The sequence below is a fragment of the Cryptomeria japonica genome, chromosome 5, assembly GCF_030272615.1.
Source record: "Cryptomeria japonica chromosome 5, Sugi_1.0, whole genome shotgun sequence".
Lineage (NCBI taxonomy): Eukaryota > Viridiplantae > Streptophyta > Pinopsida > Cupressales > Cupressaceae > Cryptomeria > Cryptomeria japonica.
The window spans coordinates 717303380-717375468 of record NC_081409.1 but is presented as its reverse complement, the minus strand read 5'-3'; the positions used below and the strand labels follow the sequence as shown (position 1 = coordinate 717375468).

Here is a 72089-nt window from a genome sequence, read left to right as displayed (position 1 = left end):
TTTGTTCAAAAGAAATATGATCATGCACACATTTCTCTTACAATAGATCTAGTTGTCTTCCTTGACATGAAAATTGTCCCTTAGCACTTCTTTTCTTTTCATGTTGCTCTTCACCCTATGACATAACTATCCAACTTAACTAGGGGCTCTTAATCATTAGTGGTGGTATTGTTTCAATTTTAATACTTTGGGGGTAGCAACATGAGGTTCATTTTCCTTATTCTTTCTATCTTTATGCATTATTCATTATTAGATCTCCTTTTTCATATAAGGTTATGTGAGCATATAATTGTTCTTGGGTTTTTCATCTTTTGTTGAAGAGGAGCATCTTTAATGAGTAATACACTTCATCTTCTTCTCTTTCTTTCATTCTCTTAGAAAACTTACCTCTTCTATGGTTTTGATTATTTACAAGTATGATATGCCCCTAGCATGGAATGGTCTCCTATGAAGTACATGTCACTTCCTTGAGTGGATTTGTTCCATTAGGAAGGAATATCACTTGAAAATTATCACCATTAGAAGATGTGTAATGTTTCTCCTTGTTCTTCTTACTTGGGGGGAAAGGATTCTACTCTTTCTTCTTTCTTTCTATCTCATTTATCATTATTTCCTTTAGAGGCTACATTTTTCATATTCGATTATCATTTCTGACAATGATATGTTCTTATGACTAATCCCTCTTGGGGAGTATGTGATTCTTTTTCTCTCTTTACTTAGAATATTACCACTTCTTGAGTCGTGCATTTTACATCTACTAATGTCTTTTCTTGCATGTGTTCATGTAAGTTCATTGTGCATTTGCTTATGTTTAATCTCTCTCTAGAAGATTGTGTAAGCTCTTCTCATTGTCTCTACACTTGGCGAGCACTAATATTGAATTCTCTCTCTCTCTCTCTCTCCCTCTCTCTCTCTAAGGATCCACTCTTTCCTATGTTATGGATGATGTGAGTTTTGTTACTTGATGTATTTCCTTGTGTGAAATAGTCATTGTTTGCTAAAGGGTTCTCTCATATAAAAGATGTGTAAGTCCTTGACTATAACCTCTTTTACAGTTGGTAACATACATCTATAATTAATTCACCCATCCACATTGGGATAACAATGAGTCATCCTTCATCAAGAATCTCTTTCACCTAGCAATAGGCAAAAGGGTTGCATTATTTTTCTATTCTATACTTTGTTCTACAAGATGCTATTTTTGTCTAAGACAACTCCTCTTGGGGTAGATGTCTTTTGAACATAGATCTCTTCTCCTCCAAGGATCTCCTTTACACTTATAGAAAGATATCTCTTTTTCAACTATCTTATCCTTGCTTGAAGAAGCATTCCCTCTCTTTCTTGGATTTATGACATTGTTGCATGATGGATATCTTCTTTGTGTCAAAGGAAGGTATCCTTGTTCTACTTTCCTTAAGCTATCAACATTGAACAGTGTTGACATCTTAGGGGGGGCACCCACACTACTCCTTTTGTACTATATTTCTCTTGTACAGTGGGTCATTATTGGAACCAGAGGACAACCTCTTAGAGAAAGATGTCGCCACTTTTCTTTTGTACAGTGGGATGTTCTCAGAACTAGAGCATAGGCTCTTAGAGTGAGATGTCACCGCTTTTCCTTTCACAGTGGGATATTCTTGGAACTAGAGGACAACCTCTTAGAGAAAGATGTCGCCAGTTTTCTTTTGTACAGTGGGATATTCTCGGAACTAGAGAATAGACTCTTAGAGAAAGATGTCACCACTTTTTTCTTATATAGTGGGATATTATCGAAACCAGAGCACAACTCTTAGAGAGAGATATTGCCACTTTTCTTTTATAAAGGGTTATTATTCTTAGAACTAGAGCACAGTCTCTTAGAGTGAGATGTCACGCCTTTCTTTACATCTGTATTATATATCTTATACAGGTTGTAGCATACTCAGGCATAGACTCCTATGAGATTCTTTGAACCTCACTTGCACACACGTGCACGAGGTTGGGTGGCACTAATGGAGTTATTACCTTCCTCCCTTACATGGATCACCTAGGCAGACTCTAGGGGCTAGTTTTCCATGTCCTTTTTCTCCATGGATGCCCTAATTCTAGGGGCGAGATGTCCATAGTTTCCTCTTTTTTTCCTTTCTTCTCATGGATCACCAAAGATTATATTCATGTCCTCTCTCTCCTTCCTCTCATTAACCCATACTTTTACTATTGATGGTTCATGGATGATATTAGCTTTTCTCTTTTATGTGATAATTGGTGTTTATGTAATGGCATTAGTCTTTGTGTCACAATTAGTTTATTGAGACATTTGTATCAAGGTCTCTTTGGCTAGTTGATGTGTGGTCTTGTGTGTTTTTTCTTTGTCATGTGTCTTTTATGATTTGTCTTGTTTTAGTTGGCCTTGTCCTTTTTGTTTTGTGTGCTCTTGTATATATCTGAGTGAGTTAAGATCCTAATATTGGGGGATTTTGCTCCTCAAGATTAGTGATGTCTTATACTCCTTGTGGTATTGCTCTATGCTTCTCATATTCATCTCTCTCTTTCTTCTACTTATCGATAGTATTGGCATAATCCATACACCCGCTAAAGTGGCGGCTAAATGTAGCGTCATAAAAATGAGACCCTTTAAATTTTAACAACATTTTATGTCCTCACCTTGGAGACAATATCTTTCTATTCGACCGAGACCCCTCTCTGCACCTTCACCCTGATCTCCTCCCTTTTCAGCCCTAAGACTGCCTCAGGACCCTATCCAGACCCCAAGATAGGGCAGGATAGGGGCGTGGCACCCTTGTCTCCCCTAGGATAGGGGCGTGGTTCCCATATCCATCCCTCTTAGGGTGGTCCGAAGATAAGTCCCTTCGGTCCTATCTGCATTTTGGGATTCAAAATGTCCCCGATCATGCCCCTATCCCTGCCTCTTAGGGTGGTCCCAAGATAGGTCCCCCCAGTCCTATCTGCATTTCAGGATTCAAAATATCCCCGATGTCAGCCTTTGGTGATATAAAATTAATTCTCCAAGGCATGTATAAAAGGGAGTTAGTCTTCTCATTTGAATAGGGGTGATACATGAAATACACGATAGGCAAAATTCAAGCAAAAGGTCTTCATCCAGAATTCATGTCTTCAAGCATCCATCAAGTCTTCTTCTTCATGTGTCTTCTTCATTCATCCATTGGAGCAACATTTCAGCATTCATTTGCAAGCATGTGTGTGTTAGCATTTTGTCATGTTACATGCCATTTCATGCAACATTTGTGATTATATTCAAGAAGCAAAGAAATCATCATCAATCAATTGCAGATCTACAAGGTATACATTTCCATCATTTACATTTAAGCATTTGCAATTACTTTCTTTCAAGGTTGATTCCTCAACCGAGGTTTGACTAAGGAAAAACCCTATCCACAACCCTTCTTCCCTTCTTTTTTGTGTGTAGGTTGCAGGTGCACAACTGTAATTGCAGGTGTGGACTATATTTGCAGAGACAAAAAAACCCTTTTTGGCGTGCAGGATTTTCAGAGGACCGTGTCCACTTTCAACACGGTCCCGATGATGTTTCTCCAAATTTGTACGATAGATCCGTATCAGTCTCAATAACCTAGATCCAAAGTTATAGCACGCTCCTGAACTGGTAGCTCTTTATTTCATCCATTGTATCTCTCTTTTCTACATAGTCAACAAGTCAACCTATCTATTACAAAAGAGGGAAAATCACATTCCAACCCTTCCAATCCAGTTTGAATTCATTGATGAATAATGATGAACAGTAAATACCCAACAGGTACTGAGAGGGGGGGGGGGGGGGTGAATCAGTACAGACAAAAATTTCTCTAACAACTTAAACTGCAAAGACTGCACTAACTGGTAAATAGCATCACCAACCTAAACCAAGATAATATAGGTAAAACACAGTGTGACTGTGAAAGTTATAAATTGGTAACACCTAGATCTTCTCACAACCTAATATCTCATCTCAACTTCAGCCACATGCTTAAGCAAGTAATACATCAGAGATATAATGACCATTGGATAAGCTTGCATTACTGCTTAACAGAAAACACTAAAACATCACATGAAAAAGCATCATACATAACACACTAATTTTTCACGTGGAAACCCAACTGGCAAAAACCATGGTGGGGATGAATACCCACAAGTTTTTTTTGAACTCTTATGAAGTTCGCTCTGTTAGGAGCCTAGTCCGGTTAAAGACTTTACAACAGGTTCTGCTAGGAACCGATCGTGCTAGGGATCACCCGGTTAAGGGATGGCTAAATACTCGGTTAGAGGTTAAAACCTTGTTAAAGGTTACCTTGTAAGAGGATTTGAAGAACTTAATGATTTTGAGTCACCCTGTTAAAGGATTTACAAAAATCCTGTTAAAGCTACCCAGTAAAGGGATTTTCCATCTGCTAAAATGGTTAGAAGTCAACAGGTAATACACTGATCTGATAAAAACACTTAATGCCAAGGCATATCTGCTTCAGTTCCTTTACATCTGCAATCACACTCTGCAAATCTCTACTTAATTCTCCGGTCTCGCAAGAATCTCCTCACATACATTCATTTGCCAACAACTTCAAATAAAAAACATCATCAACCTTATAGACAACAATTAGGTCAGTGGCCAAAACCTAAAACCCTAAGAATCTAGGTTAACAATACAGTCGGTCCAATCCTAGTCATTTAAACACATTACATAGGGTAAAACAATCTTGAACAATTCTCAAGACATTCTCCATTGTTAGTTCTTCACTGCTTCTGGAAGCTGATAACCTATCACACCCTCTCCACCGTTTACTAAGATTTTGCACATTCTCGAGGTAGATAGAATCAATCTTCTCATACAAGATCCTCAAGGAAATCCTTCACGTGCACAAGGCTGACGTGGCAACACGATCTGATCTTCATTTCAATGCTAACTCATCACAGGATGTCATCAGTCAGTTCACACAGACTTGGAATACATCAACCGGAAACCCTGAAGCTGAGAGTACCAACCGGTATTCATATCAAATGAAACCACAATACAAACTTTGCATATGCTGGTTCACACTCCAACATACCGGTTCACTTTTTGCATATACCGGTTCACACCATCATACGATTCACTTGCCAGTTTGCTTACTTCAATATACCAATTCACACTTCAGCATATTGACAACATAAATTACCATCATGTCATCAAACTCTGCACATATGCCAACAATCTCCCCCTTTGGCATTGATGGCAATACACAAAGATATCTCTACATCTTCTTCCATATTATATGTCTTCAACACTGCAGAACACTGCAAATATATTCTCTGCTTCACATTTTCTCCTCCTTTGACAACAATTCCAAAGTGGAGGCACAAGCTTCCATGTTCCACTATGCTGCTCCCCCTAAGGAGTAGCATCCTTCATCACATCAATCCTTAGAAGATTTGACAATGCAATACCTAACTGATGTGGAGCACATACCTTTAGTTCACCTCTTGAAGGGGTAACACCGCTAATTCACCTCTTAAATAAGTAAATGTAGCCTTCGGTAGAGGCTTGGTGAATATATCTGCTAACTACTCCTTACTGGAAACATGTTCCAATACAACCTCTTTGTTCTGAACTTTCTCCCTCAAGAAATGATACTTGAGCTCGAAGTGTTTGGTTCTAGCATGCAATACCGGATTCTTGGAAATATTAATTGCACTTGTGTTATCATAAAATATACTCACTGGTTCAGATACAGGGACTTTGAAACCACTTAATACATGCTTCATCCAAATTGTCTGAGTGCAATTCATAAATGCTACTACATATTCTTCTTTTGTTGTGGACTGAGAGATACAACTTGGCTTCTTGCTCATCCATGAGACTAGTCTACCACTAAGAAAGAATGCACCACCGGTTATGCTCTTCCAGTTGTCCACATCACTAGCCCAATCGACATCGATAAATACTTTGAGATTGAAATCATTATTGTATGGGTACCAAAATCCATAATCTATAGTTCCCTTCAGATATCTAAGAATACGCTTTACTGCTACCAAGTGGGATTCTCTTGGACTTTTCTGGAAATGTGCAGCAATGCCCAGTGCATGTGCTATGTCCGGTCTGCTGTGTACTACATAGTGACACTTACCAATCATTGACTAGTATTCCTTCTCATTCACCAACACTGAGTCATCTTCTTTTGACAATTTACAATTGCTCATCATCGCTATACCAACCGGTTTGCTATCGTCCATGCCAAAGGTTTTCAACACCTCTTTGACATACTTGGACTGAGTGATAAAAATACCATCTTTCATTTGTTGAATCTATAGTCCAATGAAGAACTTAATCTCTCTGATTAGTGACATCTCAAATTCCTTCTTCATTTCATCTGCAAACATGTGGCTCATCATGTCATCTCCACCAAAAATTATGTCATCAACAAACACTTCGTAGATCAGAATCTAATGTCCTTCTAACTTCAGATAGATGTTGTTGTCTTCACTTGTTCTTTCAAATCCAATCTTTATAAGATGGGAGTGTAAACGTTCATACCATGCTCTAGGTGCTTGCTTCAATCCATACAAGGCTTTATGTAGCCTACACACCATATCATTGTCTTCTGGTAGGGAAAACCCATCTGGTTGCTATATATACACTTCCTCTTCAAGTATTCCATTCAAGAATGCAGATTTTACATCCATCTGATACACTTTGAATCCCTTGAAGGTTGTAGATGCAAGTAGCATTCAAACTCCTTCCAATCTAGCTACTGGAGAAAAGGTTTCTCCATAGTCTTCTCCTTCTTCTTGAGCATATCCCTTACATACCAATCTTGCTTTGTTTCTTACCATTGTGCCATCTTCATTCATCTTGTTTCCAAAAACCCATTTGGTGCCAATAACATTTTTGTGCTCAGGTCTGGGTACCAAAGACCATGTACCATTCTTTTCGATCTGGTCAAGTTCCTCTTCCATAGCCTTAATCCAGTCTTCATCTTTGTGTGCCTCTTTAAATGTTTTGGGCTCAAATTCAAAAATCACACAAGAATTCTCTCTGACCTTTCTTCTTGTAAGTATTCCTGCATCCTTATCCCCTATTATCTGCTTTAGATCATGATGCAGCTTTACATACCTAGGAATGATCTTAGCCGATTCCTCTTGTTTTTCCTCTTCATCCTCATCTTCATCTTCATCTACATCAGCATCTACTGGTGTTGATAACTCAATGATGAACGAATAGTACCAAACCGGTACTAAGAGGGGGGGGTGAATCAGTACAGACAAAAACACAACCTAGAACCGATTTGTTAGTAGACACAGTGTATTGACAGACACCGGTCCTTAAATAGAGTACAACCGACAAAACTCAGAATGACTGAGACAAGCATATACCGGTTGACACTTATCTTCTCATACAATCTAACACTTCATTTCTATTTCACCCTAATACATGAACAAGTAATCTATCATCAAAGATGTACATATTACTACTAGATCAACATGAATCACCGTTGAACAAAAAACAATCAAAGCATCACATGAAGAAGACATCACACATGACACCCATATTTTTCGTGTGGAAACCCAACTGGGAAAAACCACGGTGGGGATGAATACCCACAAGCTTTTTGAACTCTTTAGAAGTCCGCTTTGTTAGGAGCCTTGTCCGGTTAAAGACAGATACAATAGGCTCTGTTAGGAACCGATCCGATTAGGGATCACCCGGTTAAGGGTTAAATCCTATTAAAGGTTACCTTGTTAGAGGATTTCAAGAACTCGATAGCTAAAGGATTTCAACAACTCAAAAGCTTCAAGTTACCCTGTTAAAGGATTTACAACAAGCCAGTTAAGGATACCCTGTTAAGGGATTTCACAACTATTGAAGTGGTTAGAGATCAACAGGTATAAAAATCACCTGATAATAGCACTCAATGCCAATGCAGATCCGCTTAAGCTCCTCCTCACCTTCTGCAGTTACACTCGCAGGTATCACTTCTCTCCTCTAGTCTGGCAAGAATCACGTATCACTTCTCTTGGATACACACACACAACTTTTGCCAACAACCTGAGAAAGAAACATAACATCGACCTTATAGGAGAACAGATAGGTCGATAGCATAAACCCTAAACCCTAAACCTGTTAGGTTAAGGAATTCAAACAGTTCAATCCTGACCGTTGAGCATACTGCATTAGATGCAATAGTCTTGATCCAATCTCAAGACATTCTCCATCATTCATTTTCCGTCGATTTCTTGGCGAATGATAACCCATCACGTGTTATCACCATTTACAACCTTCACACATTCTCGAGGTAGATAGGAACAATCTCCTTCATGCAAGATCCTTCACATGCATAAGGCTTACATGGCAACATGATATGTTCTTCATTACCATGCTAACTCATCACACAAAGTCACCGGTTGAGCCACACAGGCTTGGAGCACTTCAACTGGAAACCCTGAAGTTGAGACCACCAACCGGTAGTCATACACCGCTTCCATGTGTCAGTTCCCATAACCATATGTCGGTTCATCTTAAACAAACATACTGCTTCACTTTGGCACAAATGTTGGTTCTCAGTGTTATATCAGTTCTCACATATGCTGGTTCTCACCTCTTCAGCATATTGACATCAATGACAACATACAATGTCATTATATCCTCATACCGGTTCTTATACTGGTTCACATAATGCCAACAATCTCCCCCTTTGGCATTGATGGCAATATACAAAGATATCTCTCCACTTCACATCTTCTCCCCAAATTTCTGTAGATATCTTCTTCTCTTCACATCTTCTCCCCCTTTGACAACAATGCCAAAGTGGAGGCACATGCTTCCCTATTCCATTATGCTACTCCCCCTGAGAAGTAGCATCCTTCAACACATCAATCCTAAAAAGATTTGACCATGCAATACCTGACTGATGTGGAGCACATACCTTTAGTTCACCTCCTGAAGGGGCAGCACCCCTAGTTCACCTCTCAAGTGGGTAAATGTGGCCTTTGGGAGAGGCTTGGTGAATATGTCTGCTAACCGCTCCTTACTAGAAACATGTTCCAATGCAATCTCTTTGTTCTAAACCTTTTCCCTCAAGAAATGATACTTAAGCTCAAAGTGCTTGGTTCTAGAATGTAAAACCAGATTCTTTGAAATATTGATAGCACTTGTGTTATCACAGAATATGCTTACCAGTTCAGATACAGGAACTTTGAAGCCATTTAATACATGCTTCATCCAGATTGTCTGAGTGCAGTTCATGAAAGCTGCAACATACTCTGCTTCTGCTGTAGATTGAGAGATGCAACTCTGCTTCTTACTCATCCATGAGACCAGTCTACCACTGAGAAAGAATGCACCACCGGTTGTGCTCTTTCAGTCATCCACATTACCTGCCCAATCAGCATCTGTAAATACTTTCAGGTTGAAATCATTGCTATATGGGTACCACAATCCATAGTCAATTGTTCCCTTTAGATACCTAAGAATCTGCTTGACTGCAATCAAGTGGGATTCTCTTGGACTCTTCTGGAACCTTGCAGTAATGCCAACTGCATGTGCAATATCCGGTCTACTATGCACTACATAATGCAACTTACCAATCATTGATCGATATTCCTTCTCATCAACCAATGTTTAGTCATCCTCTTTGGATAGTTTACAACCAATCACCATCGGTGTACCAACCGGTTTGCTATCCTCCATGCCAAAAGTCTTCAACACCTCTTTGACATACTTGGACTGAGTGATAAAAATTATGTCTTTCATTTGCTGAATCTGCAGTCCAATGAAGAATTTAATCTCCCCTATGAGTGACATCTCAAACTCCTTCTTCATCTCATCTGCAAACTCATGACTCATCTTGTCATCTCCACCAAAGATAATATCATCAACAAATACCTCATAGATCAAAATCTGATCTCCTTCCATTTTCAAGTAGATATTACTATCTTCACTTGTTCTCTCAAATCCAATTTTCACAAGATGGGAGTGCAGACGTTCATACCATGCTCTAAGTGCCTGCTTTAGACCATATAAGGCTTTATGTATCCCACACACCATGTCACTGTCTTCTGATAGGGCAAACCCATCTGGTTGCTCTATATACACCTCCTCTTCAAGTACACCATTTAGGAATGCAAATTTTACATCCATTTGATATACTTTGAATCCTTTAAAAGCTGCATATGCAAGAAGCATACGAACTCCTTCCAATCTAGCTATAGGTGCAAAAGTTTCTCCATAGTCTTCTCCTTCTTCTTGGGCATATCCTTTACACACCAGTCTGGCTTTGTTTCTAATCACCGTGCCATCCTCACTCAGCTTATTTCTGAAAACCCATTTGGTACCAATGACATTTTTATGCTCCAGTCTGGGTACCAAAGACCATGTACCATTTTTCTCTATCTGGTTAAGTTCCTCTTCCATTGCCTTGATCCAGTCTTCATCTTTGTGTGCCTCTTTGAATGTCTTAGGCTCAAATTTAGACATCAAACATGAGATTTCTCTAACTTTTCTTCTTGTAAGGATTTCAACATCCTTATCTCCTATGATCTACTTAGGATCATGATTCAACTTGACATACCGAGGAATGGTCTTAATAGATTCCTCTTGCTTTTCTTCTTCATTCTCATCTCCATCAGTATCAGCATCTGCATCTGTCGATGTAGGAACACTGTTACTGGTACTTGGTTGACTGACAACCGGTTCCCAGAAGGTTACAACCGGTTCATTTACCGCTTGCTCACTGCTGGTTTCCTCGATTTTCTCAGAGGTTTCATCAACTCTTACATTGATACTTTCCATAATTCTATGATTCCTATTATTGAAACACTTGAGAGCTTTGCTCTTAGTGGAATACCCTAGGAATATTCCCTCATCACATTTCACATCAAATTTTCTGTGGTGTTCACTCCTCTTGATGTAACATTTGCTACCAAACACTCTAAAGTAGCTAACCATAGGTGTCTTACCGGTCCAATACTCATAGGACATTTTATCCTTACCTTTCTTGATGAGTACCCAGTTCATTGTGTAGACGGCGGTGCTCACTGCTTCTCTCCAAAAGGTGTGAGCTACCTTTCCTTGAATCAACATGGTTCTAGCTACTTCGACCACAGTATGGTTATTCCTCTCTGCTAGGCCATTCTACTATGGAGTCCAGGGGGCAGACAGTTGCCTCTTGATGCCATGTTCTTCACAATACTTGTTGAATTCACTGGAAGTGAATTCTCCTCCTTGATCAGTTCTCAGGCACTTAATCTTTTTGTCGCTTTCCTTCTCCACTAATGCTCTGAAAGCTTTGAATTTTCCAAAAGCTTTAGACTTATCTTTCAAGAATGTGACCCACATCATTCTTGAGCAGTCATCGGTGAGAATCATGAAGTACCTATCACCCTGCACACTTCTAGTTTTCATAGGACCACACAAGTTAGTATGCACAAGATCAAGCAAATTGTCAGCAGTGAAAGGTTTACCTTTAAAAGTTGAGGAAGATATTTTCCCCAATTGACACTCTCTGCACAAGGTATTATCCAGTTTTCTTAGCACCAACAACCCTCTAATTGCCTTGATCTTACTAGCCTTCACAATGTTATCAAAGTTTACATGGTAGAGTCTCCTATGCCATATCTAGCTATCATCAAATTTGGCCATAAGACATGTACTTATATTTGCATTCAACTGGAATAGGTTACCTTTGGTCTGCATGCCAATGGCCACCAGTTCACCATTCTTTCCTTTGATTCTGCACACTCCATTCTTGAATTCCAGAGTGAGACCATTGTCATTTAGCTGGGCAACACTTAGAAGATTGTGTCTGAGACTATCAACCCAATACACATTGTCAGCACTACTCTTTCCATTCAGAGAGATGGACCCTCTGCCTTTGACCATGCAAGGTGCATCATTACCAAAGCGAACCACACCACCATCATACTCTTCCAAGGATAGAAACTTGCTCCAGTCACCAGTCATATGGTGAGAACAACCACTATCAATGATCCACTCATTGGAACTATCAAACCGGGAGACAAGAGCTTTCTTGTCTGATGCATCTTCCTTGACAACAACAAACACAATATCTTCATTTTCTTCATCCTCTAATTCCTCATCTATAACACCTTCATCAACTGCCACAAGACAGTTTCTCCAGTTTCCTCCTTTGAATTTCTTAAACCTTTCCAGTTTGTCCTTGTTATCACCATTAGGATAGTTTATAGCGATATGTCCTATTTGGTTGCAAGAAAAACATTTCAAAGGAAGCTTACCTCTATATTTACCAGTTCCTTTAGGAAGTTTCTTGGCAAGAAAAGCTTCAAATTCCATTAGAAATTCCTCATCATCCATTACTCTGCCCTATCTTGTTCCATCACTGGTTCTTACATCTTTTCCTTTTCTAGATGGTACAGCAGAAGCTTTAAATGTTGATTCAGTCTTTTGAACACTGCCATCAAAACTATTTAGCTCATAGGCAGTCAGTTTTGCAATGATGGAGTCTAGGGATACCTTAGTCTTATCTATTGACCTCAACTCCTGAATAGATGTAACCCTTATTGCATAGACCGGTAATAAGGATCTCAGAACTTTGCTTACCACAATGGCATCTTCCATGGTACCACCTACACTCTTGATATCTCTGACAATAGTTTTGATTCTTATTCCATACTGTTGAATGGCCTCACCTTCAACCATCCGCATGTCTTCAAACTTCCCTCTAAGGCTTTCTTTCTTGGCTTGTTTTACATGCTCATCACCGCCATAGATATTTTCAAGAGCATCCCATACTTCTTTGGGATTTACTTTATCTTGAACATCAATAAACTCAATGTCAGATAAACTACTAATTAGGGCTTCCATGACTTGCCCATTCTCCTGCATTTCTCTCTTTTGGTCATCGGTAAGAGTACCGGTAGGGGCTACATAAGCATTCTCAACATAGCTCCAGTGTTGAGCACCCATGCTTCTGATGTATATCTTCATTCTGTCTTTCCATGTACTGAAATTATCTTTGTTGAACTTTGGACCTTCCCTCTTCATCATTTCAATAGTATCTTTTCCTCAAGCGATTAAGCTTACAACACAGAGGACTTGGAGGTTTGCTCTGATACCAATTGATAACTCAATGATGAACAAATAGTACCAAACTGGTAGTGAGAAGGGGGGTGAATCAGTACAGACAAAAACACAACCTAGAACCGGTTTGTCAGCAGACACGGTGTATTGACAGATACCGGTCCTTAAACAGAGGACAATCGGCAAAACTCAGAATGACTGAGACAAGCATATACCGGTTGACACTTATCTTCTCATACAATCTAACATTTCATTTCTATTTCACCCTAATACATGAACAAGTATTCTATCATCAAAGATGTACATATTACTACTAGATCAACATGAATCACCACTTAACAGAAAACAATCAAAGCATCACATAAAGAAGACATCACACATGACACCCATATTTTTCATGTGGAAACCCAATTGGGAAAAACCATGGTGGAGATGAATACCCACAATCTTTTTGAACTCTTTAGAAGTCCGCTCAGTTAGGAGCCTTGTCCGGTTAAAGACAGATACAATAGGTTCTATTAGGAACTGATCCGGTTAGGGATCACCTAGTTAAGGGATGGCTACAATACCTGGTTAAGGGTTAAACCGTGTCAAAGGTAACCTTGTTAGAGGATTTCAAGAACTCGATAGCTAAAGGATTTCAACAACTCAAAAGCTTCAAGTTACCCTGTTAAAGGATTTACAACAAACTGGTTAAGGCTACCCTATTAAGGGATTTCACAACTGTTGAAGTGGTTAGAGATCAACAGGTATAAAAATGACCTGATAATAGCACTCAATGCCAATGCAGATCTGCTTAAGCTCCTCCTCACCTTCTGCACTTACACTTTGCAGGTATCACTTCTCTCCTCTAGTCTGGCAAGAATCACGTATCACTTCTCTTGGATACACACACACAACTTTTGCCAACGACCTCAGAAAGAAACATAACATCGACCTTATAGGAGAACAGATAGGTCCGTAGCATAAACCCTAAACCCTAAACCTATTAGGTTAAGGAATTCAAATGGTTCAATCCTGACTATTGAGCATACTGCATTAGATGCAACAGTCTTGATCCAATCTCAAGAGATTCTCCATCGTTCATTTTCCACCGATTTCTTAGCGGCTGATAACCCATCACGTGTTATCAGTGTTTACAACCTTTGCACATTCCCGAGGTAGATAGGAACAATCTCCTTCATGCAAGATCCTTCACGCACACAAGGCTTACGTGGCAACATGATCTATTCTTCATTACCATGCTAACTCATCACACAAAGTTACCAGTTGAGCCACACAGGCTTGAAGCACTTCAACCAGAAACCCTGAAGTTGAGACCACCAACTGATAGTCATACACCGCTTCCATGTGCTAGTTCCCATAACCATATGCCAGTTCATCTTAAACAAACACACTGCTTCACTTTGGCACAAATGTCAGTTCTCAGTGTTATACCGATTCTCACATATGCCGGTTCTCACCTCTTCAGCATATTGACATCAATGACAACATACAATGTCATTATATCCTCATACCGGTTCTTATACCGGTTCACATAATGCTAACAGGTGTAGGAGCACTGTTACTTGTACTTGGTTGTTTTGCAACTGGTTCCCAGAAGGTTACACCCGATTCATCTCCTGCTCACTCGTTGCTGGTATCCTAAGGGTTCTTAGAGGTTTCATCAACTCTAACATTGATACTTTCAACAATTCTCTAAGTCCTATTGTTAAAACACTTGAGAGATTTGCTCTTGGTGGAATACCCTAGGAATATTCCCTCATCACATTTTGCATCAAACTTGCTCTGGTATTCACTTCTCTTGATATAACACTTGCTACCAAGCACTCTAAAGTAGCTTACTACTGGAGTCTTACCAGTCCAATGCTCATAAGGATTTTTATCCTTACCTTTGTTGATGAGTACCTGGTTCATAGTGTAGATTGTAGTGCTCACCACTTCTCTCCAAAAAGTGTGAGGAACCTTCCCTTGAATCAACATCATTCTGGCTACTTCAACTATAGTCTGGTTTCCTTTTTACTAGGCCATTCTGCTATGGAGTCCGGTGAGGAACCTTCCCTTGAATCAACATCATTCTGGCTACTTCAACTATAGTCCGGTTGTTCCTTTCTACTAGGCCATTCTTCTGTGGAGTCTGGGGGGCAGACAGTTGCCTCTTGATGGCATTCTCTTCATAGTACTTATTGAATTCACCAGAAGTGAACTCACCTCCTTGGTTAGTTCTAAGGCCTTTAATACTCTTACCGCTTTCCTTTTCAACTAGTGCTCTAAAAGATTTAAACTTTCCAAAAGCTTCAGACTTGTCTTTCAAGAATGTGATCCACATCATTCTAGAGCAATCATCAGTAAGAATCATAAAGTACTTATCTCCCTAAACACTCCTAGTTTTCATAGGACAACACAAATCAGTGTGCACAAGATCAAGTAGTAAATTATCTGCTGTGAAAGATTTACCTTTGAAGGTTGAGGAATACATTTTCACCAGTTGACATTATCTGCACAAAGAATTCTCTGGTTTGTTCAGCACAAGCAATCCTCTAACTTCCTTGATCTTACTGGCCTTCACAATATTATCAAAATTTACATGGCAGAGTCTCCTATGCCATATCCAACTGTCATCAAACTTAGCCATTAGACAATGACTGATATTTGTATTTAACTGAATAAGTTACCTTTAGTCTGCATACCGGTGGCCATTAGTTCACCACTCTTTCCTTTTATTTTGCACACTCCATCTTTGAATTCTAGAGTGAGTCCTTTATCATTCAGTTGGGCAACACTCAAAAGGTTATGCCTGAGACCTTCTACCCAATACACATTATTAGCACTGCTTTTTCCATTTAGGGAGATGGACCCTTTGCCTCTTACCATACATGGTGCATCATTACCAAATCCGACTACACCTCCATCATACTCTTCTAGAGATAGAAACTTCCTCCGGTCACCAGTCATGTGGTGAGAACATCCACTATCAATAATCCACTCATTAGAATTATCAAAGCGGGAGACAAGAGCCTTCTTGTCTGACACATCTTCCTTAATGGCTACAAACACTATGTCTTCTCTTTCTTCATCTTCTGATTCATCATCTGTGACACCTTCATCGACTGCAACAAGACAATTTCTCCTATTTCCTCCTTTGAACTTTTTGCACTTCTCCGATTTGTCCTTATTATCACTGTTGGGACAGTTGATAGCAATGTGTCCTATCCTATTGCAAGAAAAACATTTCAAAGGGAGCTTACCTCTATATTTTCCAGTTCCCTTAGGAAGTCTCTTGGCAAGAAGAGCTTCAAACTCCATCAAGATCTCCTCATCATCCATATCCCTGGTTTGTCTAGGTTCACTGCTGGTACCAACTTCTTTTCCCTTTCTAGATAGTGGAGCAGATGCTCTAAAGGCTGATTCAGTCTTCTGAACACTGTCATCATAAGTATTTAGCTCATATGCGGTCAACTTAGCAATGATGGAGTCTAGAGATACCTTTTTCTTATCAATAGATCTCAACTCCTGAATAGAGGCAACCCTTATTGCATAGACTGGTAACAAGGATCCCAAAACCTTGCTAACAATGGTGGGATCATCTATTGTGCCTCCTACACTCTTGATGTCTCCAACAATAGTTTTAATTCTTATCCCATATTGTTGAATGGTCTCTCCTTCAACCATCCACATGTCTTCAAATTTTCCCCTAAGGCTCTCTTCCTTAGCTTTCTTCACATGCTCATCACCACCATAGATAGTCCCCAGAGTATCCCATACATCTTTGGGATTGTCTTTGCCTTGAACATCTATAAACTCAATATCAGATAGACTGTTGATAAGAGCTTCCATGACTTGCCCATTCTCTTGAATTTCTCTTCTTTGATCATCGGTGAGAGTACTGGTAGGGACAACATAAGTATTCTCAACATAGTTCCAGTGTTGAGCACCCATGCTTTTAATGTAGATCTTCATTCTGTCTTTCCATATCTTAAAGTTATCTCTGTTGAACTTAGGAACTTTCCTCTTTATCATTAGAATAGGATCTTTTCGTCAAGTGGTTAAGCTTATAGCACTGAAGACATGGAGGACGCTCCGATACCAATTGATGAATGATGAACAGTAAATACCCAACAGGTACTGAGAGGGGGGGGTGAATCAGTATAGCCAAAAATTTCTCTAACAACTTAAACTACAAAGACTGCACTAACTTGTAAACAGCATCACCAACCTAAACCAAGATAATATTGGTAAAACACAGTGTGACTGTGAAAGTTATAAACCGGTAACACCTAGATCTTCTCAAAACCTAATATCTCATCTCAACTTTCCCCACATGCTTAAGAAAGTAATACATCGGATATATAATGACCATTGGATCAGATTGCATTACCGCTTAACATAAAACACTAAAACATCACATGAAAAAGCATCACACATAACACACTGATTTTTCACATGGAAACCCAATTGGTGAAAACCACGGTGGGGATGAATACCCACAAGTTGTTTTTGAACTCTTCTGAAGTTCGCTCTATTAGGAGCCTAGTCTGGTTAAAGACTTTACAATAGGTTCTTCTATGAACCGATCGTGCTAGGGATCACTCGGTTAAGGGATGGCTAAATACCCGGTTAGAGGTTAAAACCTTGTTAAAGGTTACCTTGTAAGAGGATTTGAAGAACTCAATGATTTTGAGTCACCTTGTTAAAGGATTTACAAAAACCCTGTTAAAGCTACCCGGTAAAGGGATTTTCCATCTTCTGAAATGGTTAGAAGTCAACAGGTAATACACTGATCTGATAATAGCACTTAATGCCAAGGCAGATCTGCTTCAGCTCCTTTACATCTACAATCACACTCTGCAAATCTCTACTTACTTCTCTAGTTCGGAAAGAATCTCCTCACATACATTCATTTGCCAACAAATTCAAATAGAAAACATCATCGACCTTATAGACAATAATTAGGTTGGTGGCCAAAACCTAAAACCCTAAGCATCTAGGTTAACAATACAGTCGGTCCAATCCTGGCCATTTAAACACATTACATAGGGTAAAACAATCTTGAACAAATCTCAAGATGTTCTCCATCGTCCATTCTTCACCGCTTCTGGAAGCTGATAACTCATCACGTGCTCTTCATCGTTTACTAAGATTTTGCACATTCCCAAGCTAGATAGAATCAATCTTCTCATGCAAGATCCTCAAGGAAATCCTTCACGTGCATAAGGCTGACGTGGCAATGTGATTTGATCTTCATTTCAATGCTAACTCACCACAGGATGTCATCAGTCGAATCACATAGACTTGGAATACATCAACCGGAAACCCTGAAGTTGAGACTACCAACCGATAGTCATATCAAATGAAACCCTGATACAAAGTTTGCATATACCAGTTCACACTCCAATATACCAGTTCACTTTTTGCATATATCAGTTCACACCATCATACTAGTTCACTTGCCAGTTTGCTTACTTCAATATACCAGTTCACACTTCAGCATATTGACATCAATGACAACATACATTACCATCATGTCATCAAACTCTACACATATGCCAACATTCATATCCTTGTTCCCCTTGTGGATTCACATCCCTCTTTTGAATGTAAAGTTTCTTCCAATTGAAAATCATCGTAGTGACTCGCTTTCTCTCTCCTAGGTGGGGAGTCACTAGGGTTTAATTTTCCACTTTAAAATACCTACTGATTATGAGCTTGAAATGCTAAAGGGACTACAAAAGTTGAGGCAAAAGAAGAAATATATGAAGTAGTTCACTGAAGAATTCTACAAAGTGATCATTAGGGTTGGATATAGTGAAGCAATTAAAGAAAAGGTTGTGTGGTACATCAATGGACTAAGAACAAACATTCTTAAAGAATTGAGTTTGGTAATGATAACCATAGTCGAGGAGGCATTCCAATTTTCACTGAAGGTGTAGGAGAAATTGAACAAGAAGTTTGAGTAGAGGTAAAGGTCTAAAAGAGGAAGCTTTTAGAGAGGCAAAATATAGTCTAGATAAGGGTAATCTTATGTCAAAAAGAAAATAAAAAAAGATAAGCCCTACCATTGTGAACAGAAAGAAAATAATCAATATCCCAAAGAGAGAGATGATAGAAACTCCTACTACAATGATAGAGTAGGCTATAATTCCTTCTGCAATGATGAAGACAAGAGAGGTGAGAGTAGATCTGAATGAAGGCCATTTAGAGAAAAATGTTTCAAGTGTGGAGGTGAAGGGCACAAAGTATTTGAGTACCATTAAGGAAGTACTGGCAAGAGAACTAAGATAATGGAAGAGTAGTGTATCTAGAAGAAGAACCTGTTGGATCACACATATATTATAGCAAAAAATTAAGGATATTTTATAGAGATTGTTAGTTTTAGGATCATGAAAGGAATATATTATGATGGAATTATTTTGGAAATGTATGAGCAAGGAACTAGAGAGCCCATTAAACTAATAGTCACACCAAATAATTAAGGCCTTGCATATGTTAGAAGTGAATAAAATATAAATGGTGTTGCAAATGAAATAATATAAATAAGTCATTTCAATCAATGAAAAGTCTTCAATATTCTTATTGCAATAGGAGAATACATAAAAAGGAAATGTGTTGGGATCTCCATCTTTGTAGTATTTTTAGATTGAGGAATCATTCTGAAAAACTATGTTGGAATAGGGAGTAGAATAGAAAATCTACGAAAGTTTGTTTACAAATTATAAGTTTAGATGAAATTGTGTTTCTAATTGCCAAAACATTATATATATTCAAAAGGTATTACAAGCCCGAATGTTTACATGCCAAATAGAATAGTAGTTAAGAAAGGTTTAAATATTTGAGTTGGATACGTCTTTGCTGCTTATTATGATTGAAAGATGGTAATAAGTGGAATTATATGACTAGGTGTAGAAATGCTCATATTGTTACAAAATATAAGGAAAATTGAGTTCCAAAGGTTCAAATTTTATAACTTCAATGTCATCTTGTGAGTCCATCTACATTAAGGTGGGGCATGTTGATAAGTGATTCAGGCATATGTTTTCATGCAACTTATAATTGACCAAGGTTTCCTAAGTTCACATGAATTATATTTTTAGATGCATTCGTGTTAGATTTTTAAGATATAAACTCATCTTGCATGTTCAATACATGAAAGGAAAATAAACAAATTTATTATTATGTAGTTTATGATTATTTTTCTTGTTATTTTAAACAATCTATAATGAAGACCTCTATGTTGAGGCACCATCAATATGTAAATATTTTATAGGTTGAATAGAAAAATATAGTTGAAATAATTTTATGTGTTTTCCTCTATCTCCATAGTGTTTCTATGCTTGCATAGACCTAGTTTATGCAATTCTTGCAAATATTGATTCAACCATTTCTCCTTATATAAAGAATAAGGTTTTTACATCTGTCTACCTATTCTCAAAGTTATGAAAATTATTCTCTACTTGTATCAAAACATTATATATTATTTGGTCAATAGGCCTAGGCAAATTATTTTGTACTAAATCTCATACATGTTTTTGTTTTTGGTTTTTCTATGCTACAACATAGGGGAAAGGAACTAGTAGTTGTGCACCCTAACTTTGCGCTTCTCAAAATCCTACTTGGAAATTTCAAATCACTTCAATTTTTTTACAGCAGCTTACTTGGCAAGTCCTCTGCTTATAACTAAGGTTTGAGGGCCACATCATCAAATATGATGCCACATCAGCATGCTTTTTGCCAAGATGTCCAAAACAGCCCCAAAAAAAAGTGAGACCAATAGGCATGCAAAAGAGACCCCAATAGTTGTGCAGCTGACATGGCATCACCTGATTGGTTACTTTTTACAATATTAGTACATTTCTTAACAACTATTGGTACATTTCCTAACAACTGTTGGTACATTTCCTAACAAAAATTGATATTTTTTGTTTCAAACAATAGGTTTTATTTGTTCAATTTTTGGAACAAAAGGTATCAACCACCCTCACAACAATTGGTACATGCTCAACTACTGGGTACTTTCCCCTACATTCTCTTTTTATTTGTTTTTATTGTTGTACACTTCTGCATGTTAACAAAATACCTACATAACTTTTAAGAACTTTGAAAACTTCATTTTCTAAACTATTCTATAACTAATTTGATATTTTTTATTATATAAAATGTATATAGTATTTAAAAATGCAAAGAGAAATGATCTTATATCTCACATCATTGCTTGTGTACAATTTTTTTTAAATTTAAGTGGCTAGAGTGTTCTTATGTAAATTATTAATTAGGAGAAAAAGATAAACAAGAATCTTTCTCTATTTCAATGAAGCAACAATCTTTTGTTGGGAAATGATACACAACTTCACAAAATAAATTTCTTCTTTTAATTTATCTCCAACTTTTTTTCAAAATTTTATATGCAAAAAATATTATTAAGAATTTTATTGAAGAATATCATCTAAGACAGTACTTACAAATAAGCAACAAAATTTAATATTCATGAAATCACCAACTCTACAAATTACTACTCCAAAATTCTATGAAAAAATGATGACACGAATAAATTAAACAAATCCCTAGAAACCTGCCCATATACGGCTTCTATCATCCATCCCCATCGGAATGGAAACTTACCAAATTGATCTGAATTGCGTACGTTGATGTTGAAATGTCTTGCGTCATCGTTGGAGAATTTAATGTCATTAAACACTTCTGAAACTTTTCTCCACATCAGCATATGTACTGTATCCTTCGAATTAGTAGAAGTGTGGGTGGTGTAAGTATGACCAAGGAATGATACTTCAATCTCACAATTCGGATCCGTTACAAGGAATAGCCAAATTGCACCACTAGGGTTGACATCCTCTATTAAAATTGAAGCCTCCGTCCGATATTTCTTCAAAACTAAAACTCGACCTCCAGCTCTTTCTATTGTTTTGATCTGCGCACAATTTAAAATATGAATCAATCAAAAATCAAATGTCGTTCAGTAAAAATTCAAAAGCAGAGCAATGAATGCAATAATTAGTATTGTATTCATCCATGAAACAATATCATTATCACCATATTATCACTTTCCCTATACAAGCAGAGTAATGAATGCAAGAACCAACTATAAATAGAGCATTCTAGTCCCAGTGACTCATATTTGCAACTGGTTCTCATCATTCCTAATGATAAATGAAGCTATAACTGGAATCATATATTTTATTTTATATTGACTATTTTTCTTAAATAGTTTATACAGTACTTTATTCTTTCAAAATTTTATATTCTACTCATAACTAATTTTCTAGTAATTCCTCTATATAAATTAATTTTCCTTCTCATATATTTTTTTTGATTTACTAATACTATTGTGTTATAACTTTTATATTTTCAAATACTTTTGTGTTAAAGGTTTTTTGTTTTGACATGATTTTTTCGAAATCATAACATATGAACATGGATTCCTCTCTTGGATAGTATTGTGTATGTCTTAAATGTTATTCATTTCACATTTTCATTTGTGTTTTAGACATTTTTGTCACATAGTGGCACAACTATACTTATATGGGGGTAAAAACTATGGAAAAAAATGTCATACATTAGAATTTTGTCCTTATAAAGTTTCCATGCATTCTTTTTCATTTTCATAATAAGTTGTTGGATGTTCTATCCCTCTTTCCTAATAAAAAAGGAGCATAATAGAAAGGTATGTTTTCTAATTCTATGCACTTATGTTTTTGTGGTGTATTTCTAGTGGTTTAATATCTAATATGTCTATTTCATAATTTTCGCATTCATTTAGTTTTAGGCATTAGTATGAGTGTACAATTTTTTGTTCAAGATTCTATGACTATATAAGGTTTTCTTCTTAAAAAAATATTAGGTTGACTTTCATTAATATTTAACTATCATTTGCCCAACCTGCTAAGTTTTCAATAGTACTTTCATATACTTTCAGCTATTATATGGCATGAAGGAAGAAAATAACATGAATTATTGTAAAGTCAGAAAATGAAATAAATCAAGTTACAATGTTGAAGGTAAAATGTGTAGACACAATTTTTGTAGATTATATATTAGAAAGTATTTCAAATGAGCATCATAATTGAAGCTAACTAGGAATTTGACAATATAATTCAATTAGAAAAAGTATATAAGATTTTCTTTGATTTAGATAACAGTATTTATAATTTTGTAGACAAGTTCAGAAAGAATTCATAAGATTTTATGACTATAGACAAATATAAGAATTAGAGTCAAGGTAAACCATACAACAATTAAAGATCATAAATTAATGAAAATTAATCAGAACATAATTTAAAAAAATAAAATCAATAAACAAATAATATTTTTTAAATTATAAAAGGAATGCAACACTCCTAGAGACAATTTTACAAGAGAAAACAAGATCACATGATACAAACTATGGCGAAAAGGGGCATAAAAGTTATTAATAGCCTAAGATTCATGTCATGGAAGACATATGAAGTTTAATATATATAGATAAGTTTTCATTCTTTATAGAAATTTTATCAGTTATTTATATATATATATATATATATCTGGTAGAAATTTTATAGTTGTGTGCAAAACGCAAATTATCAACAAATTTATTATAGTTGTGTGCAAAAACACAAATTATCAACAAATTTATCAAACACAGAATAAATAAAGGGAAAAAAATGTTCTAGAATTCTTTCAGGGAAAAAAATGTTTTGGACTTTTTTCAGGTAAAATAAATGTTCTAGAATTCTTTTATAGGGAAAAAAGGGTTCGACTCACCAGAAATCTGGGAATTGACGACGGCATCCACCATCCTGAAACGGAGATTTGAAAGCAGGATAACTGGTCCAATAGATCCAGACCCTGAAAGCTTCGCAGTTTCCAACACCCATTGGCTTTAATAACTTGTATTGATTTCAGACCTTCCACATTAAGTGTCTCTAGTTCATCACATCCGCTTATGTCAAGAAAATTGAGTCTTGCCAGGTTAGAGAGGCATGCCAGTCTTCTCAGATTTGAACAGTTCGTCAGTTTCAGACTTATCAGATTGTTTGGTAACCTTCCAATCCCTGTCAAAAGACGATTGTCGGACAGATCAAGAATTTCAAGTTTTGGAAAAAGACTTTCGGCCCGAGGAATGTCTATCTCTAGAATGCAGCTGTGTCTTATGATTAAATATGTTAAACAACCTGGGCGATTTGGATGAGCACTCTGACCAATACTTGCCTGCACCTCAGAAATATCCAGAGACATATTTCCTGGATCCACTCCTGTCAGCAACTGCTCCATATCAAGTGGACAATTTTGAACATCCAAAATTTTCACATTCACCCGTGCAACAGGTAACGTTCTCATTCCACAATTATATATTCTGAAACTTTCCAAATGTACTAACTTTTCAATAGAGTTGCCAATAAGAAGTAGATTAGTGCACCCTATCAGAGTTAAATCTGTTAACCAGCTCAAATTATATAGAGAAGATGGCATCTCTCTCAATCCCGAGCTCCCTATATATAGTTCTTCCAGATATTCCAGTTGTTCAAGATTGTCAGGCAATTTCCTCAGCTCAGTATGGACCACATTTAAATGCATTAAAGACTTCTGAACCTCAGTTCCTTTGGGCATTTCCTTTAGCATGGAGCAACCCTGAAAGTCGAGGTACTCAAGCTTGGAGATTTTTCCCAAATCTTGGAGAACAAGATTCCTGCAATCTCGCAATGCTAAATATTGGAGTTGCAATAATTCTTCCGTAAAAGAATTTGGCAAAACCTCCAAATCGCTGCAGCCAGATAGATCTACATGTGTCAGATTTGTTACTTCCTCAAATTTTATTGGGAGTGTCTTCAGGCCTCGAATATTTTGTAAAACTATCTTAACCAAATTCCTCAAATTCAGCTTTCCTAACCACGCATGAAACGTCTTCAGGCCTGGAATAGCTGTTGGAGGCGGCAGTGACTCTGAAGTTGAGCCATGTTTTTTGAACACGGCTGTGGATGGTCCAGCTGTGCTCGTGCTTGCGCTCCCAAAATCTCGATTGAATGCGACTTCCAATGCACGCAGTTCCGAAGGAGGCTGCGATACGAACAGTGATTTAATTGCTATTAATATTTACAATTACAAAATGGAAAAGCTCTGCTCTAATTAAAACGCTGGCTGAGGAAAGATGCACATACCTCACGATCATCAAACAAGTTGCAGAAGTCTTGAGGGCTGACGCCATGAAGTTCCAACACTCTTAAACTTCTCAGTAAAAGAGTAGAAGGAATATTCCTTAAACTTCTCAGTAAAAGAGTAGAAGGAATACAACTCAAGCGAAGCCATATCAAGTCTCCCGACACACTATTAAATTGCTGCAGGCTACTGGAATTTTGAACCGCTAGAATCTTTAACCCGTTTATATCTTGATTTTGCAAATATACTGGCAACTCGTGCTCTTCATCTCCACGAATTCCTCGTACACCGTACTGTTGCGTGAAGACATTGTACTTTGACGTGGAGACCTTTCCATAATGATCAATCAGAGGAGATAGAATATGTTAAATTGCAAATAGCAAATTTTATTCTAGTAATTTTGTTAAATTGCAAATAGCAAATTTTATTCTAGTAATTTTGTTTTAATACAGATTATTCTACGTAGTTTTTTTTAATGACTATATAAAATAAATTCTCTTCATTAAAAATAAATTCAAACTAACATAAATACTTATTTGTCTGTCTGTATTAAATTGCTGCAGGCTACTGGAATTTTGAACCGCTAGAATCTTTAACCCGTTTATATCTTGATTTTGCAAATATACTGGCAACTCGTGCTCTTCATCTCCACGAATTCCTCGTACATCGTACTTTGACGTGGAGACCTTTCCATAATGATCAATCAGAGGAGATAGAATATGTTAAATTGCAAATAGCAAATTTTATTCTAGTAATTTTGTTAAATTGCAAATAGCAAATTTTATTCTAGTAATTTTGTTTTAATACAGATTATTCTACGTAGTTTTTTTTAATGACTATATAAAATAAATTCTCTTCATTAAAAATAAATTCAAACTAACATAAATAATTATTTGTCTGTCTGTATAGAGACTGCAAAACTAGAAGTTATACATGAGCAAAATAAATATATTATAATGTAAATAAAATAATTAAATAAATAATATGTACACAATCTAAATAATATACATTAATTTAAAATAAAAAAAAATAAATTATATAATGGTAAGTCATGAATAAAATATAATATTTTATTATTAATAATGATTCATTTCATTTAAATTTTATGATGAGATAAACGGGTTGCTATTTGGTGACTGATGGAAGAAGGGAAAATGGATCTATTGTGGCATTTAAGAAAATGAAATTATTGAAAAGAGAAATAATATAGATTAATTAGAACCTTCACTATTATCATAATAGAACAAAAACAAGGGATTACCCATAATTTGGGCAAATTCATACAAACAATAATAAGCTTTCTTCACTCTAATTTTAGAAAATTACATTGATCTTTATCATAAATGAACAAATATTGTGTTTTATTAAATTTTTAATTGATTGTCTAGATAATTATAATTATAATTAAAGTTATTGTATCTTTTGGTAAAATAATGATTAAGTCTTGTTCAGTGCAAAGGCTTGAAACTATTGAATTTCTGTAGAATGATAAAATTTTGTACTCACAAAAAGTAAATATCTTGATTTTTTAGAAATTTTGACAACGAATGATCTTGATCTCTACAAATTCCTCATACTATTGGACAGAGCCATGGGAACTAGAGACCTTAGATATGCAAAAACAGAATTTATTATTTTATGTAAAATATATTTTGAAAATAATTATTATTGAATTAATGTATAGATAAATTTAGCAAGCATGTATATTATCTTAAAAAAAGGTGTTGTGGTTATTTGAAAACGCTACAAATGTATTGGAACCTTCAGTACGAATGTAGAACAAAAATAGGGGATTTCACAAAATAAACTTTGTTATACCTTGATCAAAATTACATTGATATAAATTAGAGATATGCATTACACTAAAAAATTGGACAACTATTGTATTATTTTTCTTGAGCATATATTATATACACACACACACACACACACACACACACACACACACACACACACACACATATATATAATTTATATTAAAAGTTGATAACTATATGTTATCGGGTTAACAATGAATAATATCCGATTGCGTTTTTGTTTTGATTGGCGACTTGCTTAACATTAGTTAAGCGCGGATCATATGCTATCGGGTTACTAGACCCGATAGCATATTGGTGTCGATTCATCGGACTATTAACCCGATAGCATACATTACAGATTCACATTGTTATCGGTTGACAATACCTATCGTTTGGCATAAACAAAACATTGATCGTTGTGTTAAACCCAATAAGCATACACCGATTCATATCGATTTATTTGTAGAGGAACAATTAAGAGATGCCATGGATAGGCATGTCTCCATGTTGTGGAGACATGTCTGCCCATGACATCTCTCTTGTAAGATATATATGTGCTTGTTATTGTTATCCAAAGGACATCGAAATTATTAATGTTCTTTCTCCACCATCTGCAATACATAGAAGATAATTAGAAAACATAATTGATATATACTATGAGTAATATTTGCGTTACAATACAACATCATTATACATACCTTGATTTTGAATTGAAATTTGAATAACTTTTACATGGTATCAGAGCCTCGGTAGATCGAACCTGAGGCATTCAAATTTGTGAAAAAATTCAAAGTCAAGAAGATATCTAACATCACATTTCTTCAAATGGCCAGTACTATCAGATTTGAAGATAGACTCAAAGGAGGCGACAATTTCTCAGCATGGAAATTCAGAATTAAGATGATCCTAAAGGAGAATAAAGTTGAATCATTTGTAAGAGTCGAATCTAAAGAACCTGAGAATGAACCTGAAAAAACAACATGGATCAAGGGTAATGAAAAGTCCATCAAGATCATAATTGATGCAGTGAGAAACAATATTATGCCAATCATAAAGAAACATGAGACTGCCTATCATATGTTCAAGGCACTCGAAAATGCATTTGAGATTTCCAATGCAAGCAAAACCTTGGCTCTAAAAAGAGATAAATCATATAAGTATGATAAATGGGTAGTCAATCAATGCCTACTTCATGCGGATATCTACCCTAAGGGATGAACTAGCAACCCTTGGATATGAAATCCAAAGCAAAGAGTTAACACTCATTGCTCTAGATGGGTTACCTAGTGTCTACGTTCATTCAAGACATTAGTGTAAGGGCTAAATATCCAAATTTTGAGAGGCTAAGAGCGGATTGTCTTCAAGAAGAATCAAGGTTGAATAAGAAAGGGATCAAGCATAAGAATATAGATGAATATCTTCAAGTTATAAACACCAACTCCAATAAGAAAAGAAAGAAGAAACAATTCAAGAAGAGGAAAGGACATCAAGGCAAGAATACCTCCAAGAAGGATCTCTCTCATATTCAATGCTTCAGGTGTGACAAGTTCGGGCACTATGTTGCTAAATGTCCTGAAAGATCTAAACAAGCTACACTTGTCAAAGTTGGAAAGTCAAAGGATGAAGATGATTCTGAGATGATTCTGAGAAATATGTGTTCTACTCAGCACTTTCAAACCAAGTATCAAACAAGGCTAACTCATGGGTGATTGACACTGGCTCACCTAGATATATTACAGGGTTCAGAGAAGTGTTAGACTCCATGATAGAGGAGACAGATGAGGAAGTAACAATTGGAGATGACTGCATATCAAGTCAAAGGAATTCGAACCTGCACCATCAGACTGAAGTTAGGCTTATCATTACAACTTACAGGAGTACTATATGTCCTAGGCATCAAGAGGAACCTAGTCTCCATCTCAACACTAGAGGATAATGGGTATAGGGTGACCTTCATGAACAACAAAGTGTTGGCTTGGCCAAAGAATTTGTCCATCAAGAAAGCCAAAACCATTGGTCAAAGACAAGGTTACTTATATGAGCTATGGACAAAGCCCAACTTGGCCCTAATCCATGAAGTTGCAGATACAAATGAAGTTTGGCATAGAAGACTAGGTCACCAGAATTTCAGAGCTTTATCATTTATGGAAAACCTTGTCACAGGTTTACCTAAGTTAAAACAATATCATTTAGGGGCATGCAAGGGATGTGTCGTAGGTAAAAATAGTAAGGGATCTTTTCAAAATAGTACTAGGTAAACAAGTAATGTTTTAGAATTAGTCCACTCTGATGTATGTGAACCTATGTCAGTACCCTCTTTAGGGGGATTTTTGTATCATGTAATAGTTGTGGATGACTACTCTAGAAAAATTTGGATCTACTTTTTGAAATGTAAAGAATCAGAAAAGATCCTTAATAAGTTTAAAGAATTTAAAACCCTAATAGAAAACTTCTCAAGTAATAAAGTCAAAACCCTAAGAACTGACAATGGGGGGGAATACACCTCAGATCTATTTAAAGATTTTTGTAAAAATGTTGGGATTAAGAGGGAGTTTACTGTACCTTATAATCCTCAACAAAATGGGGTAGCTGAGAAGAAAAATAGGACAATTGTAGAAGCTGCCAAATCTATGCTTCTTGATCAGAACCTAGATACCCATCTTTGGGCAGAAGCTTCATGCATTGTCGTGTATATCCAAAATAGATGACCTCACTCCCATATTGAAGATAAAACCCCTAAGGAAGTTTTTACTAAAACAAAGCTAGATATTAGCCATCTTAGAATATTTGGATGCCTTGTTTATATCCATCTACCTAAAGAGAAAAGGTTAAAACTAGAGCCTTTAGGAAAAAGGGGAATATTTGTTGGGTATAGTGAAACCTCCAAGGCTTACAAAATCTACATACCTGGTCAAAGGCATATTGAACTTAGTAGGGATGTAATTTTTAAAGAAGGCTTAGCCTTAATAAAAGCCCAAAGTTCTATAGAACCTAAAGTCCATGTTCCTGCTCCTAGCATAGATGAAGATCCCGCTCCTGAGTTTCAGAGGGAGAATCTTGAGGAAAATGAAGGTGAAATTCAAAACCCACCTAGAGAGAATCTCAAGAAAAGATCACTATGGGCCACCAAAACTATAGAAGAAGCTCATAAGTATGCTGCCCCTTCAGGAACCTTCAAAGAAAGAAAAAGGCCTAACAGATTCACTAGCTATGTTGCCCTCATGAATGACCTTTCAAAAGCTGAACCTACCAATGTATAAGATGCACTTAAACATCAAGTATGGAAGGATGCCATGTCTGATGAATACCAGTCCATTGTAAAAAATGATGCTTTGGAGATTGTTCCCAGGCCAGCTGGAAAATCTGTTGTATCTTCCAAATGGCTCTTCAAGATCAAACATGCTGCAGATGGCAGCATTGAGAAACACAAGGCCAAATTTGTAGCCAGAGGGTTCTCACAAAAGGAATGAATTGATTACGAAGAAACCTTTGCACCTGTGGCTAGATACACCTTAGTAAGAGCAATCTTAGCCATTGCCATAGCAAATGGATGGAAAGTACATTAGATGGATGTAAAGACAATATTTCTTAATGGAAAGATTGCAGAAGAAGTATATCTAGAGAAAACTGAAGGATTTGAGATTCATAATGCAGAGTCTCATGTGTGTAGACTCAAGAAATCTCTTTATAAGCTTAAACAGGCTCCCAAGACCTGGTATGAAAGAATTGATACTTATCTCATAGGGCTAGGTTTCTCAAAGAATGATGCAGATCCAAATCTTTACTATAAACAAAACAAAGGTGATATGTTGATATTGATTCTATATGTTGATTATTTGTTAATCACAGGTGAAGATCACCTCATATAGATTAGTGCAAGAAAGACCTTGCTAAATAATTTGACATGAAGGACTTGGGACTCCTTCATTACTTCCTAGGATTAGAAGTATGGCGAAATTCGGATGGCATCATACTAAACCAGGGTAAGTATACCTTGGACATTTTGAAGAGATTTGGAATGTTAAACTGCAGACCTATGACTTCTCCAATGGAAACAAACCTTCATAGACTTAAGGAAGCAGCAACAGAATCACAACCCATAGATCCTACTCTATATAGGCAAATGATTGGGTCCTTGATGTATTTGGTAAATACAAGACTAGATATATATTACGTAGTTAATGCTTTGAGTCAGTTTATGTGTGAGTATCTAGTAAATACAAGACTAGATATCTATTACGCAGTTAATGCTTTGAGTCAGTTTATGTGTGAACCAAAGGAGATACACCTGGTAGCAGTAAAACACATCATGAGATATCTACAAGATACTTTAAATCTTGGTCTCATGTATAAGAGAGTTGATTTGGATTTACATGGATTCACAGATTCAAATTGGGCTGGAAATGTAACTGACAAGAAAAGCACCTCAGGATGTTGCTTTAGTTTAGGTTCAGCCATGATATCCTGGATCAACTGGAAAGCAATCATCAGTAGCACAAACTTCCACTGAGGCCGAGTATATTGCACTTTTCATGGCTGCTCGAGAGGCAGTATGGCTTAGGAAGTTGCTTGTAGGGTTATTTGGTGAACCAATGAAACCTACAATTAGTCATTGTGACAACCAGAGTTACATAAAACTCTCACCAAATCTGGTGTTTCATGACAGATCCAAACATTTTGAGATTCCATACCATTATGTGCGAGATATGGTAGACATGAATGTGATCCAGTTGGAATACATTTGTATAGGGGACCAGATAGCAAATATTCCTACCAAACCACTTTCCAGGGTGAAAGTTGAGCACTTCAAAAAAGGTCTTGGTATGATTGAAAGGTAATTTGCTTCGTAATCTGTACTTATATATTAATAAAGATGTTTAATGTGTAAACTTCTTTGTCATGCTATGAAATTTATGGGCTCCACCCCCTATGTACATTTCTAAGAGGTGATGATCTCTCAGATAATGGACACTTGTATGTAGACATTATAAAGTGACGATCTTATAATGATCAAACCAGATATCATGTAATTCCTGGTATGTTATGGATGTGCCATAATTATATTGTGGTAAAGACATTTTGAAATATCAGTGCACACACCACAATTTGGATAAAATGAGGATTTAATTATTCTCATGTTTTTATCCTTAGTATTGCTTGATTTGCAAGATTGATATCACATGCTTAGGTGATATCTTGTCATCACAAGTTATTGTGGTGAACTTTTGTATCACATGTTTAGGTGATACTTCATGTCACATGCTTAGGTGATATGATTTTTGTATCACGTGTTTAGGTGATACTTCATATCACGTGTTTGACTAATATGATCCTCTATAGAGTGAGATTATGAGACTCCATAAGGAATCCTGACCATCATGAGAAATGTGATGCTAGATATGTTGTCATTCATCTTCCCAAGCTAAGAGGGAGTGTTGATGAAATAGCATCGATCAGATGAAGAAATCCTTACCAAGAAATATATATATATATACATATACATATATATACATATACATATACATATACATATACATACATATATATATATATATACACACACATACACACACACACACACACACACACATATACACATATGTATGTATATATATATATATGTATATACACATATGTATATATATACATGTATGTGTATATATATATATAATTAATTTATATTAAAAGTTGATAACTATATGTTATCGGGTTAACAATGAATAATATCCGATTGCATTTTTGTTTTGATCGACAACATGCTTAACATTAGTTAAGCGCCGATCATATGCTATCGAGTATGTGTATATATATATATAATTAATTTATATTAAAAGTTGATAACTATATGTTATCGGGTTAACAATGAATAATATCCAATTGCATTTTTGTTTTGATCGACAACTTGCTTAACATTAGTTAAGCGCCGATCATATGCTATCGGGTTACTAGACTCGATAGCATATTGGTGTCGATTCATAATGAATTGGCACCAATATGTTATCGAACTATTAACCCGATAGCATACATTGCAGATTCACATTGTTATCGATTGGCAATACTGATTGTTTGGCATAAACAAAACATTGATCGCTATGTCAAACCATCTGCAATACATAGAAGATAATTAGAAAACAAAATTGATATACACTGTGAGAAATATTTGCATTGCAATACAACATCATTATACATACCTTGATCTTGAATTGAAATTTGAAGAACTTTTACAATTATGTGTTGAGATAACTATAATAAAATAGAGCTACAAAAATACTACATTAAAAATATATAAACAGATATTAAATTGATTTTCTCTGAGCATTGTTTTTGTTGACTAGAATTACATATATAGACAACCTTTACCAGGGTGGGGTAGGAGAAAGCAATCTCTCGCAAAAATCCTTTTTAAGTTATTCTCTGACCACATTATAAAATGCTATACAAGACGGTATTTAAAGGTCTTCCGAGAGTAGCAAACTAGGGACTTAGAAATCATTGAATTTCAAAATCCTTGCAATTTTGTTAAGGCAATGAAGAAGTTCAGATTAAGATAACAAGACTTGAAAGTTATAGGATTATTAGGACGTTTGCAGGCTTCTGGACATTCAATTTACTTTGATATCAATGGTCTTCAGGGAATCCATCAAATTGTAAACTCTTCAAAAAGGGATTTATTTTAATATTTGCGCAAATGATCGTAGGGGCTGGTCTTTTCTTGCAAGCTTGGAAACAAAACTTTCATTCCACCAATTATGCTCTATGGTTACATCCTCGCTACATCAGATTTTATAACGTCCCAAAGGAATATTGGGACGGTGTTCTTTTGTTTGGAATTGAGAATAATTTAGAAGGATTTATGAAAGTCGATGAAAATGTTTATGATGAACAATATCTTGATACAAAAATGGGATAGATGGTGATCTCCAAAAGATTGGGAAGTTTTTTGTTGTGCTATGATCACTAGCCTAAAATCATCTTTATTGGCAATTGTAAAAAATAAGCTTATTACATAAAATAGAAAATATTTCTATAGATGTGGACTGATGGGAGTATAGCAAAAAAAAAAATGCAGGATTCATTTTCTAGAAAAATCTTTCTTATATTTGATGAACTAGTGATGCTTTAGAGAAGATTTCAGGCACAAAAGAATCGAAGAGAAGCGTTGACAATAACTCAACCCTGAAGAAATTAAGAATAGACAATTTGCAACATCAATAAACTTCTTTTAATAGGCACATGAATCTTTAATTACAGCGTGATCACATGATCAATTGATCAAATGATGAGAAATAAGAAATGCACAACTGTTGGTGTAAATAAATTTTCATTATGGATATTATTACACTTACATAAGTTAACTTAGGATAATGCATCTCATAGTAGTTTGGATATGAGACACTTGGGTGTTTGTGTCACATTGGGATAGTGTGTGTAGGAGAAATTCCACCTTTTATGGTGTTGATCTTGTTATTACACTATCATATCCACTTATTGTGGAGTGATAATTCCACCTTCGGTGGGTGATCCACCTCATATGGAATATTATATTATTTCTCCTACCTACCCACACCTATTTCCTACCTACCCTTGTTTCTCATTGAGCCACATGTCATATTTGTGTGCTCATACATCCATATGGCCTTACCTATATAAGCAGGCCTCTATTCATTGTATTGGTTAATCTAGTTGATCATTTTGTATATTGATGAGAATACAGTTTGTTCTTGTCATTCTATTGTCTCTTTTCTGCTTTTCATTGTGCCCTTGATCTTGGCAAAATCCAACATGGTATCAGAGCCATTGGGGCTTCGTTGATCAGTTTTTGGAGACATCATGGAAGGCTTCTATTTTCGGATTTGGGGATCTTCATTTTTTGGAGGCATCACACAGCGATTTGGACATCACCGTTGAATCCGAGAGGCCATTTCCATAAATTTCGACTATAAAGTCGACCTATTTTGGTGAGAAAATTTTTTTCCCCAATTTTGCTATATAGTACGGATTTTCGGATTTATTATTATTTTTCAAAAAAAAAAATTATTCTTTTTTTCTGAAAATATTTTTCAAAAATTGAAAAAATCAAAAAAATTTGGAAAAAAAAAATCAAAAAAAATCCGAAAGCAAAAAATCAAAAAAAAATTTAAAAAAAGGTCTTTTGAGGGGTCCGCAGACCCCCCCGTACTGGGTCGTACCCGCTGTGCGCAGGTTGCAGGTACCAGCTGCAACGCAGCTCCGATTATCGTGCCCCCGTGCAAGTTTTCCCGCCACCGCACCGACATCGCAGAGCACATTATGCTCGCCGCCCGTACCCGCCGCGTTCCCTCGCGCTGCCGTCATAGTCACCACCGGTAGCATCCTCCCGCCCCGGCGACGCGCCGACAGCCGCCGGCAAGACCCCGGTGCCACCGCCGGCTCTCCTGTCCTCCGCTCTGGCGCCGCTCGCCTCCGCACGATGCCACCGCCGGCTCTCGGCTCTGCCACGCGGACTCAGCGTAACCCAAACCGGAAGAAACCGCACCCGCCACGTGGCAGGCGGCCACTGGCCCGCGGTAAAACCATACACAATCATCAGTACGGACTGCCACATAAGCTGCCGAATCAATCTGCCTAGTCAGATTTCCGTACGGTACGGATACACAGTCAGCTGTACAGCTGCACGCCACGTCATCTGTCCGTACAGTACGGACGTCCAGTCAGCAGGGAGGCGAAGTTTTTTCGACGATCATACGGCCGTCAAATTTAACACAGTGATTTGTTGACGTCGGTGCTATATCAGCACTTTTTGAAAAATTTTGACGCCTCTCCATTGAGCTTTTCAGTTTTGCAGTCCAACTTTGAAAGGCCATATCTTGCTCATTTTTGCTCTTTTTTTGGTGCAATTTTTTTTGAAATGGGCTCAAATTTCGTGATCTTCACAGTGGTGTGGTTATTTTCTGATTTTGATGCACAGGTTTTTCAGAATTTTCAGATTCTCTTAGCTGTACCTATCCAATCCTCAATTCTGCAACTTCAAAAGCCTCGTTTGAGCTCATACGACCTCCTTTTCAAGTGTCCTTTTTTTTGAAAGTGCTTATTTTTTCATCTACTTTCAGAATCTATGATCAGATTTCAGAGATTTTGAGTTAAAATTGTACTTTCAGATATTGGTCTTATTTGGCCTATTAGGTACTTGTAAATTGCTTGGATCTTAGTTAGATCTCTTGCATTATCAGTTTGAGTCTCTTTTGGCCTTATTGAGGCAGTTGTAAAATTGTAAATCAGAAGTCCACTTTGCCATTTTTTGCAAGTGGCCCATTGTATACGCACTACTTATAAAGTACCAAAATCATCACATTTGGGGGGGGTTCTTTGATTGAGTGAATTTGGGGGGGTGTCTTGTGTGATTGTGCCTCTCTTTGTGCTCTTTCCATTCTTGTTGCAATGAGTCCTAATAAGTTTCCACCATTAACTCCACATATTTATGCATCATGGAAAATTAAAGTATGGAGTAAACTAATGGAAAAGGGTCTCACACACTACATAGATGGAACAATAACAGCACCACCTGATCCTAAGGCTGATCCAAATGCTCAATTAGAATGGCTCACAAAGAATTGCATGGCTCTTGAAACCTTACGCAAGTATGTATCAGATGACCTCATTTTCCACATTGAGAAGTGTAAAACAATTAAAGAGGCTTGGGATATGTTTCAGAAATTGTATGGACAAGTTGATGAAATCAGAGGCTATCAGATTGATAATGAGCTCACCAACTTAGATCCCAAGAATTTTGATACAATCCAAGATTATGTAACCAAAGCAAATGAGCTAAGAGCAAAGCTAAAGGATTGTGGAATTGACAAGAAGGATGCTCAATTGATATTCAACTTGTTGGACAAGCTTGCACCAGAATATGTAGCATTTGTATCTAACTTCAAAACTCATCGTTTGACAGTGGGGAGTTCTTATGTTATGCCCTCTTTTGATGCTTTCACAGAAATGTTGATATTGGAACAATCTAAGTTGTTGAACATGGGGTTTCTCAAGTCTTCAAAGTCCAAGGCTTTGGTAGCAAATCAAGGAAATCAAGGAAGTCAAGGCAAAGATTCCAACAAGAAGAAGAAGCAATCCAAGTCTACACCACACCAGGAAAAGGGACAATCATCCTCTCCATCACAAGGCAATTTTCAATCCTCTTCCAAGAAGGGGACACCACCTGAGAAGGATAAACCAACTTGTGCATATTGCAAAAAGTATGGTCATGATGAGCATCGATGCCACGCAAAACAAGTTGATGAGTTAACCAATCTACTCAAGAAAAACAACATCAACTTGCCATCCGCCTACACAAAGAAGGATTCAACTCCTTCCTCTTCCTCACAGTCTAAGGGAAAAGGGCAAGTATTTGTGGCTACAACAGGTTCTTCACAGCAATGGATACTTGACTCGGGTGCCTCATATCACATGGGTTCTACAAAGGAGCAGTTTTCTTCATTGGAGCCATCTAAGGTACCTCACATTTACATAGGTGATGACACAAAAGTAGAGGTTGAAGGGAAAGGTTCAGTTGACATGGATGATGGAACATTTGAAATTGTTCTCTATGTTCCTAACTTGTCTACCAACCTTCTCTCCATCTACCAAATCACTCACTATGGGAATGGGAAAAAGGTTGAATTTACACCAGATTCAGTTGTGGTAAAGGAACTTGATGATGATGCCTTGGTAGCAGTGGGACAAGTCAATGACAACTCAAGGCTTTATTCATTCTCCCACTTTGTGCCAAGTTCACCTTCTAGGGCCTTGCTTACTCATTCAAATTCAGAAAGTAAGCTATGGCATGAGCGGTTTGGTCACCTCAACTACCGCTATCTTCAGTAGCTCAACACTAAAGACATGGTCACAAGTCTTCCTCGCATTAGTTTTTCAGAGGGTGTATGTTCAGGTTGTTCCATGGGCAAGCATCCCGAAGAGAAGTTTGATAAAGAGAAAACTTGGAGAGCTTTGAAAGTTCTTCAACTTGTTCACAGTGATGTAGCAGGTCCATTTCCAGCACCTTCATTCAGTAAGGCCCGCTATGTTCTTACCTTCATTGATGACTACTCCCGCTTCACTTGAGTCTACTTTCTCATTCATAAGAGTGAAGTATTTGACAGATTTCAGGACTTCAAGACTCGTGTGGAGAAGCAATCAGGGAAAGTGGTCAAGATTCTTCGCACAGATAATGCCAGGGAATATGTGAACAAGAGACTTGAGGATTTTTGTACATTTGAGGGGATTGATCTTTAGCATTCTGTTGCATACACTCCAAAGTAGAACGGGGTTGCAGAACGCAAGAATAGAACTCTCAAAGAAATGGCTAGCTATATGATTCATGCACGTTCTCTTGATCCCACCTTTTGGGTAGAGGCTATCAATTGTGCCACACACATCCAGAATTGGGTTCCTCACAAAGCTTTACAAGGTATTACTCCTTTTGAAGCTTGGGCTGGTAGGAAACCGATTGTGAGACATTTCAGAGTCTTTGGGTGTCCAGCATGGACTCGCATACCTCCACAGAAACGCAAGGCATTGGAACCTTAGAGTCGACCTTGCATATTTGTTGGATATCCTGAGGGTGTTAAGGCATACAGATTGATGGATCTAGAGACACATGAGGTATTCATTGAGAGGAGTGTTCACTTTGAGGAAAGCTCTCCTAGCTTAGCCTCTCTACCTCCTCCACCTTCCTCCATTGTGGATAGTGATGTTAGTGATTCAGATGATGAGACTCCCTCAACTCCGACTTGCAGGGTTACACCTCCACAGGGTCCACTTGCAGTTGAGGAGCCTCGTTCTCCACCTCCACCTAGACCTCGTTGGGCTCGACAGACACTTGAGTCCGCGGGTTCTCTTGTTGGGGATCCTTCGGATACACAGAGAACTCGATCACAACATCAGGATCTTCCACATGCATTCATTGCTACCGCTTCCGATCCACAGACATTTAGGGAAGCATTAGGGGTTCCTGAGTGGGACCAAGCTATAGAGGAAGAGTATAGTTCCTTGATGAGGAACAACACATGGGATCTAGTCCATCTCCCTAAGGGGAGAAAGATGGTTCGATGTAAGTGGATCTATCGAACCAAGTTTGCAACGGATGGTAGTGTGGATAAGTATAAGGCTCGGCTTGTTGCAAAAGGTTTCTCACAGGTTGCAGGTGTTGACTATACTGAGACCTTTGCACCCGTAGCCAAGATGAACTCCATTCGTTTGACACTTGCTATTGCTGCAGCTCATGGTTGGGTTGTACATCAGATGGATGTGAAGAGTGCCTTTCTTCATGGTGATCTTGATGAGGAGATTTATATGGAGCAGCCACAGGGTTTCATCCAGGATACTTCCTTGTTTTGCCGACTAAGGAAATCTCTCTATGGCCTTAAGCAGGCCCCCAGGGCTTGGTATGCCAAGATGGATTCCTTTCTTCTCTCCGCAGGTTTCACCAGGTGTCATTCCGATCCGAATGTCTACATTTTGCGACAAGATGACTCTCACTTGATACTTGTGCTCTATGTTGATGACTTGATCATTACAGGGAGTACTTCATCCATCATTAGCAGGGTCAAATCTACTTTGCATGACAGATTTTCTATGACTGACTTGGGTCTTTTGCACTACTTTCTTGGGATAGAGATTTCACAGTCACCTTCCGGGATTTCTCTATCGTAGCCCAAGTATGCTCTTGATCTACTTGCACGCTTTCATATGGCTGATTGTAAGCCTGCCCCGACTCCCTTTCTTTCAAGAGTCAAGCTTGAGGCTCAATGTTCTTCTCCACTAGTTGATGCCACTTTGTATCGTCAGCTTGTGGGTAGTCTCATCTACTTGACTCATACACGCCCTGATATTTCATTTGCAGTTGGCATGGTTTCCCGCTTCATGCAGGAACCACATGAGCTTCATTGCAAAGCCGCCAAATGCATTCTACATTACATCCAGGGTACACATCACTATGGGATTCACTATGCAGCAGGCACTGGACTTCGCTTGGTTGGTTACACAGACTCCGATTGGGCTGGCGATCTAGTTGATCGTAAGTCTACTTCTGGTTACAGTTTTCACCTTGGTTCCGGCCCCATTTGTTGGCAGAGCAAGAAGCAACATGCTATTGCTCTCTCTTCGACTGAGGCTGAGTATCGAGGCGCTGTTAACGCAGCGACTGAGACCATTTGGCTCCAGCAGATTCTCACAGAGTTTGGTTTCACCACTCCACGGCCGACAGTTCTCCATTGTGACAATCAGAGTGCCATTGCCATCTCGAAGAACCCGGTCCAGCACCAGTGGACCAAACACATCGAGATTCATATGCACTATATCCAAGAGCTCATCCAGGAGCACGTCATTGATTTGCAGTATTGTCCTACAGTAGAGCAGGTTGCTGACATATTCACCAAACCTTTCACCGAGAGTAAGTTCCAGCAGTTGCGAGCTCTCTTGGGGGTGCGGGATGTGTCATTAGGGGGGGTCAGCTGACTTCTCCTTCCTCTCTTATGGGGGGGACTTTTTCCTCTTTGAGGTTTTGTCCTTCTTCTTTGAGATTCTTTTGTACATTTATCTCTCTTTTGGGGGGGAGTTTTTTCCCACAGGGTTTTCTCCCTTTCTCCATTTGTGAGAGATTGCATTGCATTTTTTTGCTTGCATTTGCATGTTGTACATGGGTACCTACCATGGCCTAGTAGCCGGGACCCATCTTGCATTGTTGACTTGAGTCTTCATTCCCCTAAGTTGCACTTAAGGGGGGGTGTTGGTGTAAATAAATATTCATTATGGATATTATTACACCTACTTAAGTTAACTTAGGATAATGCATCTCATAGTAGTTTGGATATCAGACACTTTGGTGTTTGTGTCACATTGGGATAGTGTGTGTAGGAGAAATTCCACCTTTTATGGTGTTGATCTTGTTATTACACTATCATATCCACTTATTGTGGAGTGATAATTCCACCTTCGGTGGGTGATCCACCTCATGTGGAATATTATATTATTTCTCCTACCTACCTACACCTATTTCCTACCTACCCTTGTTTCTCATTGAGCCACATGTCATATTTGTGTGCTCATACATCCATATGGCCTTGCCTATATAAGCAGGCCTCTATTCATTGTATTGGTTAATCAAGTTGATCATTTTGTATATTGATGAGAATACAATTTGTTCTTGTCATTCTATTGTCTCTTTTATGCTTTTCATTGTGCCCTTGATCTTGGCAAAATCCAACAACAACAATTGCTTTAATAAAGAGGTCTTGGACATTATGAAATGTAGTCATATACATATTCATACAAAAATCAAATTTAAACAATCTAACTTTATCTCATTCAAAAACTGTACATGTTTATGTTTTTCTCATGCACAATGGAAGAATTGAATATTCCAACAACCTCTTCTTTAATTTCAAGAAAGAATTGACTCCACACAAAACAAAAACAAAAAAATAATAATAATTTTTTAACTTTAGTAAGCTTATCTCCTATCACGATGCACTATGACACAATCTCTATTTTTAGAGTAAATTCTTTGCTTCTGTAAAAAGCTTAGATCTGATTTCGGGTTAGGCTAATTTCTGTGGCTTCTACAAGATCTACATCTTATTCATGCAAAGCAACTTTTTTCTAATTTGTAATCTTCCTCCAACTTACTCTTACAAATCAAAGGCTTCACCCTTTTCGAAGGTAGATTCAAACTTGACAAATTATACCAGATGATCTTTTCGACTTTGATCTCCTCTTTTAAGAATTGGCTTCACTTTTTATACAATCGATTTGGAGCAGTGGGAAACATTGGGCGATCTCCTCTGACGTGACGCCTCTTTATTAATTAAAAATAATTCTTTCAAAAATGAAGCCAGCGGCTGATGTGTTCTTTGCAGGCTGCGATTCTCGTTGCTATCGAGCAAATCTTCCTCTTTTAGATGTGGCTTTGATGCACATCTGCCAGAGGATAAAGGAAGAGGTTTATGCATGCAAAGTGTGGAATTAAAGACTCAACCATTACCATCATTGGAGAGGGTCGTGAGAAAGGCTGCGTAGAGAGACAAACAAAAACAGAGTAAAAGCTGCGGTGGGAAAGCATATGGTAAACACATCTCCGTTGTATTGAAGAGGGGAAAGGTCGAGAGTAAAAAAACGGACCCAAATAGAGGAGAACGGGTATCGGCCTTGAAGGTAGTTGTGTGTGGAGCGGCTAAGTGAAAAAAAGTTTGAGGCATCGATCAGAAACAGAAATATAAAAAGAAAGATGTGTAGGTCTGAGAAGAGGTGAGCCCTCTGCAACAAAGGAAAAGTGCAAAGGAAGCAGAGTTGGAGCCAGCGAAAACAGAAGAGGAAGAGGGCTGTGAATGAGGTAAAAGGGGAAAGAGGGAAGTGGCTGTTAAATAAATAAAGATGGGAATCAGCTAACGAAGAATTAGGAATGTGTCGGCCCAAGAACAGAGTAGTGGGTGAGAATCGGCCGAGGCAAAGATAGAAGAGATGAGGCCGCTTGGAAATTGATCTGAGCTTAGAGAAATGGGGTTTGAGAGGGTTTGAACAGAGTTGAAAGGCCATTGACAGGCCAAGCTTGTAATTAATTTGTCGCAGTAGCTTGATGGTGAAATGAAATTTAATAAAGTTGAATGTTATGTTGCAATTTTTGTTTTCTTGCTAAACGAGTTTATGAGTTGTGAATTGTCGGTTGAGTGAAGTTGTTGAATGGAGCATCTTGGAAACAAGGGCACCTCTAATTACTTTGATGCCCACGATCTTTTTTTCTGTTGATACAAAACATTACGAATATTCCCACGGTTTTATTCAATTTATTTTAGAAAACATCTGTGTTCTTCATCCGTCCCTTCGTCCCGCTCTGATATCAAATGTAGTTTCTGAAAGCAGCCCTTACCCTCAAACCAATTGATTGAATGTATGTGACAGTAGAGGAAAAAGACAACAGCAATAGACACGGTGATAAAATCAGATCACTTACTGATCCCTCTTATCAGACAAGAAAAATAAATTGATCATTCATGGATTTCAACAATTGCAGAATCCTCTGTTTTTTATTACTGAACTGTTTCGATACACAGCAGTCTTTTATTCCGGCTGGATTAAAAACTACGCTGGGCTTGAATACAAATAGAATTCAAAGGAATAGTTCATAGCATAACAGAAGGAACTTATTATGCATTAACAGCAACATGCCTTAACATTAATTATTCGCTGGCAGAGGAAAAGGTAAAACTGAGCTTCTTAGCTGAATTTAAGAGGTTCTTAACTGAATTTAAACAAAAACAAACTACAATTAAAACAAACTGTCCCCATCAATCATCAACAAACCCCATGCTTGGCAAAGTTTGTGAATAACTAGAGTTTGACATATATCGAACCACGAATAGAAATTGTACATGGATGAACAGAATGTTAGTGTTCAACTATACTAGAAAATGTGTAATGCGGAGAAACAACACATAGAATCGGTACTGGAGGTCCTAAATGAAAAGATTCAAATAGAAGAATAGGATCAGTTAGCCTATCTTGCGGAGAAGAACTTGGTCTCAATTCTCATAGAAGTTCAAAAAAGGGAAGAACTATTCTACAGAGGATTTTGGAGAGGTTTGGTTACAAAATGGAGATTGCTCCAACATTAAAAGAAGTATCGTGAAGATTCTAAAAATAACTTTTGGAAAAATTAGAATTGGTTTTTATTTTTTTTAACTGTTGAAAAAAAATTATGAGATCAAATACCCGTGTGGAGATCATTTTATCGCTTGAGCAACAAAGGCGAAGAGGTAACTCCTGTCTGCCGATTTGTCTCGCCAGGTCCCTCACTAAATCGTGCATTCTTATTTTGGAGCTCCCCTTTGCTCTTCTCCAAATACCTCCACTCCAATCCACGCTGTCATCCTGGAAGAAAGTTCATTAGCTACATTACTGTAATAAACAGCTCTAATAACTTTAAAAAATCATGATAATGATCTATGCTTATTTAAGGGCATGCAAGCAGTTTATACCCCTAATTCTCTCTGGCGAATTATGTCTGCACTTTTTAACTCCACGAGGCATTTACGATGGAGCGTCTCAAGGCATTGAAAGCCGTCATCATTCAATAATCCATCCAAAACCCTCTCCACCAGATCTCTATCTTCTCCCATCAAGAAATGGGCAACATCTAAAAAGGCCTCTTTCTCTCTACCGTTGAGAGATTTATAGCTATCCATTACTATCTGACTTAAGACCTCATCCGGCAGTCCTTTACTGAGGCTGTCCAAGCGCTTCTTCCACATTCTTGGACGACGTTCATTGACGAACAGTTCTCCTAAAACTATTAAAGCCAAAGGAAACCCACCACACATTCTAACCAATTCTTCCACCATATTTTGCAAATCTTGGACTGGTTCGGTGTGACCGAAAGCACGCCAGCAGAACAGCTCCTGGGCATCTTTTGCACCTAGTAATTCGACATCGTATATTTCTACTCGAGGATTCCCAGGAGTCCCTTGAAGCAAAGTGCGGTCTTTAGATGTCACCAAGATCAGACTGCCGTCTCCCACATGATTCTTTACAAATAACAGATTGTCTATTTGCTCTCTATTATCTATATCTTCAAAAACAATCAAAACAATCAACCCTCGCAGACGATCTCGAAGGAGGGTTCTACCTCTACCCGTATCCTCAATGCACAAATTTCGGTCACGCAGCAGATCCCTAAGCAGAGTTTGCTGCAGAGATGGTAAATCTCTTTTACTTACATCAGATAAGAAACAACATCTCTGGAATTGGGAACACTTGGAGTTGTAGAGATGAGTAGCCAGAATTGATTTCCCCGATCCGCTAAGCCCCACAATCCCCACGACGTTGGTGCCGCTTGGACTCAAAACCTGCTTTTCCAAATTAGCTGCTGCTTGAAGAAGTCCCACAGGATGATCACACACATACAGTTGTTTCTTTCCCACCTTTTCTAATACTTTGTCGACTATTTGTTTCAAACGATCTCCATGGTTACTGAAAAAAATGAAGAACTTGTCATAAATCGGAAGCTCATGTAAAGAACCCCACATTAATATATTTTCAGATCATTGTAAATAGGTACTTACTCTTTCTCCGTCTCGAACACCACGCCAGAAATATCAGCGACTTTGTTCAGGGCGGTTATCCATCTGTCCACTTGTTCAATGGTAATCCTGCCCTTGTCTCTATGATCCTGAAAGGCTCCGGCATATGCTCCCTTGCCAACATGGCGAAGCTCCCAAGGTTGGATATCATAGAAGATGGGGATAATATTACCATGAGAATCAAACATCCATAACAGCTCATCCAAACACCAAACGGATTCCGCATATGTTTTGGAGAAAATAGCGATGTGGACGGAGGCACCACGAATGGCAGATTGAATTGCAGGGGGAAAGGGATCTCCCACTTCCAATTCCCGTTCATCGAGAAACACCCTCAATCCATGCTCACTGAGTTCGCGATAGATGAGGCTGGCAAGAGTTTTCTTGGTATCAGGCCCTCTGTGATTAATCAAAACATCATAAGATGGAAACACGTCTTCCATAAGGAGATCGTTCACTTTCACGAAGTATTGCAACCCAGAAAAATAGCAGAGAGACGAACACAGAGTGAGGAAATTTTAAAGCTGTCGAGGAACCAGTCAGAAGAAAGCCGGCCACACAAGTTACCCACAATGCGCGTAATCATTATGTCAATTTCATACAACGAAAGTGGGGTCACCGTCACTGGAGTCGAGAATTATCTCCAGCTTTTTCTTTAGTGGAAGACAGCCAAGGGGTGTTCGGGATAAGGAATTAAAACTATTATCAATACAAAGCTGCCAAAAATGTTGTTCTTACAACATAATTGAAGAAAGGACCGTCTCACGACTTACAGTCGCTAACATTGCTAGAATCTGTACTCTATAAATTGGAAATAATCGGGTGCTCCAATGGTGGAGAGGACATTTTCTAATTATTTTCCCACATTACTCCGATCGCAATCATACATAAGATAAGACCTCTCAATTAATATAATTTGAAAAATTATTGTTTTCTAATGTATCCCCCGTAAGTTGATGAATGGTTTAGGTTAACCAATTATTTATATGTTCCATTCCTAATGACATATATCATTTTCTTTTACTTTTTGATGGACATTTTTTTTAACATGAAGACAAAATATTTTTTTGAAAATATTTATTAATAAACAAATAGGTGAAAACAATCAGTTTTCTATTGGATAGAACTTATAAAAATATATTTATTAATATATAAATATGTGAAATTAATTAGTTTTTCATTGGATAAAAGTTTTTTTTGGTGCAGTTTATGGTTGAGTTTCAATAATGATTTATTTATTTATTAATAATTCTTTGAATATCTACATTAATTAGTGTCACGTGTAGTACTCTTGCACACAAGTTTAATTTTTACGGTCAACCTTCTTTGTCAAGCAATTTATTATGATGGTTGTTCATTCTTTCCTCTCTCACCTAGAAACCTATTTATAGTAGGGCCCTACTATTTATTAAGCCCTATTTAAAATAGTGGGAAGTCAATCAAGATCCTCTAAGCTAAAGTGATATTAAGATATATTTTAATATCAATAAAATTATATACAAATTAAATGAATATTATAATTATATTTTCTAATTTTGAATATCTACCCAATATATTTCCTTTCATGTAATAAATTATTTTTAATTTTCATTTTGTTTTGTGATAAAAATGCCTAGATATGGTCATACTATAATCAAATTCAACTCCTATCTCACACACTTCAAAACAAAAAAATTTGTTACCTCTTGCAACTTTTACATGTTCAATGAATACAATGAAGTCTCATACATTTCCTGGCATGTTGTGCAATAGGAGATGTATGGAGCTACTAGGAAACTAGAAAAGTCAATTATCTAAGCTTTAACCACTAGGTCGTAAGTTGTCACATGCCCATGGCTTCAACATCCCATTCACTAGAGTCCTTTTCTTCTATTATATTAACTTGTAATTTATTCCATCTAAGCTTCTAGTCACCTATATTTATCTTCATACAATGTAATGGAGCCATATGACTATGACTCAATTAACACCTCCAATTGGTGTGTAGCCTCATGAGTCTCCTTTTGTGTAAGCAATGGGCATCATAGTAACTCTTCCTAGATATGAATTGTTAATCCACCAATGAGTCGTGCCTTGTTTCTAACATCATATATGATCAGACAATTTTGAAGCTGACTCTTTAAAGTGGTCATCATATACTTTCATAAACTCATCTAGTTTTTTTTCTTATCTCCTTGAGGATAGCTATGCTCCACTATTTCATTTCTAGATAGTCAAATTGAAAAATAAATTGGTCTTTAGATAGCCCCCATGTTAGTCAAACTAATAATAGGGTTAGTGCATGCATACTAATGATGTGTGCAAACTTGCAATGTTTTTGTCAATAGTTTAATTTGTGTTTGTGAACACTTATATGTTATGCAGTCTTGAATATATTTCAATGTTGACTTACATCCTCACCACTCCAAATGGGTTAGTTAGAGTCAACTTGTGACTGATTACTTGACTCTACAATAGGACATGAGAGTATGTGACACAAGAATTTGACATAATTAAGGTACTTATGACAAGATAAACAGTCTTAGAAACTTGATTGAAACTAGAAATAACTTGGTCAAATATTAAAAATTTTGGTGTTACCTCTATTTCCCTTTTTGCTAAAGCCTCGCATTGTAATATATTCTTTAAAGACAAATGTATGCCCTTATTACTCAATGAGCATATTCTAGTATTGGGATTATGCAAAATGGTGAACATATGTCACAACATATTTCATCCCCATAAAGATGCATACACTCTATCATTGCAACATATGCTCCAATTCAATCAATAGGAATTTTATTCTATAGAACAAAAATCCCTGACTAAGAACTGTTATTTCTCTCCATTAATTTCATTTTTTAATGTCTAATATGATACTCCTATTTCTACACACAGCTCCTTTGTATGCAGTGTGCCAATTTGAATCCTATTTTGAATTGAATGATTATAACATCGTATTTTATTTCATATATTTATCTATGCTCATGACACACTCTATTATTATAAACCCTCTCCATCTCAATCTAGAACTATGCAATAAAATAGATGTACCCTCAACCACTCACCCATAATTATGGTGAGATACTACTAATTGAGGAAGCTTTCACTTGTTTTTCTACAAGTAGCATCTTAACCCATAGACTTGTGATTAGTTGAAAGATCTTACATTTAAGGGGTGTAAAAGTAGTTAGTCAATGATTCTTTTGTGAAAATATGTATGGTAACTATAAACTATAAAATATTAGAACAAATCACACCTTTTACAAATGTAACGACAAAATTCATCCAAACAAAATTAATTTGGATTAACAAGAGATTTGGTGTCACTTTATAGAATTTCATTGGCATTGCCATGTAGACAGCTAATTAAATGTGTTCGGAGAGATTAGTCAAGCATTTATCATAGAAGTCAACACCAAAAAGCTGTAATAGCTGTTGTTGATGATTTCTCATGCAAGCTAGAATTTTTCCTTCAAAAAATCTCATCTTGTGTTCAATTTAGTAAACAATTTACAACTGCAATTCTCGGTAACAGACACACATAATGCAACGAAACATCCATTCAATAACCTATAGACCTCATCCCAATCTCATCTTGTGTTCAATTTAGTAAACAAGCCCATTAATACTTAATAACCAAGCACTTCACCCAAAGTTCTAATATTTTCTTCTTTCATACTTAAAGTCAAATTGTCTATTGTCTTGGGGAAAGGACCAAGCACTTCACCCAAAGTTTTAATATTTTCTTCTTTCATTTACTTTTTAAGATGATTTAATTGTGATTCAAAATTTTATATAGTGAAATTCAATGATATGTAGTGTTCAAATTGTCTATTCTCTTGGAAAAAGACCAAGCACTTCACCCAAATTTCTAATATTTTCTTCTTTCATTTACTTTTTAATATGATTTAGTTGTGATTCAAAATTTAATATACTCAAAGTCAAATTGCCTATTGTCCTGGGAAAAGACCAAGCACTTCACCCAAAGTTTTAATATTTTCTTCTTTCATTTACTTTTTAATATGATTTAGTTGTGATTCAAAATTTAATATACTCAAAGTCAAGGATGTATAGTGTTTGAACTATCCAATGTCCTTGGAAAGGACCAAGCAATTCACCCAAAGTTCTAATATTTTCTTCTTTCAATTACTTTCTAATATGATATAGTTGTGATTCAAAATTTAACTATCCAATGTCCTTGGAAAGGACCAAGCAATTCACCCAAAGTTCTAATATTTTCTTCTTTCAATTACTTTTTAATATGATATAGTTGTGATTCAAAATTTAATATACTCAAAGTCAAATTGTCTATTGTCCTCAGAAAGGACCAAGCACTTCACCTAAAGTTTTAATATTTTTATCTTTCATTTTCTTTTTAATATGATTAAGTTGTGATTCAAAATTTAATATAGTCAAAGTCAAGGATGTATAGTGTTTGAATTGTCTATTGTCCTAGGAAAGGACCAAGCACTTCACCCAAAGTTCTAATATTTTCTTCTTTCATTTAGTTTTTAATATGATTTAGTTTTGATTCAAAATTTAATACAATCAAAGTCAAATTGTCGATTGTCCTAGAAATGGACCAAGCACTTCACCCAAATTTTTAATATTTTCTTCTTTCATTTTCTTTTTAACATGATTAAGTTGTGATTCAAAATTTAATATAGTCAAAGTCAAGGATGTATAGTGTTCAAATTGTCCATTGTCCTTGGAAAGGACCAAGCACTTCACCCAAAGTTCTAATATTTTCTTCTTTCAATTACTTTATAATATGATTTAGTTGTTATTCAAAATTTAATATACTCAAAGTCAAGGATGGGGAGTGCTCGAATTGTCTATACAGATGCTAAAAGAACAAAAGATTTGTGATATGAGAGTTTTTGGAATTTAATGATTAAATTAAAAATCAGTGATTAACCTGATAGTTTTTGAAATTTAATAATTAAATTAAAATTGAAAACACTATTCTAATTTTTAATTTAATCATTAAATTTCAAAAACATCCTATCACAGACCCTTTTGATGCATAGACATCTTCCCTACCACCACCATTAAGCAGCCATCTAAAAAGTATATAATTTACTTTTTATGTGGTTATTATCCCATCACTAGGTAAATGAGGCAAATAAATGCTTTGCGTAGACCTGGGTGCATCGAAAAGGGTGGAAGTCGGGACGACTTATGTGTCTGGATAGCAATACAAAGATTGTGTTGAATCAACATAATCAACAAACAAAGATAGAGGAAAGGAGCCAGTAGTCGCCATAGCTAACTTCATGCAGCTTAAGCTCCTAAACTGTTCATCTGATTTTAACGATTCTTTTTTGGTTCTCTCCATATGTGACTTAACTGCTTAATGCTATTGTTTTGGCTTGTGGGTAGTAACGATGCACGTTGTGGAATTCGTTATGTGCACAAAGGTAAAAAATTACACATTTCAAAGTGCGGTCCAATACATGATCACCTTTGCGCCAATAGTAGATAACTTAAAATAGCTGGTAGTAGTGGACAAATGCCCTAGTAGTAGTCGACAAATACCCAATAGTGGTGCACAAATGTCCCAATAATGAGCTAATTATGGTAAAAGAAGCTAAAAAATGCACCACTATTGATACATGTGATATTTATTAATGGACCTTCCATTCCCATTTTTTTTTTACTCTTATTATGTGTACTAATGAAAGGTGAGGTTGACAAAAAAAAAAATGTAGGTTATTGAAGTTGCTTGGAAACTGTGCCACAATTATTTGAGCCAAACTAAGATGTCCATCCTTTTAATGATGTTCGGGTAATCACTCTGGTTTTATCCAGGTAGTCTGGATTCTCGTTAGTTTACCTCCATAAACCATGGCTTCAACTGCCGGCAATGAGAAAGAATTAAGTATTCATGTGCTTATTTGCAGAATAGACAAGTTAATGAACCTCATCCCTATCTCATCTTGTGTTCGATTTAGTAAACAATTTACAACTACAATTCTCGGTAACAGACACACATAATGTAACGAATCATCCATTCACTAACCTATGGACCACAAATCACATACCTCTAAAACTTTGTGCACATGGAGCTCACCATAGAAATATCCTTTTTGGAGTCTAGCGCTAATTTTCAATTAAATATAATTAATGTCATTTCATACAAATCAATGGTTGATAGTCGCTTAGACGCGTGCAAGATGACTGAAACGTCTGCACTGTCGATTTTTTCGGTTGCTTTATTATGTTATTTGAAATCATATTCGCCGGTTTGTCTTCCAAAGGGTTTCGACATATTACTCTGCCCACATAAATATCTTCTGGACACTTTTACCTAGTCTTCCACCTGCTCCCCAGTCACATCGAAGTTGAAATTGTTACACGTCTTTTGTCCATTCATCGCTACACTAGCAGATTCCGTAATGTGATCATTACTGCAATACTAATTCATTTGTACTTTCGTAAGAAGTACCTATTATTTCTCTTGAAATGAATGAAGACACAACATTTAAAATTGGCATTAATTTATACATGTAACTTTAACCAAAAGAACTCACCTCTCTGATCCACGTAGTTTACTTAATATTTGGTTCTAAAACATTTTTTTGAGGATACAATGTTTACACAAATGACCTAAAACTTTTTTTAATATAATAAAATATTATTTTAAGATTGAAAATACTATTAAAAAAGGGAACTTTTTTCAAGAATGTTTTTTTCATATATTTTGTTATCTTTTATATCAATTATTTTATTATATGTTTAATTTACATAAATTTTATATTATAATTGTATATATTATTATATATATCTTATAAATTATATATTTAAATATGTTCATATTAAATATAATATATGTCAAGGAATATAGGGGAAGAGCACCAATAGCTGACATAGTTCCAATAACCATCATGTTATCGTCATCGTGACACCCTAATGGCCGTCATATTGAAAAACACCATTAATAAATTTGTTTTGTACCAATAGCCGATCATTTTTTGTTGATAATTGACCCATTTATGCACCACTATTGGAACATTTTTGCAAAACTATTGGGACATTTGTCCACAAGTACTGGTGGTTTTGAGTGGACAGTTAGTAGAACATCTTTAGTGAGGTATCAAGCGACACTTTGAAATGTGTACTTTTTGACATTTGTGCACATAACTAATTCCACAACGTGCATCGTTACTACCCAGAAGCCAAATCAATAGCTTTAAGTAGTTAAGTCGCATACAAAGACAACAAAAAAAAAATTCAAAATCCGATGTACCATTTAGGATCTGTAAGTACGCAAAGTTAGCTATGACGACTCTTCCCCTAGGTTTAGTAATGATCTCATTTAATGTATCCAAACAATCCCATATTATTTTTAAGAGGAATTATATTTAATAATATGTTAGAAAAATTATATATATTATTAGTAACTTATATTATAATGTGGCACTTATTTATAATTTCTAATATTTTTTGGAAAAATGTGTATAATAATTTATTAAAAAGATATATTCAAGAAAAAGATGTAATATATATCATTTGAATATTTTTTTAAGAATTAATTAAATTAATTTATAATCTTGTATATATGAAAAAAAAAAATTTTAAATAACTTTATAGAAAAATGTAGAAAAAATTTCAATGAAAAGAAATTAAATATATCTCTCATGTAGTAATCTTTTTGGTTTTTAAGGTTTTCTTTTATGTTTTATATTGGACTCTTGGTTTTATATTTGTATTATAATTAATTAAATATTTTTAAAAAATTTAATTAAAATAAGATAGAACTATTTTTATTATAATAATTTTTAATTAAAATAATAAATATTGTAATAAGCTTAAAATAAAATCATATTTAAGAATTAGATTTAGGATTAAGTTTAATAAATAGACATGTAGATAGATGATATGAACAAGATTATTTTGAGTTGAAGCTTACATGTTTGAATGCACATTATTATTAGTTATTTGTTACATTTATATTTAAACACTCTAATAGTTAAATTATGTTTTCTTATTGGCCAATAGGATTGTAGGAGGGTACAATTGTTTAGTAATTTAATTTATTAATTGGAATCCATAAAATTCTAAAACATTAATAAAATGAAATTTAGTTATAATTATGTGATTTTAAGAAGACTGTTTAATTTTTTTATATCTTATTTACATAATTAATAATTAAAAATAATTTTTATTAAAATAGTTCACTTAATCAATTTTTGATACAAAATATACAATTGTCAATGTTTAAATATATTCAATATACATATTTTAAAATAATATTAAATAATTAATTTTGAATAATATCATATTTAAATTTTTTTCATATTATTGATTTGAAGAATGTCTAGAAAATAATTTTAAAAATTTCATCACAAAGCAAAAATTCAATCAAAGGAATACTAGTAATGTTATTGACTATCTATCATATGTGACACTTTTCACATTACTTACATGCTTTACCATTCTAGATTTAACTATTTGTTAGCATATACATTTTGTGAGATATTGAAGAACTAGATGGGCATTGTTAGATTGCAAGGTTGCTTAATCTATGGAGTTTTGTTGATAAAAAATGATTCATAAGGTGTGAAGCTATAAATCTATTTTCCACATCCCATTAAACATAATATTTAATAAAATTTTGAATTTTGCAAATGCACCACACTATCTCTCAAACTACTAGAAACATGAGATGTCCCACACAACATTCAACCATTGTCAATCCTATGTTCTAGATTCCATCGTCATAATAAAATCATGCATCTAATTTATTCATCAATGTCTAATCCCTTTTCTTATTAATTGGATGTATTTCATCTTCTAGGAAAAATATGTCAGTATTATATGTAATGAATTCTTGAGTCCTCAAGCACATGATGTATTGGATTGGTGGACACTTCCCATGGAAACATGCCATATTTTGATTGTTGACCAAAATGACAATAAAATATCAATTTCTCTATTGTCAATATCTCCTTCCCTCTATATCCATATGTGTTCTCCCTCTTTCTCTCTTTTACCTCTCTATCGATTTACCTCTCTCGCCCAATCATATGTCCCTATCTATATCTTTATTCTTATTTATCTCCTTCTCTAAATCCCTCTTTCTATATTCCCATCTCTCTATCAATATTCCTCTCAATAATCCTCTAACTAACACCCTCCCTCTCTTTTTCTCTCTTTTACTCTAGGGTAAAAGCACAAAGTTGTGTCACATTTCAGGCTAACTTATCAGCACAAGTGAATTTAAGGAATTCTAACTAAAAAATAATTTTAGTAAAACATATGGTCTATATAGATTCATTATAGCTAAGTTATATATGAGCCACAACTTTTCCAATTGGAAGTGTCTACTAAATGTATATTTTATATTACTTTTGGTCTAATTAAAAAAAAAAAAAACTCGATGTTTCAACAACTCCTACTCTTATAAATAATTTTTTTTTTGAAATGGAAAAATTCCCTTTTATAGATCTATAAGTGAATTTTCCAAAATATATATTTTTTAATATTTTAATTAGTTTTTATGTTTTATATTTTATTTTTATTGAAAGTAGGTCATCACACTAAAAATATAAGGTTGATTATCTTGTCAAGGAAAAATACTAAAATTTATTAGAAAAATTGAAAAACATATGATGGAGCAGAGAAAAGAATCTATGTCAAGATGATATAATTCTTTTATGATTTGGATAAATAATTAAGAAAAAAGGTGGGAATTGGAAACAGTTATATTTCAGCACACACAACTTTTCAAATTTAATGAAAAATATATTATTATATAAAATAGTAAACAATATATCCATGCACTAAAGTTTCAAGTTATCAATATACAAAAAAAAAATTCAAGAAAAAAAAGTAAATTTTATTAAATAAAGTGTGGTGGCTTGTATAACTTCAATTTCAGCATTTTTTCAGCAACTAAATTATAGTATTTACTTTATAAAAAACTATATTCAAATTATTTTCAAATTTTTTGTTAAAATTATAAACTTAAAAGAGACATAAGAATATAAATTTGATTAGTTTACATAATTTCAAAATTCAAAACATATATTTCACTTTTGTTGATTTAATTTAAAAAGTTGAATCAGCATTGGCCATTTCCTTTATAAAAGTGTGACTCAACTTTGTACTTTTACGCTCTATCTCTCTCATATATATTCTTCTCCAAGATATATATATATATATATATATATATATATATTTACCTTTCTCCATTCTTTCTTTTTCCTCTTTCAAACATCTTCCTCTCTCTCCCTCTTGCCCTCTTTCTCTTTCTACCTTCATCTTTATCTCAAACTCTTTATATAATTTTATGTTTATCTCTCTTTTTCTTCATCTCTCTTTGTTTCATTAGATTCCTTTAACTCAACTCTTTCTCCATATCTATCAATCTACATTTATTTTATCTATTTACCTCTCTCTCTCTCACTCTATCTCTCCTACTATATATCTCTATATTTCTATTTATACCTCTCTCTCTCTCTCTCTCTCTCTCTCTCTCTCTCTCTCTCTTTCCCCTTTCCCCCCTCTCTTTTTATGTGTCCCCTCTCTCTTTCTCTTTGTCTCTCTCCCTCCCTCGCTCACTCCCTATCTCTACCTCTCTCCCTTTATCTTCCCATATATCTAAGCTATATCTCTTTCCTTTCTCATATATATCTGTTCTCCCTCTTTTTTTGTCCCTCTCTCGATCTTCTCCTATTTTTATCTCCCTCTCTCCATCTCTGTTTGTCTATATCTACTTCTCCTTGTTTGTTTTACTCTCAAATTGTCTCTTTGTTTATTTCCTTCTCACCCTCTCTCTATATCCTTATATCTCTATCATCATCTATATCTCTCACTATCTATCCCTCCCGCTCTTCCTCCACATATCTCTATCTTTCTATGTCTCTTTAGCTTTATCTCTCTTTACCTATCTGTATCTCTCCATAAATTTATTTTTCTCATCATATCTCCCTCAATATTTCTCTCTCCTCTTCTATCTTTACACATGTACCCCTCTCTATCTATTTATCTCTCTCCCCCTCCCTTTCCCTATCCTTTTTATACCCCTATATCTATATCTCTTTGCATATTCATTTCTATCTCTCCATATTTCTTCTATTTCTCCCTATGTATATATCTTGTTATCTCCCCACATCTATCTACCCCTATATCTCTCTATCTAGCTCCCTCTCTATATCACTCCCAATATCTAAATTTATCTTTCTATCTCTCCCTCTCTCATTCTCTTCCTTCGTCTCCCTCTATATATTTATCTCTTCCATCTCCATCTTTTCATCCTCCTCTCCTTATCTCTCACTCTCCTCTCAATATCCATCTACTTCTCCATCTCCATATCCATATCTATCTCTATCCCCTATTTTCTATCTCCTGACCCCTCTCTCATTGTTTATCTCTTCCCCCTCTATCTCTCCTTCTTTATATCCTTACCCATCCATCTTTTTGTCTCCCTATATTGTAAACATAATGTGAGCATGTTGATAATGGGCTCTAACTATTGACCTTCCAGATCTTAAGAGTGGAAGCCCCACAAAATTTGTGTAAAGAAAAACTTGTAGCAAACCAACCACAAATTCGGAAAACCCCAACCTCAAAAGACCAAGGCTTCCATCTCCAAGGCTGCAGATAAAATATCTCACTCCCAAAGCCAAGACCACCCACCACAACCATTGCACCTTCCTGTAACCAGACATAGCCTCTTGCAGTCCCTAACCCTTGCCAAGGAGATCCAAGGAAAACTGGAGGAAAACATCACCTCCTTCCCCACCGTAATCAGCCAGATCTCAAGAAAACTGCAATCAAAAGCGAAACCGTCGCGTAGGGCAAAACAACAAGCATGGGTTGAAAAGAGAAGACCTTCTCCTAGCCCATTGCATCATCTGTTCCCGAAACCCTAGCTCATCCGCTTCCAGCATACACAATTCATTGTTAAAACAAATAAAATTTAATATAATTAAAAGTTGTATAGATTAATAATGTCTATATTCTCTGTAAGATATGACTATATATATATATTTTTTGATTGTAATAAAGAAAAGAATTGTTATCAAATTGTTTATTACTATAAGTTCTCATTGGATAGCTACAATTTATTATTTGCATTTTATCTTTTTATTTGAGGCATACATTTTCTACTAAGATTTCACACTTATTTGATTGATCTAATTATTTTAATATTATTCTTTAAATATTATATTATCACATTTATTTTGTTGATCTAATTATTTTGATTTTATTCTTTAAACATTAGGTTTGTTAAAATTAATTTACTTATATTGTGAACAATTTTCACTATGCTAAACGCTGGTGTGAAATAAAAGTAGGAAAAATCTGCATAAGTATGAACTGTCAATTCACTCTCATGGCTCTATGCAGAGAGATGCTAGCGATGTCTGTTCCTGCAGTCAAGTCAGTTGTCGTATAACTTTTTTCATCTACATTTCATACAGCGGAATGTGTGGTCAAGGAGCTTTGGCACCAGCAATACAAAGCTGTCATTAATTTCTTCTCTTTATGTCCATTTGGGTCAAGAAGTGTTTGGCACGGAATTTTTTCACTATCTTAATATTAATTTACTTACATTGTGAACAATTTTCACTATACTAAACGCTGGTGTGAAATAAAAGTAGGAAAAATCTGCATAAGTATGAACTGTCAATTCACTCTCATGGCTCTATGCAGAGAGATGCTAGCGATGTCTGTTCCTGCAGTCAAGTCAGTTGTCGTATAAGTTTTTCATCTACATTTCATATAGCGGAATGTGTGGTCAAGGAGCTTTGGCAGCAGCAATCCAAAGCTGTCATTAATTTGTTCTATTTAAGTCCATTTCATACAGCGAAATCGGGGTCAAGAAGTGTTTGGCACGGAATTAAATCTACGGCTGCGAGTAATTTGTTTTCTTCACACAATTCAGCGAAATTAAATCACTGTACCTATCGCTCCTTATGTCGCTGACATTGTTATAGACGTCCATTACAAATCGAAAATAGTGGAGGGTAGTTTCTCATTATCTTCCCTCATAATAACTTCGAGTGCAATCATGCATATAATATGATATCTCGTTGAATATTTGGAGATCTTGTTGGGTGCATTCCCTTTTACATTATCACCTAATAGATAATTAGAAAATGATTTATGTTTAGCATATTTAAATTGAATATATTAAATTAATTAAATCTCAACTATTTTTAAATATAATCTCGGAGTCAATTAATTTTGATGCATATTAATTTTTAAGTTATATTCTTCAAATTTGTTGAATAGAAAATGTTGCATGGAGTATTTCATCATTTCTTACATTTTAATATTTAAAATATAAAACAAACTATATTGAGTATTATCATATTTAGATTATTGTATTATTAAATAGATTTTGTTTTTAAAAATATAAGAAAGTTTTAATCAAAATTCATAATAAAAGGTCCACCCTATTGTTTGAAAATTCTATCAAACAATAACTATTAGCTATAATTTGTTTTGATGCATATTGCTCCAATGTGTAATTTTATTTGTCTAAAGTTTAGTATATTTTTATATGAGAGATATAAGTTTAAATAAGATTACTACATGTTGAAGAATCCTATCCCTAACTCTAACCCTAACCCTAACCCTAACCCTAACCCTAACTAAATATTTATTCTTATTCAACATTAAAAATAACCTTAATTAAAACCCAACTATAATTAATAAAACCTAATGATAGCCCTTATTGAACCAAAATTATAATCCTAATTAAACTATAATCTATCCCCTAATCAAATCCTAATCATTTATTAAACTTAATCCTAATCCTAAATGAAACCTTACCCTAATTGAATCACGACCCTGATTGAACCCTATACCATATTAGATTATAACCCTTCCACTTATTGAAATAAACCACTCACTATTAACCTAGCCTAATTCAATTATAACATTAACCCCGATTGGACTGAACCCCAATCTTATTTCAATCCCAAGCTTATCTCAAGACCAACATTAACCCTTACCTTAATTAAACTCTAATATTAATCCTAAATCTCATCATTGGTCTCTAATCTTGAATGTAATAGAATGCAAAATTGAACTCTAATCCAAATTGATGCTTAACCCTAACTCTGACCCTAAGAAGACACTTAGTTAAATTCTAACCCTAGACCTTATGGAACCCTAATGCTAATATTATTTGAACCCTACCCTGATCTTAGTTACACCCAACCATATATGAGCCCCAACCCTTACACTAATTGAACTCTAACCCTAACCCTAACCCTAACCCTAATTGAACCCTAAACCTAATTATATTTGATTCCCAACTCTTACATATTGAAGATTCCTAGTCCTAACTCTAATCCTAAAACTAAAATATTTACCCTTATTGAGTTGTATCCCTAACCTTAATTAAACACCAATTGTTATTAAAATCTAACCCTAACTTTTAGTGAACCAAAATTGCACTCCTAATTAAACTATAACCATTTCCAAAATTTAATCATAATAATTTGTAAACCTTAACCCTAATGTTGAATGAAATCTATGAATATAATTGAATCACAACCTAATTGAACCCTACCCATTAGTGACTACTAATTCTTTTTCCTAATTGTAAGATAAGTCACCATTAACCTAATTGAAATGTAACAATAAAATAGCTTAAGTTAATTAATTTTAAAATTAATTTCAATTTTTGTTATATTAAACATATTTTAATGTAATAATTTTGAATTGAATTTTATTTTAAATATAAAATAAAATGATTCATATTTAGCATATTTAAATTGAATATATTAAATTAATTAGATCATATTAAATATTTTTAAACATAATCTTGGAATCAATCTTGTTGTATCCAATCTTTTTTACATTATTAATTGCTAGATTGATGTACATTATTTTTGTAGTTTTATTCTTTAAATTCATTGAATAGAAAAAGTTGTATGGATCATGTCTTAAATTTTGATATTCAAAATATATAAGCAAAATTTCATATTATCATATTTAGATTATGGTAATATTAAATAGACTTTATTTTTAAAAAATTAAGAAGTTTTTCATAAAAATTCATAATTATTAGCTATAATTTATTTTTTATGAATAAAGTTATCTATAGAAACTATTATTGCAGTATGGGAGATAGAAGTTTAAATAAGATTACTACCCTTTGAATAATCCTAGCCCTAACTCTAACCCTAACCCTAATTGAATATTTATCCTTATTCAACATCAACCCAAACCTTAATTAAACCCAACTATAATTAAAACCTAATGCTAACCTAACTCTAATCTTACTTCAATCTCAAACTTACCTCTAACCCTAATTAGAAGTATTATATTTTTTTTTTCATATTTTTTTTAATTTTATAAAGTTAAGATGCATGATTTTTATTTTTATTTTGAATTCTAATTCTAACCCTACCCCTAATTGAGCCCTAAACCTAATTATATTTGATTCTCAACCCTTACATATTGAAGATTCCTAGTCCTAATTCTAATCCTAAAACTAAAATATTTACCCTTATTGAATTGTATCCCTAACCTTAATTACACCCCAATTGTTATTAAAACCTAACCCTAACTTTTAGTTAACAAAAATTGCACTCCTAATTAAACTATAACCATTTCCAAAATTTAAGCCTAATAATTTATAAACCTTCACCCTAATGTTGAATGACTCTATGAATATAATTGAATCACAACCTAATTGAACCCTACCCCTTATTGAATTCTAATACTTTTTCAAATTGTAAGATAACCATCACCATTAATCTAACTGAATTATAACAATAAAATAGCTTAAGTTAATTAATTTTAAAATTAATTTGAAGGTTTGTTAAATTAAATATAACTTATTATCATGCAATAATTTTGAATTGAATTTTCTTTTAATTATAAAATAAAATGATTCATATTTAGCATATTTAAATTGAATATATTAAATTAATTAGATAGTAAATATTTTTAAACATAATCTTGGAGTCAATTTTCTTGTATCCAATCCTTTTTACATTATTCAATGATATATTGATGCACATTATTTTAGTATTTTTATTCTTGAAATTCATTGAATAGATAAAGTTGCATGGATCATACCTTAGATTTTAATATTTAAAATATATAAGCAACATTTCATATTATTATATTTAGATTATGGTAATATTAAATAAACTTTATTTTAAAAATATTAAGAAGTTTTCCATCAAAATTCATAATTATTAGCTATAATTATTATTTTTATTAATAAAATTATCTTTAGAAACTATTATTGTAGTATGGGAGATAGAAGTTTAAATAAGATTACTATGTATTGAAGAATCCTAGCCCTAACTCTAACCCTAACCCTAATTGAATATTTATCCTTATTCAACATCAACCCAAACCTTAATTAAACCCAACTATAATTAAAACCTAATGCTAACCTAACCCTAATCTTGTTTCAATCGCAAACTTCTCTATAACCCTAATTTAAAATCAATGACTTTTTTTAATTAAAGAAACTTATTTAATAATAAAATAACTTAAGTTCATTTTTTAATAATTAAAAACTTGTTTAATAATAAAATAGCTTAAGTTTAATTGAAAAATCTATTTTGTTTAATAACTTAAGCTATTTTATTTTTAAATAAGTATAACTATTTTGTTTAATTAAGCTATTTTATTATTAAATAAATATAGCTATGATTTATTTTGATGTGAACTAAAAATCTATTGATTATTTTCCTCAAATTTTGGGCATCTATTTTATTGTCTTAGTCCATGCTACATAGTTTCCATCATAGATTTTCAAGACTATTGTCTACTCATGGATAATGCATGAATAGTAGACAATTAAGTTCATTGTTATAAAATTCTTCTAAGCCTTTCAGTAGTTGTTGCCAAGTCTAATTAGAGCCACTAACTAAAATTTTAACATCGTATGAGCAACTAAAATCATAACAAAGCATTAGGTTTGAATACAAGGTTAAAAGAAATGTATATCAAAAATAAATTAGTGACATCTTACCTTTAATTGAAAAAATAATCTCTAATTCATTTCAGATCACTGGAGGCTTTTCTTGTCCATTGGAAGCTATTGTGGATCGAAATGCATTGGCTTTTACAGAACATAACAACTAGCACCTTGGTGTGCAATGGGTATGCCGAAAGAAGTGTGGAAGGTTAATCAGAAAAGATTTGGTTTATTTTTTCACATATAAATTATTTGTAAATTATTTTATTCTTATAAATATTATTAAAATATTTTTATTCATAAAATTTAAAATAAAAAAAGTTAATAAATATTTATAAATCATGTTGAATAATTTATTATTATCTTAATATTTAACATTAAATTATTATTTTCAAACTACACAAATAATTTTTTTTAAATTAAAATTTTATTTTTCTTACTAGTATTTAAATAAAAACTAAAATACTCATATCATTTTAATTCTATTAAAAATAAAAACAATAATAGTAGACAAATTTTGAAAATTATATAAATTAATAACAACTAAAACTTCTAACTTATATAATAATTAAATAAACTCATAATCTATTAAATAAACTCATAATCTACGTTTTTGTGTGGTACTAATTTCTAGAAATAAGATTTGTATGGGTTGGATAGGATTTTCAGGGTTTCTAGAAATAGATGTACAGAATTATTATCTCTTGTAGTTAAGGATTACATATTTTCCCATTTTAAAAATAAATTCAAAAATTTATTTTACTCAAACAAATAAGATAAAATATCTTAAAAGTGCAATGAGTGGTTGTCTAATTTGGAGATGAAGCATTTTTCGTACTTCGTACCTATTGTTTTCTTCCCACAAAAGCTGCAACCACCAAGTTGTTTAGCCATTTTTCAATGTACCATTACTTCGTCATTAATACATGATCGGTGTATACAGTTCAAATATGTTCGTATAGGATGCATTTGAAACAATAGTATTATAAGGCTGCATTTACAACTTTCTACGCAATACTTCTTACCGGAAATTTGCCCAATAGTAACAGTGTGTTGCGGTGTAGTTAAAGCGATATGTATGTCCGTATTGCAAAGTTGCTCAACAATAATAAAACAAATAGACGGTCGTGATTTATTTGATCGTCTTGCAAGTTTTGAATGACAATGTCCATCGTTTATAGATCATATGAGTCCATCTCAATACTAATATACTAGCAATTGCATTTTGGTGTGCAATGGGTACGTCGTAGAGGTGTGGAAGGTTAATAAGGGAAAAATGGGTCTGTTTTTTTGCATACATTTGTGCAGTACATGAGGTTAATTAGTATCTTTGCAACAAAGGTCTCAATGGACAAGTGATGGCTTCAAAACAACTATTATAGAAATCTAAACATGATTGAAGCAAAACCTTTGAATAAAAAGGATAAGTAGGTTTCATTACCAAAAGATTCATCTTTTTTTTGTAATAGAGAGGGACGGGGATGAAAAGAGAGAGAGATATAGGGGTATAGAAAGATGGAGTGATAGTGATATAGATTTAGAGGGAGAGATGGAAAAAGAAATCTTGAGAGTTAGAGATAGAAAGGCAATAATTTATAGATATAGAGCTATAGGAAGAGAGGGGAGGGGGGGGGGGGGAATAGAGGAATACAAAGGTATAGATGAAGATAGAGTGAGAGATGAAGAGGGAGATAAATAGATAGAAATATCTAGAGAAGATAGAAGGAGAAATAAAGATAGGTAGATAGAGAGGAATAAATTGAGAGGAAGAGAGAGGTATAAATGTCTCACTTCAGCCCATGTAGGGTAGGTGGGGAGATATTTCCATCTTGATCATAATTATTCTAGTGATCAACCATGTTGATTAATGAGGGGTTAGATGAAAGCAATCTCTCCTTAGTAGTTTTGATAATAATCTTGGGTTGACCGAGCACTTAGAATAGTAAAGGGGTATGGAGCTCATACTACCTATAAAAAGAATAATGGCAACGGGAGTGTTAGTTTAGTCTATTAGGGGTGGGTTCGAGCTAAGAAAACTAAAAAATTATCTTAGAAAATAAATAAATATTTTCCTTTTATGTTGTCTACATCTTGAGAATACTATCAAGATGGATTTTAAGGAGGATTGTAATTGCTAGGTGATTCATATGCACTATGACAAGTTTGATCTAATTTTAATGATTGTTGTCTTGAATGCATTGAATATTCTCCAATACTTATGTAATAGAGGTGAATTGAGTGCATAATTTAAAATTGGTTAGGGCATGATGTGAGACTTGAACTGAATGCACTGAATTTTGTTATACATTAACATAACCAAAGTTAGACAATTAAGTTGTATTTGTTTCTAGAATGGGGTTGCATTATGTATAAAGATTGAACTAATCATCAATATTAGATAAATAAGTTAGCAAGACACAAATTTTGTGTCCATAAATAAAAAAGATTAAAAAACAAGGATAAATTATACCTAGAGTCCAACTACACATAAATTATTATTTTTATAACTATATAAATACATTACAATATCAACCCAAATTAAATGATAAAATGCATTAAAAAGCTAGTTTTCACCATCATAATATTATAAATATATTGAATATTGATTTAATTTCATTACAATTTTTTTATATGATTTATTTTAATAAATATTTTGAATATTGATTTTAATATTATAATATTTTTCAATAATTTAATCTATTAGTAATACACAATTTATATAATTGAAAGAATATACTATTCAATCATAAACATTGTATTACATTTTTTTTATTTGAAATATAGAACAATAAATAAAATTAGATGTATAAAAAAGTATAACCATATCTAATCTTTATCAAAAACTAATATTTAAACAAAAATAAAATAATATCTAAATAAAATTTTATTTATTTTTTATTATCATAAACAAATGATAAAAAATAATTTTACAAAAAATTCTAAATTAAATTTATACAACTTTAGCATATACTATTTTAATTATCAATAAATAACCATACCATATATAATCTAAAATGTTATATTCTACTTTTTAATAAAAGACAGATTTTAAATAAAATATAAACTCTAATTAATAAAAAAATACTTTTAGATTCTATAAAAATATGATCTGAACCAAGCATTGAAAAGATAATATTATTTTTAAAACAGATTATTTTGGAACTATATGATGGTAAACTATCTTATTCTCATTTTTATGAAGAATAACATGAGAATGTTTAATGTCTTTTTGTTGATCAAGATAGATGATTTCAAGAGGTTTTTGAACTTACCTTATGGTTAGTTTGAATGAAGATGTACATAAGGCTCTATTTATTCAAAGGGTTTCTTGCTTAAATCAGACTGGTAGATAGAAAAATGTGATCTGAACCAAGCATTGAAATAAATAAAGAAAATCTCTACAAAAGTTTGCACAAAAATATAACGGTTATAATAAAAAATATTACATGGGAAACAGTGATAGGTACCAATCCTTCAATTAGACTTGTACAAGCGTGGCAAGCTATTAATTGTGAAGGGTTTCCAAGTGCCCGCAAAAGAACGAATACTATGCGTACAGTTCACAACAAAAATAATACACAAGTTGCTCGATACGGAAATATCATTTGTAGTTGGACATTATAGTGGATGCGAAATGCTAAGCGGGAAAACCGATCACGCTCACTACAGAATTGGAATCTGACGGCTACAGAAAGCATAAGCAAGACAATACGTAGGAGCTAGTTGCGTGGAAGAATACAGACCATAAGAGCTAGTTGCATGAAAGAAGCTAGACCATAGTGATGCAGTCACTAATGCAAGCTGACAAAAAGAAATCTGACCAATCAAAAAGAGAGAAAATGAATGGCAAGATTACATTAGAAGTGCCAATTAATATTTCTACCATTTGGAAAGAGTCCTAGCAATCTCAAGCATACAAAATAAAAATTAAACAGTCAAATTATGCATTCCCTCGAACATTTATAAAAGTGAGAATATTCCAATTTGTTGGTTGAATCAAACAATTAGATTTAGAAAAAATGCCTTGTTTGATATATGAATAATATATTCTTCACTTCAATCAATAACAAAAAACCTTTGTACAATAGTAGTTTCTTATGAAACTTTTTTTTCATTGGACATAAAATGTAATTAAAAACTGTTTGGTATGTAAAGATGTTTCTTGTATACATATAACCACTATTCTAAAGTAAACCATTAGTCTAAAGTGAAATCAATATTATAATAATAATCTAAAAATGACAAAAATAATATATGCACTAATTTCCTTTCATAGTTGTTTAATGAAAAGGTTGACCAAAATAACCTACCAAGAACCAAGGTAGAGCTTTTGATTGTTGATAATAATTTAATTTAATTCTCCACATCATTAATAGTCGTTCATTATTTATTTTTAATTTTATTTTGAAAACATATAATCTCTACTTCAAAATTAAATTATGTTAGTATGTTGTAATTAATTATCTTGTTATATTATGATAGTTATAATATATTGTTTTGATAATAAAAGAGGGATATGCCCATACCATTACATATTCGTAGAGCGACATTGGGGCACATTAGAGATGCAAATCCAAAAAAAACTCCCCTTAATAACACATAAAAAAACCAACTAGGGTACTCTAAAAGCTAGTAGATAAACTAGAAAACAAACAGAAACAAAAAAAACCAAAAAAAAAAGCCAGCACAACGACCCATGAAAGGAATAAAGAGATGGCTAAATACATGGGGGAAATTTTATCCTACCAATCCTTGCATAAAATTAACACTTTATTAGAGAATGACACCTTTTTCAAGACCCAATTCTAGAGTTAGAGGACACTAAACCAAAATCAGGGGTGGATTTCACTAGGGACTCCATGGGGTCTAAGCCTGCAATCAAGGACTTGTTCCATTTTTTTGCTTCTCCCTTTTCCTATTCAATTTGGTTTATATGGTCTGGATAGCCTATAGAGAGGCATTATGTGTGTTGGGTGCATTCATCCAAGATATATTTCCTTCCTCAATTTTAATTTTAAGGGCATCCTAAGAATTCTTAATCTCTTCCACCTCCATTATGGTCCCATTCCTCTTAAGCTTGGAATCCATGTCTTCAATCCTCTTGTTGACCTTGTCCCATTTCTTCATAAGTCCGACAAATTAATTAGCAGATCTCCATATTCTATCATCATCAACCTCCTCAAAACAGGTATTAGCCCTAGCTTCTGCCGCAACAACCACCTCCAACCTATTAATTTTCCTTATTGCCACATTCATATGCGCAAAAAATCCACTTCAACAAATCATCCTACCTTTGCACATCATCATGAATGTCTTTCATAGTTTTAGTGAGGACCCTAATCAAGCCTGGGGTCTTAGTATTTGTAGTGTGGGGAGGAGGGATTCTATATATAGTATTGTAGAGGCTAATAGGTTTGAAATCAGACATTCCCTTAGCACCATCCTTTATGGGAATGAGGAAAATTAAGGCTTTATTGATTTTATTGAGGATTATAGTACAAGATAAGAATTCCCTAGCCACAAGGGTAATATTAGGGCCAACAATATCCCAATACTCCTAGAAAAAGAAGGGTGGAAACTCATCTAGGATAGGGGCCTTGAAGGGGCCAAAGGAAAAGACCACAACTTTAACCTCCTCCTCTGAGAAGATCCTCTCCATGGACATAAGGTCATCATAACTAATGATAGAAGGTGTGAAATTGATAAGTTTGGCCAAGGTTTCAAGAACAATATAATCCATCACTGCCTTGGAGTTCAACAAAGAAGAAAAGTGAGAAACAACTTCTACACCGATTTCCTCTTCCTCAGTCCTAGAAGTACCATTAGACCATAGGAGCTTCTTAATATAGTTACGCTTTATGTGATGACATGAATATTGATGGAAGAACTTCATATTTTTATCCACCTCCTTAATGTAGTAAACTCTAGATCTTTGATTTTAATAAAGTTCCTCTTTAATAATCAAATTGTGAAGGTCACCTAGAAGTCCACATTCTTCCACTCTCTCCCCATCTGAAGCCCCAAGGGATTCGATGCATTTTTTAAGAAAATCAACCAAATCCTTAAGATCCTTCTTCTGACCAAAGATGTCTCCAAAAGAGGATTTACTCCAGGATCAAAGTTGTTCTTTGAGCATTTTCAATTTATGGGAAATAGTAAATATTGTCATTCAATGATTATTGACATTTGACTATTATGCCACAAAGTATTTAAAGTCAGGAAGTAGGGTCCACATGATTTGAAAATGGAAGGGAAAACCTCTTCTAGGATGAGGAATGTGCCAGGAGACAGATATGGGATGATGATTAAATCCATTATGAATAAACAATGAAATCTGGCACATTGGGGAGATATTCGACAAGAAGGAGATGGTGTAGCAATCCAATCAAACCTGAATGAGATTCCTATATGTTAGTTGGTTAGACCAAGTAAAACTCTTATCTTCAAGATCTGGGTCCGAAGGACAACCATTAAAAAGGAACTCTTGGACATCCAACATACTCTTAGAGACATCAAAAGCCCCTCCCAATTTCTCTAAGGGGAAGAGCAGAGTACTAAAATCTCTCATGACAATCCAATGGGGACCACAGAAGCCACTCCAGTGGGATATCAAAGAGGTCCAAAGATCCCACCTAAGAACAACATTATTAGGTGCACAAATGTTAGTGAGCCTCCAAGCCCTAGTAGGGGGTTGCTATCAAAGTCAATGCATTGAATTTCTTATCTTGAACAACCAGGGTGCTAGAGAAACAACTCAACCTCCATAGGACCAAAAGACCATCAGAAGCACCTTTAGCATGACTAGTATTATATATCATTACAATACATAATACTAACATATATTATTACAATGCATAATACAAATCTTATTATGTTTGTTATATTGTACTATATATTATTATATTATATTTAATTTTTAATTTTTATATTATATTTTATTAATTATATATTAATAAATTACACTACCCTAACCTTGATCTAAATAAACAACTATTATTAATTTATAATTGTGTGTGACTTGGCAACTAGTAAAAGCACATATGGTATCAAACAAATACATGGAGGTGATTGTCAAACATAATAATACAAGACATTCATGGTTGAGAGTTCTTTCTATAAAATAAAGAAAGAAATGTAATTATAGGTCTAAATAGGGATAGTGTTAAATTTTTTTTTATTAAATTTTACTCTACATTAATATTATATATATATTATATATATATATATATATATATATATATATATATATATATATATATATATATATATATATATATATATATATATATATATATATATATATATATATATATAATATTTTAAATTACTTTTTTTCATGTTTGTTTTATTTATTTGGAATATGCATATTAATTTAAAATATTAAGTTTAATATAAAATGTTAAATATCTGATCTAATTTTAAATGTAAAAGTACATATTAAATATTATGCAAAATTTTAATTTAGAATGTAAAAAATAAAAATAAAATTAATATCATATATAAAGTATAAAATTCAAAAGTTAATGTGAATCATAAATGATAATAAAATTTGCTTCATATTGTTATAACTTATGATTATTTTAAGTAAAAATGAAATAATTTTTAGAAAAAATAAAATATTAAACATATTGTAAATTTTTAATGGAAATAAAATATAAAATGTGAAATTAAATATAAGTAAAATATAATGTAATTGAAAATTGTATAAATCCCACTACAATACAAAATATGTAGAAAATAAAATCTATTTGAATATAAAGAGTTATTGAATGAAATGTGTAATCAATGTATGAGAAAAATATAAAGTAATATTAAATAGTAAACAAAAATCCGTGTAAAAGTAAAAATTATAAAAAATAGAAAATGATATTTTTTAAATTTTTTATTAAAAATAGAATTAAATATTTAATGGTATTCAAATATTTAATTTCATTAATTATCAAATTACACACCATTGAAAATATGTGATTATATGAATCTATTTCAGGAATAAACAAAATTAATTATATACACAATTCATTGTTAACACAAATAAAATTTAATATGATTAAAAGTTGTATAAGATATGACTATAATTATTTTAATATTATTCTTTAAATATTATCTCGTGGCTCTATGCAGAGAGATGCTAGCGAAATAAAAGTAGGAAAAATCTGCATAAGTATGAACTATACCAAACGCTGGTGTGAAATAAAAGTAGGAAAAATCTGCATAAGTAGGAAGTGTCAATTCACTCTTATGGCTCTATGCAGAGAGATGCTAGCGATGTCTGTTCCTGCAGTCAAGTCAGTTGTCGTATAACTTTTTCATCTACATTTCATATAGCGGAATGTGTGGTCAAGGAGCTTTGGCACCAGCAATACAAAGCTGTCATTAATTTCTTCTCTTTATGTCCATTTGGGTCAAGAAGTGTTTGGCACGGAATTAAATCTACGGCTGCCAGTAATTTGTTTTCTTCACACAATTCAGCGAAATTATATCACTGTACCTATCACTCTTTATGTCGCTGACATTGTTATAGACCTCCATTACAAATCGAAAATAGTGGAGAATAGTTTCTCATTGTCTTCCCGCATAATAACTTCGAGTGCAATCATGCACATGATATGATATCTCGTTGAATATTTGGAGATCTTGTTGGGTGCATTCCCTTTTACATTATCACCTAATAGATAATTAGAAAATGATTTATGTTTAGCATATTTAAATTGAATATATTAAATTAATTAAAGTTCAACTATTTTTAAATATAATCTTGGAGTCAATTAATTTTGATGCATATTAATTTTTTAGTTATATTCTTGAAATTCGTTGAAGAGAAAATGTTGCATGGAGTATTTCATCATATCTTACATTTTAATATTTAAAATATAAAAGAAACTATATTGAGTATTATCATATTTAGATTATTGTAATATTAAATAGATTTGTTTTTTTTTTTAAAAAGAAAGTTTTAATAAAAATTCATAATAAAAGGTCCACCCTATTGTTTGAAAATTCTATGAAACAATAACTATTAGCTATAATTTGTTTTGATGCATATTGCTACAGTGTGTAATTTTATTTGTCTAAAGTTTAATATGTTCTTATATGAGAGATCAAAGTTTAAATAAGATTACTACATATTGAAGAACCCTATCCCTATCCCTAACTCTAACCCTAACCCTAACCTTAACCCTAACTAAATATTTATTCTTATTCAACATTTAAAATAACCTTAATTAAAACCCAACTATAATTAATAAAACCTAATGATAGCCCTTATTGAACCAAAATTATAATCCTAATTAAACTATAATCTATCCCCTAATCAAATCCTAATCATTTATTAAACTTAATCCTAATCCTAAATGAAACCTTACCCTAATTGAATCATGACCCTGATTGAACCCTATACCATATTAGATTCTAACCCTTCCACTTATTGAAATAAACCACTGACTATTAACCTAGCCTAATTCAATTATAACATTAACCCCAATTGGACCGAACCCTAATCTTATTCTAATCCCAAGCTTATCTCAGACATAACATTAACCCTTACCTTAATTAAACACTAATCTTAATCATAAATCTCATCATTGGTCTCTCATATTGAATGCAATAGAACCAAAAATTGAACTCAAATCCAAATTGGACCTTAAACCTAACTATAACCCTAAGAAAACACTCAGTTAAATTCTAATCCTAGACCTTATGGAACCCTAATGCTAATATTATTTGAACCCTGCCCTAATCTTAGTTACACCCAACCATATATGAGCCCCAACACTTACACTAATTGAATTCTACCCCTAACCCTACCCCTAATTGAACCCTAAACCTAACTATATTTGATTCCCAACCCTTACATATTGAAGATTCCTAGTCCTAGCTCAAATAATAAAACTAAAATATTCACCCTTATTGAATTGTATCTAATGCTCTGCAAAAAAGGACAAGTTTAGATTAAAACCTGTGGTCGTATAACACACAAAAACACAAGAAATCACTAGTGTTATTCAATCAAAGATTAATCTAAGCAGGCATATCAAAAGAGACACCAAAAACATGAAAGAATATTTAACTAAGAAGGTAAATATAACGATGCATCTCCAAATACCTCCTAACAT

General features: G+C 34.3%; 1 protein-coding gene across 1 annotated transcript; it reads right to left on the bottom strand.

Moving 5' to 3' along the window:
* Nucleotides 1-21451: 21451 nt before the first annotated feature.
* On the bottom strand, nt 21452-45827 carry LOC131029851 (disease resistance protein RUN1). The gene is made up of 7 exons (XM_059221670.1): nt 45072-45827; nt 43989-44979; nt 43723-43881; nt 25711-25872; nt 25189-25515; nt 23795-25087; nt 21452-21965 (listed from the first exon to the last, which is right to left on the bottom strand). The coding sequence occupies exons 1-7, from the start codon at nt 45530-45532 to the stop codon at nt 21549-21551; spliced, it is 3810 nt and encodes a 1269-aa protein (XP_059077653.1). The 5' UTR covers nt 45533-45827; the 3' UTR covers nt 21452-21548.
* Between the last annotated feature and the right edge of the window lie 26262 nt (nt 45828-72089).

What these genes read in the sequence shown, in the direction of transcription:
- LOC131029851 (XM_059221670.1), bottom strand. Translation starts at nt 45,532, where the DNA reads ATGGAAGACGTGTTTCCATCTTATGATGTTTTGATTAATCACAGAGGG. An exon ending in TTCGCCAGAGAGAATTAGGG is followed by an intron (nt 43,882 to 43,988) that starts GTATAAACTGCT and finishes ACTTTCTTCCAG; the next exon opens with GATGACAGCGTGGATTGGAG. An exon ending in ACTTGTTTGATGATCGTGAG is followed by an intron (nt 25,088 to 25,188) that starts GTATGTGCATCT and finishes TTCGTATCGCAG; the next exon opens with CCTCCTTCGGAACTGCGTGC.